This window comes from Schistocerca piceifrons, chromosome 8, assembly GCF_021461385.2.
Source record: "Schistocerca piceifrons isolate TAMUIC-IGC-003096 chromosome 8, iqSchPice1.1, whole genome shotgun sequence".
Classification (NCBI taxonomy): Eukaryota; Metazoa; Arthropoda; class Insecta; order Orthoptera; family Acrididae; genus Schistocerca; species Schistocerca piceifrons.
In genome coordinates, this window is record NC_060145.1 from 152424534 (window position 1) to 152496622 (window position 72089).

The window sequence follows — 72089 nt, forward strand, 5'->3', positions numbered from 1 at the left end:
TAGTTCTAAGTTCTAGGGGACTAATGACTTCAGCAGTTGAGTCCCATAGTGCTCAGAACCATTTTTTGAACCAGTTCATCAAAGTAAGTAACTTGTAAGTTGCATTTCACTGTACACATTTCTGTTGGTCGTAGTATATTGACAATATGTGAGAAGTAAGGACTGATAGTGTTTGCACGTGTGTTAATAATTCAGCAAGGGACTGGATAACAGCATTGCTGGTTCTAAGGACATTTCAAACAATTTTTTTGTGAGTGGACAAGTGGTGGTTTATGGACTTGCTATATTCTCCGCAAGACCTTTCGATGGTGATTGTGCACCTGCGCAGTCGCAACAGATGGCTGCTAGCCATCTCTACAAGGACTACAGTGGGTCTGCACCTTTGATGACCCACCAATACCATACTACCTACCAGGACCACAGTGGGTCATCTCTGTGATAACCTACCTACCAATATTCTTCAAAACTTCGACAGACTCTGCTGTGGGTTTGCTCTGTTGTGGCCCATTACCTGTCTGCATGTCTAGAGTCAGCACTGTCCTTCCATTGGAAGGACTTCTTCAAGACTGCATGGAAATCCACTACTTCTGTGTGCATTCTCTTTTACTGCTCAGACTTTGAGAAAAATAACACTGCAATTTTACTGTGATGGATGATCAGGACTGTCTTTATGGACTGTGAGAAAATTTTTGCTTTTGACCAACATTGTATCAATAAGTGTGTGCATTTGATATCTTTGTTATTGTAATTATGAAAAATTTTTTCAAATCTGTATTGGCCACCGACCAAAACAATTTGTAAAATTTTTGTGGGGAACATGGGGGCTATGTAAGTAGGCTGTTTAGGTTTTTTTTATTGGTAATGCCACGTAGCGCTCTGTATGAAAATCACTGGCTGCGCTGCGTGCAGCCTGTGGCTGGTTTGCATTGTTGTTGGCTATTGTAGTGTTTGGCAGTTGGCTGTTAACAGCGCGTAGCGTTGCGCAGTTGGAGGTGAGCCGCCCACAGTGGTGGATGTGGGGAAGTGAGGTGGCGGATTTTTGAGAGTGGATGATCTGGACGTGTGTCCATCAGAGACAGTACATTTGTAAGACTGGATGTCATGAACTGCTATATATATTATGACTTTTGAACACTATTAAGGTAAATACATTGTTTGTTCTCTATCAAAATCTTTCATTTGCTAACTATGCCTATCAGTAGTTAGTGCCTTCAATAGTTAGAATCTTTTATTTAGCTGGCAGTAGTGGCGCTCGCTGTATTGCAGTAGTTCGAGTAACAAGGTTTTTTGTGAGGTAAGTGATTTGTGAAAGGTATAGGTTAATGTTAGTCAGGGGCATTCTTTTGTAGGTATTATTGAAAGTCAGAGTGCGTTGCGCTAAAAAATATTGTGTGTCAGTTTAAGCACAGTCATGTATAATTTTTCTAAGGGGACGTTTTAACGTGAGGTATTAGACCATGTCGGTGGATCGGCAGAGGTGGCCCTATTAATTGGCCCGCCATGTTGCCAGATCTGATGGCGCCGGATATGACATCGCCGGATTTCTTTCTGTGGGGATAGATAAAGATGAGGTGGAGCAGCAAGTGCCAACAGGCCATGAAGACACGGTCGGCCACATCAGAAACGCCTGTGCTGACATTCCCGCAGATATGCTTCTGTCATGTGTACTGTCATTTAAAAAGCAGATCAAGAAGTGTATTCACGTTGGCTGTACTACGTTTGAACACTTACTCTAATTGTAAAACTAGAGAAGCCTTCGCCTCGAGCCACAAACACAGTGGCGCATCGATATGACAGAGGAATACAACATTGCGAACAGGATTTTGAAGCAGAAGTTATGAAATACTAGCCTGTCTTACCCTCGCAGCATGGAGGTGGGATCGCATGTGCCATTGGATACTCAAGGACCATTGAGTAACATGTCGTAAATTAAGATTGTGTTCCCATTTCTTTTCCTCCAATTATAGCGCCATCTGTGGCGAAACGAAGAAAATGCTTCTGGCAAAACGTATGTAGATTTTGCAGTAGAGTCGTAATCTGCAATAAAAAAGGGAGTTCCTATTGAGGATTTTAAAGTTGCCGCTTGCCACCCAAACACACGGTGAAATCTGTAGTTTACCTTGAAGTCAAGTTGCGATTTATTTAACAAAACGTAGGTAATAATTTTATGTTATGGTAAGAAGCTTTATGGGTTTGAAGGAACCGTAAGAGGAAAAGGAATTTAACAAAAAACTATTGAGAAATGAAATTTTCGACGAGTATTTTGTATTTACAAAACAAGAAATGATACATGTAAGAAATGTTCAAGACTAGATTTATTCCAAACCCAAAGTCGGTACCTCATCATAGATTACACGTATATCTGGAAGTGCTATTTCGCGCCTTCTCGTAAAAACATACAAAGTGCATATTAATGTTACGGTGAAACTAATATATTTACTATAATATCTCCATAATCGTGTGTCAATTGCACAAGACTTAAGCTAAGTGTTGATAATTGTGTGCTTAAATGAAATAGTTTGCAGTTAATGTGTTTGTCGTTTCACATCTGTTTGGTGCACACTAAGCACTGCAGATACTGAGAATGGGTAGTTGATAAACGAATAAAGTGCAGTAAAATAGCATGATTCTCTGTGCTGCATTGTTTGGTGACATGCACTCGTGTATGCCTTCCTATCATCAATCGTATGAGTGACTAGAATGTCGAGATACCGAATGTTCAGCAAAATAATCTAAAACAATAAATAAAGAGACATCTCACGGGAAAAAAAGAGTTTGATGTGTTTACAGGAGCAGGCTGTTGCGAGCCTCCAAAACATGGACGCAATGTACCGTCAAGTGCTGACCCTGTTTGCGTTTGGAGCTGAGAGTCTTTAGTGGCGTGTCACCAATAGGATCAGAATTTTTCTTCATTCCTTCTTCGTTGTTTTCTTTTTCTTCTGTTCGTGTGGGGCAGAAGTTCTTGCAGTGATTAGCCTGTACAATGTCCTGACTGCCACGACAGCGATTATAAGCAGTAGGAGCGCTCCAGACAGTAGCAGGGCAGCGACGTCCAGCAGGAGGTACTGGTACCAGCAGAGGTCGAGGGCGGCGCTGCGCAGGTGGGGGGCTCCCCGGTGCCTCAGCACGTACTCTGTCCAGTAGACGGCCGTGTCCACAGGGCTCTCTGGACGGTCCCAGAACAGGCGGGACCGCATCTTCGCGTTCTCGCGGTACCTGCAAACAAAAGCATCCCACATCTGGTATGAAAATTCACTCAGTTTCATAACAGAAGTTAAAGTTAATTGAGTAGAAGAAAGAGTGCACAAAGCAGGAAAAGATAATACGGCAAAAACAGGACACAAAAATATAGATCCAAACAAACACATATTCACAGGTACCTTTTCCTTTAATCCATATAAATACAGTTTCATTAACAGATATCTTACGTCTACTACGTGTATACAAGGAGAAAGGTGAGGGTGACATGTATGTTGACTTGCCGAAGTCTTTATTTGCATTTTCTGTAACATGATATGTGCGATAGGCTATGATATCACGATCCACGAAGCTTTCCAGTCCAGATACATTAGGTACGCCTGTACCACCACGTACAATTGCAACTGTTAACCATCCGTTCCCATGGGTAAAGGAATCATTGATGTCGATGCTGAAGTTGAGTCTGCAACCACAGAAGACAGCGGGTCCATCCAATAGCGAATGTGCAGCGACAGATTTGATGACATTCCTTTTCTTGTCGGCAGCTGATGTAGTCATTTCGACGTCCTCAATTGTTTTATATATTGTCTGTCTTGCACGACGACGATATCTTCTGTAAGGCATCAGTAGTGTCTGTATTTTCGGAAATGTAAAGTTACAAACACCACGATAATCAAGACGCCACATATTCATATAACTGATACGCCTAGCTGGGCTATGGATCCACCTTCTTCAGTGTGGAGGCACAAATACGTCCGATCTCCTATGGGAATCTTAAAGTTGCGAAAATGGAGTCAATGGATAGCGACTGCGGATAGATGGCATTCAGTGGAAACGTGGATCAGTTGTGAGGCATGGTGAGATAAGCCGCGCAGTTGCCGTAACGCTGTGTCCCAGATGGCGTAGTGGTTAACGCACCTGCGTAGTAAGCAACAGATCCCAGGTTCGACTCCTGGTCTGCTACACATTTTCACTCGTCTCCGCTGATTCGGCTTAATATCCCGCTACAGCTAACAACAGTTACCCTCTTCAATTTACAAAGACGTTCGAAACGCAGACCCACCCCACCTGTGTCCTGCCTCTTGGTGCACCCGCTGACGGCCCTACTCTTTCATCCTGCCCCCTCCACCGCTGTACCTTGCTCTCCCCTCCTTTTCCATCCTCACAGGCCTCTCCCTTGGCAAGGTTCCACCTCGCAGTTTTATTCTTCATTGTGTGTGGTCCAAGTGGGTTTAAAGTGTTGTTCTGGAGTGTTTTTAATACTGTGGCCCACTTTTAACCTTTGTGTGTCTGACTTCAGTGTCTTTTTTATATCGACTTTTCAAATCCCCCCCCCCCCGCCTTGAAAGGTACATGTCAGTGTATTTTTACCTCCATTATCTCCCCTTACTCTGTTTTATGTCTCCTTTTTTATCGCCTTTATATGTACCATTTTGTTCTTGTATTAGCTGTCATGTCACTTGGATGAAGAGTGGCGGATTGTGACACTGACGGCCCTCCCCTGCCCATATGGGGCAGGCGAATGAAATCACAATAAAGGAAAGAAATGAAACGCAGATAAGAACATGTCATTACGGGGTTATAGAAGCAACATCAATACTTCGAGCAACAAAAGAGTGCTCAAAGTAATGTATGATGCTCACGACGTTAACTATCGACTGCATTAGATTTGAATTGAATACCTGAGGGAAAGTTGGCCACAGAGCTGGAAAGGGTCTAGGGATGGAGGATTCCCACGATCATTCCAAAGAGCCACTGTGGAATACTAGGTCGTGCAATCAAATTAGTGATCCATTTCCTGAACTTTTCCCTGTTCCCAGGATAAAACCATTGTTCTACTGTGGAGTGTTTGCTTGTGTGAAAGTTGCACATCACAGACAGGGATTCGAACCAGTAACCTTGTATTTTACAGGACAAGTTTTCACCAAATTCTCTACGCAGTCACGATTCGCCATTCCATTTCTACTTTCCATCCGTTAATGTCGCCCTCTTGCAGATAAACTGGAAGTTAGTTTACATATTATCAACTTTACTATTTTGTCAGTGACATTTTTCACTTTTCTCCGCAGCGCCTTCCATATGTAACTATTTTTCTAGTTATTTTCAAATACTCTCACCTTGTGTTTACTTTATTGTAATTGTCAGCTTGACTCCAGTTGGTAAACTCGTTATTCTGTTGTTCCATCACATGGACGTCTCTTCTGCTGGGTGTATCCATCTATACTTTAATATATGCTGATCAACCAGAAAATGATGACCACCCACAGCCGGTATGCCCATCTTGGCACGGATAACAGCGGCGACGCGTCGTTCGTATGGAAGCAATGAGGCCTTGACAGGTCGCTAGAGGGATTTGGGACCACATCTGCACATCGAAGTCCCGTAAGCTTCGGGGAGGGCGGCGTTAAGCTCTGACGCTACGTTGACTCATATCCAAGATGTCTATTATCGGGTTCAGGTCTGATGAGTTGGGGGTCCAGCACATCAACTGGAACTCGAACCGCACACATCGCACTCCTCGCCTTGTCACATGGCGCATTATCTTGTTGAAAATGTCACTGCTGTCGGGAAACATAATCATCGTTAAGGGGTGTACGTGGTCTGCAAACAGTGTATGATACTCCCTGGCCGTTATGGTGCCCTGCACGAACTCCACAGGACCTTCGGATGCCCACGTGAGTGTTCCTCAGAGCTCAAATGGCTCAATGGGACTTAACATATGAGGTCATCAGTCCCCTAGAACTTAGAACTACTTGAACCTAACTAACCTAAGGACATCACACACATCCATGCCTGAGGCAGGATTTGAACCTGCGACTGTAGTGGCAGCGCGGTTCCAGACTGAAGCGCCTAGAAACGTTCGGCCACAGCGGCCAGCTTCCTCAGAGCATGATGGAGCGCCGCCAGCTTATCAACGTCCTGCAGTACAGGTGTCAAGGAGCTGTTCCCCTGGTAGACGGTGGATTCGCACCCTCCCACTGGCATGATGAAGAAGATATCGGATTCATCAGACCATGTAACGCTCTGCCACTGCGCCAACGTTCAGAGCCGATGGTCACTTGCCCATTACAGTCATAGTTTCCTATGTCGTGGTGTTAACATTGGCACATGCATGGGTTGTCGGCTACTGAGGCCCAATGTTGCGTGTGTTCGGTGCAGTGTGTGTTGAGACAAACTTGTACTCTGCCCAGCATTAAAGTCTGATGTTAGTTCCCACTCAGCTCGCCGCCCGTCCTAATTTAAGAGACTGCCCAGCCTACGACGTCCGAAATCTGTCATGACGGGTGGTCGTCCAACCTCGCGATGTTTTGACTTCGTTTCACCTCGGTTTCAACACGCGTTTACGACACTCACCACAGCACTGCTAAGTCGTGCATGTTCCAAAATGCTCGTGCCGAGTCTCCGGGACATCACATCCGCCCCTTGGTCGAACTCAGATTGATCACAAGCCTTTCTCATTCTACAGACGGACAATATGCTCACTCTGTGTGTGTGTGTGTGTGTGTGTGTGTGGGTGGGTGGGTGTGGATGTGTGTTTATGTGTATGTGTGTGTGTGTGTGACTAGCAGTCATTTCTCGCCAGGTGACGCTGCTGTCGCCTGGACAGATTTATATCGATAGTAAGTCAGTGGTCATAGTGTTCTGGCTGATAAGCGTATATCTTCTTGCTGTTTATGTATTACTTATAACTGTTACACATTTAGGTTCAGAGTGGCATATAATATGATTTAAGGAGTATAAGTGCAGATATCTTTTATACGTGGCATCTTAGTATGTGCACATCTGTGTTTCAGTTGCTTTTTCTCTGAGACGAAGTCTTCCCACAATCTTTACGACCTGATATTTTCTGCGAGATCCTAACTGCATCTCTAAGTGGACTACATCTGTCGGAAGGCAACCGTTTAGAGTCCATGCATCCACACTTCAGCACTGACCTGCTGCCCGTTGGTAAATAAGAATTAATGGTTTGCTCCTGCCATATATACTTGGATATATAATATTTGTTCCTTTCATATTTACTTACCGTTTAGAGTACGTATCTCATTTATGTTACAATTGCGCTGTCAAAGATGGCATCTGGTCAGGTTCTGCATCTTACTCTCCAGGTGCTATATCGTTTTTCAAGGTTTTTCACCATTTCACCAGTACAGTGTCCCCGTGTCCTCTTTAACGACAGTTGTAGTTTGACGAAGTCCATGCGAGGTGAAAAATACTGAAGTAAATGAATTAATACCGTATAACATCTACACTTTTGATTCTATTCATTTGTAAATATTAAGTTTGCTTTAGTACCAGGCAGATAGCGAGGGCATCTGATCGTGCACCACACTTGTATGTATGAGGATATTTCGACGTCCCACAGGTGGCGTGGGCAACAAATTTTCGATTAAGTGTCATAGATCTCCAGTTTTATTAGTTTGAGCGAAAGCTCTAGATGATCAAAGGTGGAAGCAGAGCCGCTATTGAAAACACACCAAGGAGAAAATGAAGATACACTTGCAGATCCTATCCCAGCAGTGCGACCATATATATGTCACAATGGCACAGCAGACACTGAATCACAAAAGTAGTAGCAGGCCACTCGGATCTGAGGATGTGTCCAAGCGATGGTGGTAAGTTCCAGCAAATAGGAAAAGCAGTCGGGGAATGTTGAAAATAAGTGACAAGCACCCAGACACGGAACTAGTAGTCAATAGCGAACTGTAAATAGTGGTCTTAGACAGTCACGATAACAGTTAGTCATGGAAAAACACCACAATAAAGTCGATGACGGGATGTGTACCAAGACGCCTGAAGACAGCAGTGCTGCATAGATTTTCCAGAGCTGAGAGCCAGGAAGAATTAAACATTACGCAAAGAAGTCTCTATTCCATTCCGGTGATCAACAGACAGTTAATAGAGTACCGTAAGTACTGGACGCTGGACGTCTTTGTACTTGTGTCAGATAATAGAAGAACAAGAGCAGTCTACCCTTGTCTCTATTAGTGAGCTAATATCGGTGTTTCTGATAAAGCAGAGTAATTAAAACAACAGAGTGAGATCCGCGTATTCCCTATCGGCAGATTAGCAGAACGAGTAAGCGGGCATCACTCATCTCTGGAGGTAGGAACCAATGTTGTTAAAATAATCAGAACTGTTGACTGTAACGCAACTGTCTCTTGAAGGACTTAGGCAAGCTGGCCGCAAAGAAAAAGCCGTTGTAGGGCGCCTCTCCCAGTAAGGTATGAGGGGCAGTCAAACGGAAATCAAACACCCGCTATAACACACAGCCGGTGAGACAGTTGCCTCACTGTTGCCATGTTTCGGTATTGTCACAGTTGTGGTGAAAGGCATAGTAATACATCATAGTTGCACGCAGTTGTTGGGTTATGGCCTTGGTTGTTGACCGTCCAGTTGTTATAGTATTATTTGGCCAGCGCCTACGATTCGGCTAGCCTTCAGACACCTGTGCAGCAGACGGGGCCTGCCTTCCTCGTCCGCCTCTCACACAGCCTTCAGAGATTATGTGGTAAACAGAGCTGTAAAACTAACGTAGGCTAACGTAGACTTCATAAGTGAGCGTAGAATAGGGTACTTTTCCTAGTCGTCTTGGTCAGTTACAATCGTAACCGCGTTACCTGCGCGTTAGGTGTGTCGCAGCACATCGGGCGTTACCTCAAATGGCTCTGAGCACTAAGGGACTTACTATCTGAGGTCATCAGTCCCCTAGAACTTAGAATTACTTAAACCTAACTAACCTAAGGTCATCACACACATCCATGCCCGACGCAGGTTTCGAACCTCGATCGCAGCAGCAGCGCGGTTCCAGACTGAAGCACCTAGAACCGCTCGGCCACAACGGCCGGCCGGCGTGCGTTACCTCATTTCTGTTGCTTTGTTTGCGTACACGATCAGTGTCTTACTAGATATGTCTCACTAGATTCCCTTAAAAACCGAAAGTTGTGAGCCATATATATATATATATATATATATATATATATATATATATATATATATATATATATATATATATATAAATTGAACATATTTTTTCTTCACAGTTTCCTCCTGTCCGTTACTTAACAATAAACAGTGGTATAGCAAAAACGAAATTATCAATGGTTCATTGTGATTTTATTCGAAAGTCGTTGTGTTATAACGTCAAGCAGAGGGATGTTGTAGTAAAATCAAAAAGCAATATATTATTACCATGAAGCGCTGGAAAATGTGATTTCCTCTGACAACATAGCCGACCGGGTGGCCGAGCGGTTCTAGGCGCTTCAGTCTGTAACCAAGCAACCGCTACGATCGCAGGTTCGAATCACACATCGGGCATGGATGTGTGTGATGTCCTTACGTTAACTAGGTTTAAGTAGTTCTAAGTTCTAGGGGACTGATGACCTCTGCTGTTAAGTCCCATAGTGCTCAGAGCCATTTGAACCATTTTTTTTTTTGACAACATATCGCTTCAATAGTTTGTCGAGTTTGTATAAAACACATTTCCGATATTCGTAAACAACTTTTGCAATAATCAATAACAGGAAACTCTTGCCATTGGTCATGGTGAAGAACGCTCTATTCAGTACAAAATAACAACAATAATTGTATAGATTTTCTTATATTTGTGTGTACCAGGGTTGGAACTTAAATAGTGGTAACTATTTATTCACAACCGATACAAAAGAGTTACACGTTAGCACCTGTTACTGTCCTTCAAAGTAGTCACCAGCGTTTTGTAGAACCCGTTACCAGCGATGTAGAAGGCATAGTATACCGTTAGCAGAGCCTGTTGTGTTGATGGTGGGATTGGAGCGGTCTACTGTCTGTCGAATCTCTGGAACAGTTCTGAAGCGAATGCCACGAAGCGGTTCCTTCATCTTCGGAATCAAATCAAAGTCACAAGGACTCAAGTCCGGTGAGTATGGTGGATGGTACAGTACTTCCCAGTCCCATCGACCGAACAGATCAGCCACAGCATGCGCTGTATACGCCCGCGTATTGTCGTGCAAAATTATGGTGGGTTGTGCAGAAGGTGTCGCCGCTTCTTTCGCAGAGCTGGTCGCGGGTGATGCTCCAAAAACGAACAGTAATACTGTGCATTGATGGTCTGCCGTGGAGGAACGCAACCAACCCAGCGCCTTGCACGACAATGCGCGGGCGCATACAGCGCATGCTGTGGCTGCTGTGTTCGGTCGATGGGACTGGGAAGTACTGTACCGTCCAATACACTCCCCGGACTTAAGTCCTTGTGACTTTGATTTGATTCCGAAGATGAAGGAACCACTTCGTGGCATTCGCTTCAGAACTGTTCCAGAGATTCGACAGGCAGTAGACCGCTCCGTTCCCATCATCAACAGAACAGGCTCTGCTAACGGTCTACTACGCCTTCCACATCTGTGGCAACGGGTTCTACACAAGGCTGGCGATTACTTTGAAGGGCAGTAACAGGTGCAAACATGTAACTCTTTTGTATCGGTTGTGAATAAATAGTTGCCACTATTGAAGTTCTATACCTTGTATAAACTTTACTTGCATCAGAAGTAACTACTTTGGATGCGTAAAAGCACTGAAGATACGCGATCAGCTAACTTTTATTACCTATAAAATGCAATTTATATTTTGTAAGGATGTAAAAAACACAGTGGTTTAACATTGAGCGATCTGCAGTTCAAATTATGTGCAAACAAAAAGAGATCATCGGCTCCTAGTCTCTCATTTATGTTTCTTTCCCTACCAATGCTGCTTACACTACAGGTAATCCTACGATTTACAACATCATTTATTTAGTGTACCAAAACTATCGAACGCAACTATACATGTAATCAAGTTCCTCGAGCGTTGAATCACAATCGGGATAAGCCTACATCTCAGCTATTTAATTGGGAATCGCTGAAACATTCTCAGTACAGGCGGGATCTTTCACCGTGTGATTCTCGCATCTTTGACGACCTGAAGAAAGACACCCGTGGACACCGGATTTAGTCGGATGAGGGAGTGCAAGAGGCGGCGTGGTTGTGAATTCCTCACCATCCGACCGCGTTCTACGAAACTGAAATTGATCGTCACCTCTTACAGTGTGATAAATGTCTTAACGCGTGTGGTGATTACTTCTGAATGGATCCATTCCATGGCCTCGTTGTGTAGGGTGTTTCGCTTTCATGCGACTGCCCCTCATATACATGGAAAATAAACCATTGAACTACTTAAGCATTACCTGTTTGAAATTCAGACCACTTCCTAGTCTGATAATAGCCCTTCCCATTCTCCTCACCTTTCCTAAGTAAATGAGGAAGGCTTTTATTCTCTCCCTCTTGCTATGAGGATACGAAGAAGTCAGCCCAGAACGAACTGTTGCTCACGGCAGGCGAAGGCGAAGGCTGCCGATTAATACCCACAAAATATGAAATAAGGTTTACATAACACATAAAATAAGCAGAGTAACTCACACTGGGTTGTTCAAAACTTCATAAATAGCCCACTCCACGGACTGGGCAGTCAAGTTTTGCACATCTAGTACGATGCCGTATCCGAAGTTGGCGATTCTGCGGGCATTATAGCTCTGTTCAGGTCCAACTGGTATTCCGATAACGGGGACACCCCGAGCGGTCGCTTCCAAACTGCTCTGCAGTCCTCCGTGGGAGATGAAGAGCTGTACGTTTTTGTGAGCTGAAACACAACCATCATCACTGCCAAACACACAGGTTAGCTGCAAAACATGTGAAATACACTGCTGGCCATTAAAACTGCAACATCACGGAGGCAGTTGGCACTAATGTGCATGGGTAGGTAAACGATAGTCTTTTCAGCACAAATCTCACACAGTAGGTAGTAGAAAAGTAAACTAGAAAAATTTAAACTAAAATCCGTCACGACAGGTCTCCGAAGACCCAACGGTACTGACCGACCGCCGTGTCGTCTTCACCCCACAGGTGTCACTGGATGCGGAGGTGGAAGGATGTGAGGTCAGCACACCGATCTCCCGTTCTTGTGACCGGAGCCGCTAATTCTCAACCAAGTAACTGCTCAATTTGCCTCACAAGGGTTGAGTGGACTCCGTTTGGCAACAGTATTCGACAGACCGGACGGCCACCCATCCAAGTTCAAGCCAAGCCCGACGGCGCTTAACTTCGGTGATCTGACGGGAACCGATGTCACCACTGTGACAAGACTGTTGGCGTAGGTAGGAGAAACGTTATCTAAATTCCGAATATAAAGACGGCTTATGCAGTTGACTTCTCATTGAGTAATCACATTTGAACGTTGTAGTTTGTTTCAGGGCCGTATTAAACCTACTGTAAGAATTTGACGACAAAAGGCTCGTGATCTGTTAAGACTGATTCTATCGTTCAACGAGATTGCTGCTCGCGTTGGTAGGTCTCTCAAAGTATAATGCCAATACGTAATCGATTGGATCAGGAGAGCCATACTGATAGCCATACTGGATCAGAATGGTCCCACATGACTAGCGCCCGATAGGACAAACATTATGTTCGCTCAGTGGTGTAGCATCGTACAGTGACATCTGATACCTGGAGCATGGATCTGGTAGTGTTTGCAGAAAATATTCACCATGCAGCGCCACCGCGTCTGGTGCACTATGGACTGTTGCTATGGCGACCATAGTTGGCTCTTAGCTGGGTGCGGCAACAGGGTGAGGCGTGTCAATAGCGATGTGCCCAAAGACAACACTTGAGACAAGGGAAGCACCACGTCCTTCGTTCAGAAAAGTCCAGGTTCTCACACGTACATGATGAGTGTGATCGGATGTGGAGGCTCCGAGGATTACAGTTCACCTTTTGTTAATACAGCTGGTAATTTGGCTATCAGCTGTTGCATTTATGACCTGTTAAGGCAGCGAACTTTGTCCTATCTTCTAGGTTTCTGTGCCACTATGTTTCAACAAGATAATGCAAGACCCTTCTTTGTACGTTAGGTCTTGAATTAGTTCGATACAGAGGTCGTTAGACTCTATCACGGTCAGAGCGTTCTGCAGATCTCTCACCCATTAAAAATACCTGATCATGAACTGCCGACAGATTGACGCACCATCGCTCACCAACTACTGCGAATGACAAAGCCTTGGACAGAGTGGTAGCAGCAAGGAATGACGTAACCTTATCTGTCATCTGAGCTGAGTTAAACTAGATGCTCGTCTGCGTTGCAGCTCGGTGTACTAAATTCCGCACTCTGTGTAATCTCAAATCACCTTCAAATTAATCGTCTACTCTTCCTCCTAGATTGTATGCGTAGGACACGTAAAATGTCGTTATTTTCGATCCTTCGTGATGTTGTAATTTTAATGGCTAACAGATTAGTTACTTTAAGGAATTTACTTTTCAGCACAACTATGGAAAGAGCGAGGAACACCACGTAATTGTCAATAATTAATAATACAAATAAATACACTAATGAGCCAAATCATTACTACCACCTGCTTAATAGTGTGTTTGTCCACCTTCGGAAAGCAGTATAGAATATGGGTGGCGTGGAGTATAAAAGTCCTTAGTAGCTTAAAGTGGAGAAACAGTGCTGATATTCTGCCTGAAGGAAGATTTTTGTTCTTGTCAGTCACTGGATGTGAGGCAGCTGGTATACCGACGCGTTTCTGTTACGATCATCATCAAAAAATCGGGGCAGGGAGAAGAATTACTTACATACAGTAAGGGTCATGTGAATGGGACACAAGCCAAAACGTTTTGGATTGTGTCACATTCACATGAAATAATACTGTATGTATGAAGTTCTTCTCCCTGTATTGATTTTTGATGACTATTGAAAACTAAACGCGTCAATAAACTAGTCGCCTGACATCCAGTGAATGACAGGAACCAAATTCCTCCTTCAGCGAGAATATCAGCACTGTTTTTTTTTCCATTTTGATTCACATAATGGGAGCATAACTCTTGCGTGACTGTTTCACACCGTGTATCTTAGTAGCTTTTCGCAAGTATACGGCACCAGATGTCTTCGGACAGGTCACACATTTTCCGTGAATCACATCCCGTGGTTTGCGCGTGAAGGGTGGACGCCAGACAGCGTCCCAGATATCTCCCTTAGGGTTCAGGTTGGGAGAAATTAAGTGCTCAAGATATCAATGTGGTTCATTATCATTTTCCACAAATCCCTGTAGTACGATTCTGGTCTTGTCCCGCCAGTAGATGCGAACGTCGTCGGCGAAGACATCAAGTAATCAGATATGCAGGTGGTCCGCAACAGTGTTTATATATTCCGCAGTTGCCATGGTTGCTTCAATTCCTACAACAGGTCCCATGGAAGTATAGTTGAATGTTCCCACGGAATTATACGGCCCCGGTATACGGTATGTACACTCTAAGACAATAAAAGACGCACCACGAAAGAATTATCCGAATGGGATGGAAATCAATCGGTAGATGTGCTGTACATGTACAGACAAACAAATGATTACAATTTCGCGAAAACTGAATGATTTATTAAAGAGAAATTGCTTCACAAATTGGGCAAATCAATAACGCATTGGTCCACCTGTCGCCCTTATGCAGGCAGTAATTCGACTTGGCACTGATTGATAGCATTGTTGGATATCGTCCATAATTCTGTTCAAAACTCGTCAAAATTCCAAGTTGGTTGGAGTGACCTGCCCATAATACTCCATACGTTCTCGATTGAAGACAGACTTGGCGACCTTGTAGGCCAAGGTAGAGTTTGGCAAACACGAAGATAAGCAGAATAGTTGGTCATGAAGAGCAAGCCGGTGTGGCCGAGCGGTTCTAGGCGCTTCAGTCTGGAACCACGTTGCTGCTACGGTCGCAGGTTCGAATCCTGCCTTGGGCCTGGATGTGTGTGATGTTCTTAGGTTAGGTTTAAGTAGTTCTAAGTTCTAGGGGACTGATGACCTCAGATGTTAAGTCCCATAATGCTCAGAGCCATATGAACCATTTAAAGAATTACAGAATCTGTTGGATGGAATGAACAGTCTAATGGGTACAGAATACTGATCGAGAGTAAATCGAAGAGAGATGAAAGTAATGAGAAGTAACATACGTGAGAACAGTGCTAAACCTCAGATCAGAATTGGAGATCACGAAGTAGCCGAAGTCATGGAATATTCCTATCTAGAAAGCAAAGTAACTCATGACGGACGGAGCAAGGAGTATATAAAAAGTTGACAAGTACTGGTAAAAAGGACATTCCTGCCCAAGAGAAGTCTACTAGTATCAAATATAGGCCTTAATTTGTGGAAGAAATTTCTGAGAAAGTGCGTTTGGACCGGAACAGGAGAGGAACGAAGCACTTCAGACGTGGTGCTACAGACTGATAAAATGAGGACTGAAGATGTTCTCTGCAGAATGGGCGAGGAAAGATATCGAAAACACTGACAAGAAGAAGGTACTGGATTTTAGGCCACCTGATAAGACATCGTGGAATAGCTTCCATGGTACTAGAGGGAGCCGTGTAGGGCAAAAAAGAAAAAAGAAAACAGAGATTGGAATACATCCAGCAAGTATTTGAGGGCGTATGTTTCAAGTATTACTCTGAGGTGAAAAGGTTGGCACAGAAGGGGAATTGTGGCGGGCCGCGTCAAACCAGTCAGAAGACTGATGACTCAAAGAGAAAAAAAAAAAAAAAAAAAGTGTGAGAGTTGAATCGTGTGTATATTGTGGGGTATCGGTGAGTATATGTAATATTTGCCTGTATGTTCGTATTGTGTGATAACGATGACAAGAGAAGGGAGAGGTTGATACCCGGTGGCGCCGGTCGGAGTGGCCGTGCGGTTCTAGGTGCTTCAGTCTAGAACCGCGCTACCGCTACGGTCGCAGGTTCGAATCCTGCTCGGGCATGGGTGTGTTTGATGTCCTTAGGTTAGTTAGGTTTAAGTAGTTCTAAGTTCTAGGGGACTGATGACCTCAGAAGTTAAGTCTCATAGTGCTCAGAGCCATTTTTCGATACCCTGTGGCGGCACGTAATCTACTCCTCTCGAATAGTAGCATGAGGGCTGAAGAGCTTAGCGTCCCCAATCTACGGACGGATCACCATCAACAGAGTGATGTTCTGACTATATGAGACACTGTGGATAAGTCTGGAATTTAAACCATAACTTTTGCCAAAGACTGGTGATCGGGAACTTTACGTCACAGATACTGCTCCCGTTTCTGGCCAAATACTGCCACTGAATATTGCACCCATCACTACAATTCGATCACCCATACTTTCGTATCGACCGCTACTGACCAGGCGTGCGTTAGCGACCTCCCATAAAGGGGTGAGTTCAAGGTACCTTTCAGTACTGTTTGATATGTCTCCCAGAAGCTAGAGCAATCGATTTCTTTCCAAGCAACCTGTTTTGTCGACACATTGTATTTTCCCAGTATGGGAGACTGCTAAACCTTTTAACATCCTTCAGACTTTCACCTCTAGCCAGCACTGTAAGAGATGTTTAATTTGTTTCCCTATTCCGTTATTAAGTGATAGCAGTCACTTTTCGTTGCGCTCCAGATTTTTTATTTAACTTTCAGAAATTACTCTGGAAAATTAAGGTTTTGCCAAATGTGAAAAACATGTTCCAACGTATAACATTGTTATGTATCTAGGAACCAATATACAATCGAAAATTAAAAGTGTTGCAGTCGAAGTAGTCTCGTCGCGGTTGTCTTCAATAATCTGTCTGTTACGTTATTACGCTGCTACAAACCAATCTCTGTATATGAAAGCCAATGTCCTGACTGACTGACTGATTCATCATTGCCCAAACCGCAATTCGGAATTCATACTGCTGGCGTCGTTTAAGAAGGGATTTTTCGAAATTCCAACCCTAAAGAACTGAAACACGAGATGAACGGTTTTCTTTAGAAATGTGGCTGCTTAGGGAATTTTGAAGCTAGACCTACGAAAATTGGTATCTGCTTTTTCGGTCAGAAGTAAAGAAACGCGTGGTTCAGCATTTTTAGAAATTTAACCCTATGGGAGTGGGAAAGTGGTTGAAAGCTTTTTTTGAAAGTACATCCTTATTAAAGCACTACTGACGTATTTTCAAAGCTACATCAATGAACATTGGTATCTGACATCTCGGTTACAAATAAAAAATCACGTGTTTCATTGTTTTTGGAATTTGAACAACTAAGGGAGTGATATTGGGGATGAGATTTCTTATGAAAATATGTTACTATGAAAGAACTTTTAAAGCTAAATTTATGAAAATTTAAATTTGGCTTCTTAGTTAGAAATAAAAAAAAATACGTGTTTCACTGTTTGTGGAAATTCAACCCCTAAGCGGGTGAAATAGGCGATGAAACGTTTTATGAAACTCTTTCATTTCGAAAGCATTTTTAAAACAAAATCTTGAAATACAACCCCTAAGGTGGTGAAATAGCATCAGACTGATTGACTGACTCATCATCATCGCCGAGCCAAATTCGTTAAGGACAGAAACTTAACTTGAAGTTGGGATCTTAGATTGTGGGCACCGTTTAAGAAGGGACTGTCCGAAATTCCACTGCTAAGGGGGCGAAATAGGGGACGAGAGGCTTTTTGAAAGTATGTCGCTATTAAGGGAGTTGTGAAGCTGGGGCTACGAAAACTGATATCTGGTTTCTCAGTCAGAAAATAAAAAATACGTGTTTCAGAATTTTTTGGAAATTTGGCTACTAAGAGGGTAAAATAACGGGTGAAAGTGTTTTGAAAATAAATAACTGCTAAAGAACTACTAAAGGATTTTTAAGGCTTTATCTATGAGAGCTAGTATTTGACTTCTCATTTAGAAACAAAACGATAGGTGTTTGAATATTTCTGGAAATTCATCCCCTAAGGGAGTGCAATAGGGGATGAAAATTTCTGAAAAAATATTTCGTTATATTAAAAAAATTGTAAAGTTAAACTTATGAAAATTGGTATTTCACTTCCTCCTTAGATATAAAGAAATATATGTTAAAGGATGAAAGTTGCTGTGGAAATATCTCCATAAGAACGCAAAAGGCATGATTAAGAAAAACTTTGGATTCCAGTACCAGAACCGCTTTTTGGTCAGAATTACCTTTGGGAAAGACGATGCTTACGAGGCCTTGATCATCGTGAAGAGCTTAAAAGATATTGCAATTTGTGAACAACATTCAATTTAGTAAAAACAAAACAAAACGAAAATTCTGTAGGCCATACAGTCTACGCGAGCGAAGGAGCTGGCGCAAGGCTAGTAGTCAATAAGTGAAATCAAATTAAACTGAAGTATCACCAAAATTCATTTACAAGTTAAATACATTTTGAAATAGAAGCTATTGGAAATTAACACAAATTTGCGTTTTCATGATAGGTAGATCTGTTAAGACAATAAAGGAACTCAATTATTTTGCAAATATCACATGTTTTATGGTAGAAGACCTTCTGTTTCAAGGTGCAACGTGGTAGACAACCAAGGAAGTACGGCTAAACAATACACACGTTATATAAGTAGTTTTAAAAATACATAGGATTTCACTCAGCATAACATACTGTACCCGAAGAACTAACAATGTCTTAGAAATTCCTTTAATGCATTATACAGTACTTGACCGTGTAGACCTCAATGTTTTTACGAATGCTGCACGAAACACTACCTCATGTATCATAACAATAGAAACAGTAGAAAATACTGGAAACTGCATTTGGTGGTCTCTATTGCACATACCTTCATGTGATTCTGAAGTCGGTCATTAAGATTGAAACAGCAGCCAGAAAACATCACGTGTTCATAGGTACACTATCCTCGAGGCTCATCACCCTCCCATATCCTACGAATGAACTCAAGTGTGCCAATGGCTTTAACTATGATTAAGCCTAGTCATTCCGTTTTATGGCACTACAAAGGTGTGACATGCAGGTATTTTTATAAATTGACTGATTTCTTAGCATACCACTTCTTTTTAGTTTTGTGAAGCGCATTTCCTTCATAAACATTAAAAAAAAGTCACCAATCTTTACAACAGATTACATGTTAACAATATCTAACTGAATAGCTGAGCTGCTTTTTTTATTACTAATGACTGAATCACCTGCAAAAAATGGGATGTCATTATTAACATTGTCTTCCTGCTATTAACGAATATCAACAGCAAGGGTCTGAACGCACTTTCCTGCAGCAAGACACATGTTACTTCTATACCTGTCGATGACACTCCAGCCGGCCGCGGTGGTCTAGCGGTTCTAGGCGCTCAGTCCGGAACCGCGCGACTGCTACGGTCGCAGATTCGAATCCTGCCTCGGGCATGGATGTGTGTGATGTCTTTAGGTTAGTTAGGTTTAAGTAGTTCTAAGTTCTAGGGGACTGATGACCACAGATGTTAAGTCCCATAGTGCTCAGAGCCATTTGAACCATTTTTGATGACACTCCGACCTAAATAAAGCGCTAGGTACGTCCTCTCTACTTAGAAATCTTTAATCTTTCGTTTGTTACCCCATAAGATGGAACAATGGTCAATACGAATTGCTGTAGTACAGTCACGTAGCAGTGCTCCAGTACTGTATAATAAGAGACAGGGCTAAAGTGATGTTAACATGAGTGAAGGACAAATGCGCTTAGAAAGAGTGAGTAGTGAAACTTACCTAGCAAGTCAGACTGTGGAAACCATTTGCCCAGATGCACATTTTCTGGCTTTCCAGGTATGGTGTCGTTCTCCCATTTCCACAGGACCAGTTGCTTCAGTTTAGAGAAGACTGTGAGGAAAGCTTGAATACTCTCCTGTGGAAAATCCGCACTCTTTACGAGAGATCCCATGCTGAAGAATATTACTCCATCTTTTGCGTTGTCCATTAGCTTCTTCAAGTCCTTCAACAAAAGAAAAAGCGGTTATAGTTGCATCTCGGGAAAGCAAATTGTCAGTGTTTCTTGGCAGATCATATCACACAGTTTATTTAATATTCATGGTTGATTTTCTCCGGAAAGTGTAACAGTGAAAGTCGGTATAGTAATTACATATATTTTTGCGAAGGACAGCGCATGTCATGCTTTGTTCCCATCTCAGGTACTGTTGAATCTACAGTACACGTATTTGATGATAATGTCTGTGTCCTGTGGTATCGATTGATAGTGTGATGGGCTTTTCATATTTGCAGCGTAATAAAAAATCAAAAGCGGAAGTATTTGGACACACATAATGTGAATTTCGTATCGCAGTTTAGCTATGCTCGCGGATCTTGTGATTGTTTGCTTACACAGAAACCAATACATACGCTTTACACCTTCATGCACGCATAGCTCACAACACAGATATAGTGAATACATGACCGGCGAAGTTGTATGTGATTAGGATACCATACTCTAATTCTCCAAAATCTTACTCGTTCTTTGACAGCCAGTACATATGTGTGCAGTACACTGAGGTGGTCAAGTTCGTGGGACACCTACAAACATCGTGTCAGATCCCTGTCTCCCTGGCACAGTGGTTCAAATGGCTCTAAGCACTATGGGACTTAACATCTGAGGTCATCAGTCCCCTAGACTTAGAACTAATGACATCACACACATCCATCCCGAGGCAAGATTCGAACCTGCGGCCATAGCAGTATAGCGGTTTCGGACTGAAGCGCCTAGAACCATTCGGTCACGGCGGCCGGCCCGGCACAGTGCAGCACTTCGACGTGGCATAGACTCAACAAGTCGTTGGAAGTTCCATACAGAAATACTGAGCCATGCCGCCTCTGTAGCTGCCTATAATTACGGAAGTGTTGCCGGTGGAGGATTTTCTGCACGAAATGACCTCTACATTACGTCCCATAAATGTCCAATGAGATTCATGCCGGCCAATATGGGTGGCCAAATCATTCGCTCAACTTGTCCAGAATGTTCTCGAAACCAATCGCGAACTGTTGTGGCCCGGTGACATGTGTGGGGACATGTTGTTGTTGTTGTGGTCTTCAGTCCTGAGACTGGTTTGATGCAGCTCTCTATCCTGTGCAAGCTTCTTCATCTCCCAGTACCTACTGCAACCTACATCCTTCTGAATCTGCTTAGTGTATTCATCTCTTGGTCTCCCCCTACGATTTTTACCCTCCACGCTGCCCTCCAATACTAAATTGGTGATCCCTTGATGTCTCAGAACATGTCCTACCAACCGATCCCTTCTTCTGGTCAAGTTGTGCCACAAACTTCTCTTCTCCCCAATCCTATTCAATACTTCCTCATTAGTTATGTGATCTACCCATCTAATCTTCAGCATTCTTCTGTAGCACCACATTTCGAAAGCTTCTATTCTCTTCTTGTCCAAACTATTTACCGTCCATGTTTCACTTCCATACATGGCTACACTCCATACAAATACTTTCAGAAATGACTTCCTGACACTTAAATCTATACTCGATGTTAACAAATTTCTCTTCTTCAGAAACGCTTTCCTTGCCATTGCCAGTCTACATTTGATATCCTCTCTACTTCGACCATCATCAGTTATTTTGCTCCCCAAATAGCAAAACTCCTTTACTACTTTAAGTGTCTCATTTCCTAATCTAATACCCTCAACATCACCCGACTTAATTCGACTACATTCCATTATCCTCGTTTTGCTTTTGTTGATGTTCATCTTGTATTCTCCCTTCAAGACACCATCCATTCCGTTCAACTGCTCTTCCAAGTCCTTTGCTGTCTCTGACAGAATTACAATGTCATCGGCGAACCTCAACATTTTTATTTCTTCTCCATGAATTTTAATACCTACTCCGAATTTTTCTTTTGTTTCCTTTACTGCTTGCTCAATATACAGATTGAATAACATCGGGGAGAGGCTACAGCCCTGTCTTACTCCCTTCCCGACCACTGCTTCCCTTTCTTGTCCCTCGACTCTTATAACTGCCGTCTGGTTTCTGTACAAATTGTAAATAGCCTTTCGCTCCCTGTATTTTACCCCTGCCACCTTTAGAATTTGAAAGAGAGTATTCCAGTCAACATTGTCAAAAGCTTTCTCTAAGTCTACAAATGCTAGAAACGTAGGTTTGCCTTTCGTTAATCTTTCTTCTAAGATAAGTCGTAAGGTCAGTATTGCCTCACGTGTTCCAGTATTTCTACGGAATCCAAACTGATCTTCCCCAAGGTCGGCTTCTACTAGTTTTTCCATTCGTCTGTAAAGAATTCGAGTTAGTATTTTGCAGCTGTGACTTATTAAAGTGATTGTTCGGTAATTTTCACATCTGTCGACACCTGCTTTCTTTGGGATTGGACTTATTATATTCTTCTTGAAGTCTGAAGGTATTTCGCCTGTTTCATACATCTTGCTCACCAGATGGTAGAGTTTTGTCAGGACCGGCTCTCCCAAGGCCGTCAGTAGTTCCAATGGAATGTTGTCCACTCCGGGGGCCTTGTTTCGACTCAGGTCTTTCAGTGCTCTGTCAAACTCTTCACGCAGTATCGTATCTCCCATTTCATCTTCATCTACATCCTCTTCCATTTCCATAATATTGTCCTCAAGTGCATCGCCCTTGTATAGACCCTCTATATACTCCTTCCACCTTTCTGCTTTCCCTTCTTTGCTTAGAACTGGGTTTCCATCTGAGCTCTTGATATTCATACAAGTGGTTCTCTTATCTCCAAAGGTCTCTTTAATTTTCCTGTAGGCAGTATCTATCTTACCCCTAGTGAGATAAGCCTCTACATCCTTACATTTGTCCTCTAGCCATCGCTGCTTAGCCATTTTGCACTTCCTGTCGATCTCATTTTTGAGACGTTTGTACTCCTTTTTGCCTGCTTCATTTACTGCATTTTTATATTTTCTCCTTTCATCAATTAAATTCAATAGTTCTTCTGTTACCCAAGGATTTCTACTAACCCTCGTCTTTTTAGCTACTTGATCCTCTGCTGCCTTCACTACTTCATCCCTCAAAGCTACCCATTCTTCTTCTACTGTATTTCTTTCCCCCATTCCTGTCAATTGTTCCCTTATGCTCTCCCTGAAACTCTGTACAACCTCTGGTTCTTTCAGTTTATCCAGGTCCCATCTCCTTAAATTCCCACCTTTTTGCAGTTTTTTCAGTTTTAATCTACAGGTCATAACCAATAGATTGTGGTCAGAGTCCACATCTGCCCCTGGAAATGTCTTACAATTTAAAACCTGGTTCCTAAATCTCTGTCTTACCATTATATAATCTATCTGATACCTTTTAGTATCTCCAGGGTTCTTCCATGTATACAACCTTCTTTCATGATTCTTAAACCAAGTGCTACCTATGACTAAGTTGTGCTCTGTGCAAAATTCTACCAGGTGGCTTCCTCTTTCATTTCTTAGCCCCAATCCATATTCACCTACTACGTCTCCTTCTCTCCCTTTTCCTACACTCGAATTCCAGTCACCCATGACTATTAAATTTTCGTATCCCTTCAGTATCTGAATAATTTCTTTTATTTCATCATACATTTCTTTAATTTCTTCGTCATCTGCAGAGCTAGTTGGCATATAAACTTGTACTACTGTAGTAGGCATGGGCTTCGTGTCTATCTTGGCCACAATAATGCGTTCACTATGCTATTTGTAGTAGCTTACCCGCATTCCTATTTTCCTATTCATTATTAAACCTACTCCTGCATTACCCCTATTTGACTTTGTGTTTATAACCCTGTAGTCACCTGACCAGAAGTCTTGTTCCTCCTGCCACCGAACTTCACTAATTCCCGCTATATCTAACTTTAACCTATCCATTTCCCTTTTTAAATTTTCTAACCTACCTGCCCGATTAAGGGATCTGACATTCCACGCTCCGATCCGTAGAACGCCAGTTTTCTTTCTACTGATAACGACATCCTCTTGAGTAGTCCCCGCACGGAGATCCGAATGGGGGACTATTTTACCTCCGGAACATTTTACCCAAGAGGACGCCATCATCATTTAATCATACAGTAAAAGCTGCATGCCCTCGGGAAAAATTACGGCCGTAGTTTCCCCTTGCTTTCAGCCGTTCGCAGTACCAGCACAGCAAGGCCGTTTTGGTTATTGTTACAAGGCCAGATCAGTTAATCATCCAGACTGTTGCCCTTGCAACTACTGAAAAGGCTGCTGCCCCTCTTCAGGAACCACACGTTTGTCTGGCCTCTCAACAGATACCCCTCCGTTGTGGTTGTACCTACGGTACAGCTATCTGTATCGCTGAGGCACGCAAGCCTCCCCACCAACGGCAAGGTCCATGGTTCATGGGGGGACATGAAAGCCATAAATAGCAGCAAGTCATCTCTAAGTAGCGAAACATAACTATTTGCAGTCAATGATCGCTTCAGTTGGATCAGAGGAGCGAGTCCATTCTATGTAAACACAGCCCACACCATTATGGAGCCACCACCGACTTGCACAGAGCCTTGTTGACAACTGTGTCCATGGATTCGTGGGGTCTGCGCCCCACTCGATCTCTACCATCATCTCTGACCAAATAAGGACTCATCTGGCCAGGTCACGTTTTTCCAGTGTCTAGGGCCCAACCGACATGGTACCGAGCCCAGAAGATGGACTGCAGGCGTTGTCGGAATGCTACCAAAGACACTCGCGTCGGTCCTCTACTGCCGTAGCGCATTAACGCCAAACTTCGGCGCACTGTTTTAACGAATAGGTTCCTAACGAATATGTTCGTCGTACGTCTCTCATTAACTTCTGCGATTATTCCACTCTGTGTTGCTTGTCTGTTAGAAGCGACAATTCTACGCAAACGCTGCTGTCGCTTGTTAGGTGATGGCCGTCGGCCACTACGTTGTCCGTGGTAAAAGGTAACACCAGAAATTTGATATTCTTGGCACACCTCGAAATATTGAATTCCCTAACGATTTACAAAATGGAATAACTCGCGCTTCTAGCTCCAAGTGCCGTTGCACGTTCAAAGCCTGTTAAATCCCGTAGTGCGGCCATAATTACGTTGGAAACGAAAGAACAATTCAGCAGGACACACGAAAGTACATCATCAATAAATCAAGCCTGAGAGATCGCACTATCTCTGCCTCTCGATGTGAGCCGTTCCACTGGCTCTATTGAGCTGTTGTGGTTTTTCTATACTTCTTGCACCCTTATGGGTCGGTGCGTCTGTACTTTCGATTCTGGGGAGGAAAAGGTTTCCACTGTACAGCTACGGCAGCACTTTAATAGGCATATATTGTCATTTCTCGGTATATACTTTACATTACACGCCATTTATAGGTATACTAAGTGTATATATAGTCTTGTGACCATGTTTATTGTGTTTAGATCTTATATTCCAGTATGTTGTGTCTTTTCTTTCGGATTTGTCCAAAATAACAGACACCATTTTGATCCTGCAGGAACTATGAATTAAGAAACAAAGGAATGATGTTAGCTGCTCGTGGGCATCAATTTGTATCCATGGGGCAAGTTGAAGAATTTGTGCAGGACTGGGATTTGAACCTGGCTCCCTTGCATATTAGGCAAATGCGCTGACCACAACCCCATCCGGGCACCGTGGTCACCACAACTGCACAGACTTCCATAGCACATCTCTCGTGAGACTCAAATTCTCAACTTACATCACATGCTACTGATGTAGAGGCCCTGCTCATTAGCCCCATTACTTGCAGCATTTCGCTGATTTCCGTAATAGTTTGGCGTTTTGGCGTGCATCTTCACTTAAGTGATAGTTGGCTGTCATCGCCTAAATTATATATGTAATGTCTAGTCTTTTAGACAAGTACACTACATCAGCAGTCTGTGCTACACAAGTAAGTTGAGAATGTGTGTCTCGTGGCAGGTGTGCTACGGTAGTCCATGTCGCTGTACTGACCACTGCGTCTGGATGGCGAAGTGGTCAGCGTGTGTGCCGGGTAAGTTGGAGTCCGAGTTCGAACCCTGGTCCAGCAAAAACTTTTAACTTGCACCATTAATATAAATCAAAGTCCACTGGCAGCTGATGTTGTGGTTTTCAGTCCAGAGACTGGTTTGATGCAGCTCTCCATGCTACTCTATCCTGTGTAAGCTTCTTCACGTACCTAGTGCAAACTACATCCTTCTGAATCTGCTTAGTGTATTCATCTTTTGGTCTCCCTCTACGATTTTTACCATCCACACTGCCCTCTAATCCCTTGATGCCTCAGAACATGTCATATCAACCGATCCCTTCTTCTATGTAGTTGTGTCACAAAGTTCTCTTCTCCCCAATTCTATTCGGTACCTCCTCATTAGTTACTGAACTACCCATCTAATCTTCAGCATTCTTCTGTAGCACCACATTTCGAAAACTTCTATTCTCTTCTTGTCTGAACTATTTATCGTCCATGTTTCACTTCCATACAGGGCTACTCTCCATAAAAATACTTTCAGAATAGACTTCCTGAAACTAAAATCTACACTCGACGTTAACAAATTTATCTTCTTCAGAAACGTTTTCCTTGTCATTGCCAGTCTACATTTTATATCCTCTCTACTTCGACCACCATCAGCTAGTTTGCTTCCCAAATAGCAAAACTCGACTACTACTTTAAGTATCTCATTTCCTAATATAATTCCCACAGCATCACCCGACTTAATTCGACTACATTTCATTATCCTCGTTTTGCTTTTGTTGATGTTCATCTTATATCCTCCTTTCAAGACACTGTCCATTCCATTCAACTGCTCTTCCATGTCCTTTGCTGACTATGACAGAATTACAATGTCATCGGCAAACCTCAAAGTTTTTATTTCTTCTCCATGGATTTTAATACCTACTCCGAACTTTTCTTTTGTTTCCTTTACTGCTTACTCAATATACAGATTGAATAACATCGAGGATAGGCTACAACCCTGTCTAACTCCCTTCCAACAACTTCTTCTCTTCCATACTCCCCGACTTTTATTACTGCCATCTGCTTTCTGTACAAATTGTAAATAGTCTTTCGCTCCCTGTATTTTACCCCTGCCACCTTCAGAATCTGAAAGAGAGTATTCCAGTCCACAATGTCAAAAGCGTTCTCTAAGTCTACAAATGCTAGAAACGTAGGTTTGCCTTTCCTTAATCTGTCTTCTCTATTATAAGTCGTAAGGTCAATATTGCCTTGTGTGTTCTAACATTTCTATGGAATACAAACTGATCTTCCCCGAGGTTGGCTTCTACCTGATTTTCCATTCGTCTGTAAAGAATTCATGTTATTTTTTTGCAGGTGCGACTTATTAAACTACACAGCTGTCATTTCACCGCCACACCCAGTTTTTTATTTTTTTATTTCTCTCCTTCCCACTACTTACCCCCTCCTCCTCCCAACCTTCTCTGCTGGCCTCCATCTAAACTGCAGCATTTGACTGTCTGCCACTCCCACCATACTATCCCTCCCCCTCACAGTCCCAGCCTCCTCCTTACCCCTACCCAGTCGCCACTCCCATCATGCACTGGTGCTGCTGCCCGCAGTGTGGTTTCAGTTATCTGAGAGTGTAGACATGTGTGCAAGTTGCATTTGTGTGAGTGTGTGTGTGCGTGTGTGTATGTGTGTCTATTGCTGACAAAGTCCTTAATGGCTGAAATCTTTCTGTTGTGCATATCGTGACTCAGCATCTCCGCTATATGGTGAGTAGCAACTTTCTTCTCTAATATTATTACACTCCATTCTGGATTTTCCATTGTTTTGTTTACTCCTACTTGACTGGGAGAAAAGTGTTTTTCTTTGAAATACTGTCAAAGACAGACCGCTTGATGGACTTAAGAAAACACTGTAGGAAACATGTGCCACTGTCGCTCAATCAGTTTCCAAGGGATGAGCATCACACAAAAAACTATCTGATCAATGAGCAGTAAATCACAGTTCATACAAGACGAGTATAGTTTCCTGGTATAAGAAAAATACCCGTTATGTGCAAAGCTGGAAAGGAAAAAAAAATCTCATGATATCAAGTATGATGTCATGACGATCCCTTTTCAGACCATAGTTTTTTAAGGGAGCTAAGTACAAATTCTTTTTAGTAGACATTATAAACGTTCTTAATAGCTCAGATCAAGGACTAGACAGATATAGGCTACACATGGCTACACAAAGACAGATCTCCAGCACATGTTGATTTTCAGGCATGTGAGTTCCTTGATTAACAGTTTTGTGGTTACTGTATAGGGCATATAGATAGTTCTGCAAAATCTCAAGCCTCACAAAACTCAGACTTGACCCCACTGGACAACTCATTATGGGGATAAATCAAGTCCCATGAGGATGAAGGTCGATACAAGACTAATGAAGAAGTGTTCATAAGTGGCGAGGAAACTCCTGAAGTTAAGAGATGCTTCACAAGTTGAGAAGGAGACTCACAGGTCACTATGCAAAGCATGCTGCTGCTGCTGAATCAGAGCATTACGCTCACCTACTTAATGGCGTGTGAGTCCACTTTTGAATGCAATACAGCAGCGATTGTGCGTGTCAGGGATCTAACAAGTCCGCGATAGATTTCCAGAGGTATATGGTACCAGACACCGATGTTCACGCATAGGTTACTCTATTTCCTCATTTTTGGAGGCATATGGCTTCAGACACCGGACGTCTACGCACAGGTTATGCTTTTTCCGTAAATAACTGGATGGTGTTTTGTGAGACCGGAGATAGCGTCCAACAGCGTGTGGTGCTTTGTGGAGCAGAGCTAGCGTGTTCCATAGGGTTCAGTCCGGGCGAACTTAGTGGCCAGCATATTCATTCATTATCATGTTCCTCACATAATTGTAGCTCTATGCTGGCGTTATGATACGGACAGTTATTCTGATGGAAGACGCCAAGCATGAAGCAATACAAATGCCCTGTCATAATGTTCACATAATCCACAGCTATCATGGAGCCTTCGATTACACTACTGGCCATTAAAATAGCTACATCACGAAGATGACGTGCTACAGATGCGAAAGTTAACTGACAGGAAGAAGATGCTGTGATATGCAAATGATTAGCTTTTCAGAGCATTCACACAAGGTGCTGACATGAGGAAAGTTTCCAGCCGATTTCTCATACACAAACAGCAATTGACAGGCGTTGCCTGGTGAAACGTTGTTGTGATGCCTCGTGTAAGGAGAAGAAATGCGTACCATCACGTTTCCGCCTTTGATAAAGGTCGGATTGTAGCCTATCGCGATTGCGGTTTATTGTATCGCGACATTGCTGCTGGCGTTGGTCGAGATCCAATGACTGTTAGCAGGATATGGAATCGGTGGGTTGAGGAGGGTAATACGGAACGCCGTGCTGGATCCCAACGGCCTCGTATCACTAGCAGTTGAAATGAAAGGCATCTTATCCACATGGCTGTAACGGATCGTGCAGCCACGTCTCGATCCCTGAGTCAACAGATGGGGACGTTTGCAAGATAACAACTATCTGCACGAACAGTTCGACGACGTTTGCAGCAGCATGGACTACCAGCTCGGAGACCGTGGCTGCGGTTACCCTTGACGCTGCATCACAGACAGGAGCACCTGCGATGGTGTACTCAACGACGAACCTGGGAGCACGAATGGCAAAACGTCATTATTTCGGATGAATCCAGGTTCTTTTTACAGCATCATGATGGTCGCTTCCGTGTTTGGCGACATCGCGGTGAACGCACATTGGAAGCGTGTATTCGTGATCGCCATACTGGCGTATCACCCGATGTGATGGCATGGGGTGGCATTGGCTACACGCCTCGGTCACCTCTTGTTCGCATTGACGGCACTTTGAACAGTGGACGTTACATTTCAGATGTGTTTCGACACGTGGCTCTACCCTTCATTCGATTCCTGCGAAACCCTACATTTCACCAGTTTAATGCACGACCGCATGCTGCAGGTCCTGTACGGGCCAGATGTCTCACCAATTGAAAACGTCTGGTCAATGGTGGCCGAGCAACTGGCTCGTCACAATACGCCAGTCACTTATTCTTGATGAACAGTGGTATTGTGTTGAAGCTGCATGGGCAGCTGTACCTGTACACGCCATCCAAGCACTGTTTGACTCAATGCCCAGGTGTATCAAGGCCGTTATTATGACCAGATGTGGTTGGTCTGCGTACTGATTTCTCAGGATCTATGCACCCAAATTGCATGAAAATGTAATCACTATTCAGTTGTAGTATAATATACTTGTCCAATGAATACCAGTTTATCATCTGCATTTCTTCCCGGTGTAGCAATTTTAATGGTCAGTAGTGTAGTATCGCAGATCCCCTGGACTGAATGCCCCACACGGAATAATGCTGCCCCCACTGGGCAGCGTCCGTGGCCCAGTGCATGTCTTGAGGACTCGGTTGAGTGGATGTCGATATACCCAGACACAAGCATCAACTTGATTTCTATTGATCCACAGTCAAATCTCGATTTTCACGTCCTCAGTGCAGTCGTCAATTATTGACGACGACGTTGTGATACCGTGGGTCACATAGGGGTCGTCTTCTATGGAGATCTGTGTCCAACAACGGGCGCTGAACGGTGTGCCTTTAAACGCTTGTGGATGTACCAGCATTGTTGCACTCTCCACCTGTCCTGCTTTACACATCGGTCTGTGATGAGGCAAGGGTGTCCAACATAATTTCGCGCTCTCGTGGTTTCACTGTCCTTCAACCACTTCCCTAATATATTCACAATGGTAGCGCGTTAGCACGAGGCCAGCGTAGTCGTTACCGATATGTTCGTTCCGAGGCGCCGGGTATAACAACCTGCTATTAATCGAAGTCGCTCATGTCGGTGGCTTTCCCCATTTGCGGCTCGTATCGTCGCTAGAATGTTTCCCCATATGTCTCTGCTCCGCTTGAATACTTTCCTTACATCGTCAGTCCCCGCAACTCCATAAGGAGTCGTTCAGTTTCGTGGTGGGCAGTGGGCATAATGTCTTAGATCATTAATGTAGATCTGCTGGCTTCATAGTTTACATGTTTAAGTATTCCAAAACACAGAATACCGATTTTTCGTCCATAGTATGGTGAATTGGGTCCTTGGGAACCACAGGATAACTTGCGGTAATTTGGGCGCTATCATTGGTAGATGCGGCGTCTAGGACGTCACCTGCGGGTAATTCGGCACCATCGCCTTAGGGTTCTTCGCTTGGACACCAGTTGGCCCTTCTTTCAGTGATACAAGTGTTTCTGTTCGGCGTGTCCCTCACTTCAGTAGAGTTAAATTTTCGAGCTACACTGCACTTCAAAACTTCAGGAGAGGATATACAGGGTGAGTCACCTAACGTTACCGCTGGATATATTTCGTAAACCACATCAAATACTGACGAATCGATACCACAGACCGAACGTGAGGAGAGGGGCTAGTGTAATTGGTTAATACAAACTATAAAAAAATGCACGGAAGTATGTTTTTTAACACAAACCTACGTTTTTTTAAATAGAACCCCATTAGTTTAGTTAGCACTTCTGAACATATAAACAAATACGTAATCAGTGCCGTTTGTTGCATTGTAAAATGTTAATTACATCCGGAGATATTGTAACCTAAAGTTGAGGCTTGAGTACCACTCCTCCGCTGTTCGATCGTGTGTATCGGAGAGCACCGAATTACTTAGGGATCCAAAGGGAACGGTGATGGACCTTAGGCACAGAAGAGACTGGAACAGCACATTACGTCCACATGCTAACACCTTTTTTTTGGTCTTTTTCACTGGCGCACATGTACGTACATTACCATGAGGGGTGAGGTACACGTACACAAGTGATTTCCGTTTTCAATTACGGAGGCCAATAGATGTTCAATGTGGTGGCCATCATTTGCTGCACACAATTGCAATGTCTGGCGTAATGAATGTCGTACACGCCGCAGTACATCTGGTGTAATGTCGCCGCAGGCTGCCACAATACGTTGTTTCATATCCTCTGGGGTTGTAGGCACATCACGGTACACATCCTCCTTTAACGTACCCCACAGAAAGAAGTCCAGAGGTGTAAGATCAGGAGAACGGGCTGGCCAATTTATGCGTCCTCCACGTCCTATGAAACGTCCGTCGAACGTGTACCTCACCCCTCATGGTAATGTACATGTGCGTCAGTGAAAAAGACCAATAACAAGGTGTTAGCATGTGGACGTAATGTGCTGTTCCAGTCTCTTTTGTGCCTAAGGTCCATCACCGTTCCCTTCGGATCCATATGTAATTCGGTGCTCTCCGATACACACGATCGAACAGCGGAGGAGTGGTGCTCAAGCCTCAACTTTAGGTTACAATATCTCCGGATGTAATTAACATTTTACAATGCAACAAACGGCACTGATTACGTATTTGTTTATATGTTCAGATGTGCTAACAAAACTAACTGGGTTCCATTTAAAAAAACGTAGGTTTGTGTTAGAAAACATACTTCCGTGCATTTTTTTATGGTTTGTATTAACCAATTATACTAACTCCTCTCCTCACGTTCGGTCTGTGGAATCGATTCGTCAGTATTTGATGTGGTTTACGAAATATATCCAGCGGTAATGTTAGGTGACTCACCCTGTATAAAGTAATGTAACGAACGATACTGCAATAGTATGTTGCTAGAGGTCTTGCAGTCATGCATAGAAAGTTGGACGTCACATGGCGTGAGGTCGGCCTGCCTATAGCGCCAAATGGGCCTGGCCCGCAACACGGTGCAGTTGAAGGAGTGGGAAAAGGTAGTGTCCCTATGAGGAAACAGTTACAGTCCACTGTGATGGTGTTCTTCATTACAACATGGCCCGGAGATAGCATTTGAACGATTTCACACTGTGAAGATCTGCGGAAAGATGGAAGGGGGACGAAGTGTGACGAGTGTAGCCCTGGACTTTAGTAGCGCAGACAGCGTTGTTTCACGTGCGTGGGGAGCGTTCCGAAACACAGACACTGCTTGCCGAAGGAGAGGAGACGGTCGACAGTGGTTAACTACAGCAGCAGATGGCCGCTACATTGTGCAACAGGCAAGAAGAGACCCAGATCAAACAGCGGCTCCAATTCCAACCCTATTTAACAGGACTGCAAGACACGAAATCTCACGTTTCACAGCAGCACAGTGACTGTATGCGGGTAGTCCCTTTGCCCGACGATCTGTACATTACGTTCCGTTGACACTCGCTCATAGGTAGCACCGCTTGCAGTAGTGTCAGGAACATAAGGACTGGACCAATTGAGCCCGCGTGCGTGCGCGTGTGTGTGTGTGTGTGTGTGTGTGTGTGTGTGTGTGTGTGTGTGTGTGTGTGTCTGAGAGAGAGAGAGAGAGAGAGAGACAGAGACAGAGAGAGAGACAGAGGAAGGGGGATGGGGAGAATGAATACCTGTGTGGATGTCAGGAGGAGAGTAAGGGAGAGAAATCATTTAAGGTACTCAGTGTATTTTATTAATAACTGTAGAACATTGTAGAAAGCGCCATCTTACCTGTGGTAGTGCCTTTGGTTGCTGGATGTGCATTCCGCCGGTCTCAATCACATTGGGTAAGTGAGGTCGGGGATAACTGAAGCTCACGTGGCTCTGAACGATCATCAGTGAGGTGTTGGCTCTCAGAGCTGACAGCCGAGGCATCGCAGGATCTTTGAAATTCTCTTTGACTATTTCATCCATTTTCGGTAAGAAGTGATAATTATAAGCGTACCTTGCGTACGTCACAGCCACGGTGTTGTCTAAACGCTGCCAGAAAGTCATGTGGTCTGTATAGTCGCTAAAAATATCAGGAATGTATGATGGCGTGCTTAGCTCGCCAACTGCATCTGTTACCCAGTGAAACGCTCCAACAGAAGACAAGGCGACAACGGGCACATTGAATTTGTGCGAGAATCCTAAGAAGCAGTCGTTCATGAAGAAGTATTCCATGACAAGCAGGTCGAACTTTTTGTCTTTAATATTCATCAGTTTTTGAACAGCTTCCTGCCTTAAAAGTTTTTCACACATTTCGATGCCCATGTCCAGCAACATGTCATATAGCTTTTTGCCTCTCATCGATCTTAGTACCATCGTATTTTGGGTTATTACTGTAAAAGAAAAGACTTTGATAATACCATAGATTTCATACACCTTCATGCTGTAAAACAGAGAATACTTTTTAGTAACATGAATGCACAGACAACTTCGTGTGATATATGTAACTTTGTGATACCTGTAACATGTCCAGCAAGATGAAGCGAACAAGCCCTGCAACAATATCACCTTCTCCGTAAGAAAGTATCAAACTTATCAACTTAGGCTGGAAAGATGAACAAATTTGATTTCATAACATTCAAATTGTATGATAATTGATAGCAAAAAATAGCTCGGGTGAATACATGGGGTAATATTAGTTTGATGCATAAGTTAGTAGTGTTTTGGTTTTGCATGTTGGTATACCGGTTGCTATGGGTTTATTTACCTGTTGACATTTTTTATTTGCAGATCACTGTTGCTATTTAAGTTTTCATATGGTCATTTATTTCATATGGGCATACTGAGTGGAGGTGTGGACGCTGGAAAATGGGATGCCAAGTGCAAAAATCGTAACTTTTACGACATACTCTTCTGTTTGAGTTCAGTAGAGGGGTGACAGTTGAAACATCAGCGCCGTGTATGGGGATTATGCAATTGGACACAGCAAGGCAGATAAGTGGTTTTCTCGTTTTAAGGAGGGCCGTTTTGACATTAGTGCCTCTCCACTTTAGAAAGACCTTAGGCGTTTGATAAAGATCGTTCAAACGCATTAATCCACGATGATCCACGTCCTTGTACTCTAGAACTGGTAAATAAGATGTTATCATTATACCATAGTGCGACATTGACATGCTGTGGGGAAGGTTCAAAAATCGAATGTGAAGGTACCGCATGACCTAAGCCAAAATCACAAACGTCAGTGGGTGGCCTTTGAGCATCTCTGCTTGCTCGTCATCAATTGGCTCGTGAAAAATCCCCTTCCATTTCTACCCTTTGTTGTTAGTGGTGACGAGAAATGTAGTCTTCATACTGACACAAGGAAAAGAAGGGAATGGTTGAGCCCAAACTAAGCAGCAGCTCCTTGTACAAAGACCTGCAGACATCCGCAAAAGATGATGTTATGCGTCTGGGAGGACAGCGATCGTGTGGTGCACTACGAATTGCTTCCCTGAGGTGTAACCATCACTACTGACATTTATCGTGAACATATGCGACGTCTTGCAGACGCGATCCAAGAACAACGGCCAAGAAGACTGCATGAAGTGATCCTACTCCACAATAACGTCCGTTAGCGTTCTGCTAGATTAGAAAAAAATGTTATACAGGAGATGGATTGGGTGTCATACCGCACCCGCCATATTCAGCTGATATGACGCCTTCTGGCTTTCTCCTTTCCCGCTCTTTATCGAACAACCTTTAACAAACTTCCTTTCCGAATGAAAATGTGCTCCGATCACCACTGGACAAGTTCTTCACCTCAAAACCATGTGATTTCTACAGACTCGGAATCGAAAAGATAACGCAACGTTGGCAGACCGTCGTAAATAGTGAAGGAGAATATATTCTTGACGCCTAAAGTCTCTGTTATGGGTATCTATTGCACTTATTCAACTTATGGAAAAACGCTACGAGTTTATGCACCAACTCAATAGAACTAAAGCCATTCCAGTACACGTTTCTGCTGGTTTTCTATCCCATGCTATTTTCTGCCGACCTCAGCGTCTCTCTCTCTCGGCGCGGTATTCTAACGTGCTGAGGCGTGAAACACATGCGACACATCGCTAATTTCCTGGTTCTCTTTCCGTCTCTGGCATGACCGCACTTTGATTGTAACAAGGTGAATGAGTTTTAATGACATTTTATAATTCTCATCCCCTTACTATCTGTGCCATAACAATATAACTGTAATTAGTATTCCACATATGAAGGAATAGTAATTGTTTTATATACCACATTAAGTACACTGTAAGAGAACAAAGACGTCGCATCACGCAACGGAAATCGGTAGAGGTGATGTACGTGTACAGACAAACAAATGATTATAATTTCAGAAAAAATGTATGATTTATTGAAGAGAAAGAGTTTCACAAGCCGAGCAAGTCAGTGATGGTCCACCTCTGGGCCATATACAAGCAGTTTTTCGGCTGGCACTGAAAGATAGAGTTGCTGAATGTCTTCCTCGGCGTATCATGCAAAATTCTATTCAATTCGTGCGTTAGGTCATCAAAATCCCGAACTGGTTCCAGGGAACTGCCGATCATGCCCCAAACGTCCTCAGTTTGGGGAGGTCCAGCGACCTTCCTGGCCAAGGTAGGGCTTGGCAAGTATGAAGAGAAGCTGTAGAAACTTTAGGCGTGTCCAGGCGGTTTTTATATTGCTGAAATGTAAGCCCAGGATAACTTGCCATCAAGGGAAACAAAACAGGGTGTAGAATAACGTCGACGTACCGCTGTGCTGTCAAGGTGGCGCTGATGTCAACCAAACTGATCCTTCTGTGAAGACCAAAGACCATCGCTCCCGGTTGTCGGGCCAGTATGATGGGCGACAGTTAGCTCATTGCTATCTGGGCGACTCTAGATGCGTTTTCCCTTGTCATCAGGGCTCATTTCGAAGCGGTATTCTACTCCAGTCAATGAGATTCCAGGCCGGACTGTCTAGAGATGCTCCGGCCGGCAGTGGAATACAGATCTGACTGCCGCCCGGCATACAGTCCGACAACCAGAAATAATGGTCTAAAGCCGCGCGGTATTAGCTGAGCGGTCTTCGCGCTGCAGTCATGGACTGTGCGGCTGGACTCGGCGGAGGATCGAGTCCTCCCTCGGCCATGGGTGTGTGTGTGTAAGCTTAGGGACTGATGACCTTAGCAGTTAAGTCCCATAAGATTTAAACAAAAATAAAAAAATTATGGTCTAGAGCGCCATTTATTTTCGAATCAAGGCCCCTTTGGTGTCATCACCGACACCCTTACAGGACAGCGATACGTCGACGATATTCTACGCACTGTTTGTTTCTCTTTTATGGTGACACATTATCGGTTCACATTTTAGCAAGATAACGCCCGTTGACACACGGTGAAAATTTTTACTGCCGGTTTTCAAGCTTGTCAAACCCCTCCTTGGCCAGCAAGGGCACCGGATTTCTGCCCAACTGAGAACGTTTGGAGCATTATGGGCGGGAGCTTCCAAGCAGCTCCGGATTTTGAAGATCTAACGCACTAGTTGGACAGGAATTAGCAAGATATCCTCTAGAGGACATCCGATAACTCTATCAACCAATGCTAATCCAAATAACTGCTTGCATAAGGGTCAGAGGTGGATCAACGCGTCTTCAACTTGCTTAATTTGTAAAGCTTCAAATGGTTCAAATGGCTCTGAGCACTATGGAACTTAACTTCTGAGGTCATCAGTCCCCTAGAACTTAGAACTACGTAAACCTAACTAATCTGAGAACATCAAACACATCCATGCCCGAGGCAGGATTCGAACCTGCGACCGTAGAGGTCGCGCGGCTCCAGACTTCAGCGCCTAGAACCGCTCGGCCACTCCGGCCGGCAATTTGTAAAGCTCTTTCTCTTTAATAAATCATCCCATTTTCTGATATTGTAACAATTTGCTCGTCTGTACAAGCACATCACATACAGCTTTCTATCCCATTCGAATAGCTTCCGCGTGATGTGTCGTCCTTTACCTCTTAGAGTGAATGATAAATCATATCATGATTATCCATGCGTGATTGAAATCAACATAAATGCCGAAATCGATCGATTGGAAATTGTTGAGGTGCAAAAAAGAAAATTATACTTTGTTAAATAACTGGGATTGGCTGTTCTTACGAGCCACCACTTACTACAGTATGAAATATTTGCCCTGTTAGAACAAACGTTTTTCAAACGTAATCTTTTCGATTAACTCCTTATTTCAATGGACCGAAATTTCACCCATAGCCCATGGTTGGGGAATGTGGTAGGTGCATCTTGGTGCACATATTTCTGCTGCTGTAAGAGGACATTTAATGCGCCAGTATGGTCCAAGATGAACAGATTGCGCAGGGTCTGTGCCTTGAAGATCCCCCGCATGGTCTGTGCCTTGAAGATCACCCGACCTCAATCCTCCCCGGGATTTTTCTGTCTGGGTTATCTCAAATTGAAGTGTACAGCACTCCCTTTGATATGGTTCGAAACCGGGAGAAGAGCATTTTAGTCATTTCGACATTTACGAGATGGTCCTTGGTGCTGGAAAGAATTCGAAACTCAATGCCATATTGCGTCCGAATACGAGAACGACTTGTGGACCACCACCTTTAACAGATAAGGAGTGTACAGTGAATAATACAGTACGTAAGGTGTGAAGCAATTTTTCTTTTGAAGGCAGGCCATGGACAAAGTCTAAGACTGATTAGAATTAAATTACATATGCCGTAACTAGGGCAATATTTCATAATGAATTCAGTGGCTCTTCGTAACCAAATATTCGGAGTTATCTCTCAAACGCCTCCGCTCCTAGCTGTGTAGCTATCTCTAGAGGATCTGATAATTATGTGTTAAAAGGGGCGAAACTACAGGGTCATCAGTCCCTCCTTATGATGAGAGAAACACGTAAAAACGCAAAAGCGGAAAAAACGAGGACTCAAACTACATAAGCAAATCAAAGAGTTTAAAAGGGCTTGACAATAGTTGTAACACGATTGGTAAAAGAAAACAGAGATAACCCAGGAAGCATCTTACAAAATGGGATCTAAAGGCACAGCAAGGTGAGAGGAGAAGAAAGTAACCTGCAGTCGCTTGGTGGGGACCCGCTACAGGAAGAGGATCTCGTCTTCACAACCATCCCAAACACTGGAAGTGGAAGAGTATTACATGGGTTAGAGTAAAATCCGTTCTCCCTCAGGAAATGCAACAATCTGGTAAAAGCTGTCACGTCAGCCTCAAGCATCTGAGGTAGTGAGGTAGACAAGCTGAGAGCATGCCGTAGATCGGCCAGCAGGGCGCACTCAACAAGAACATGCGCTATCGTCAGTAGACTACCTCAGCTGCAGTGAGGAGGATCCTCCTGGTAAAGAACGAACTCGTGGGTGAGTTTCGTGTGGCCGATCCTTAGTAGGCACATCACAATAGCATGTTTTCGAGAGGCCTGGAAAGATGTATGTCGCACCTTAGTGGGCCCTTTAATGGCTCTCAACTTGTTTTGGGTCGCAGTCTCCAATCATTTCAGTTCTTAGAGCCTCAAAATACTGCGTCGAAGTTGTAATCTTAAGTCTGTGTCCGGTATCACCTGTAGCTTCGTCTTTAGCTAGACGATCAGCGAGTTCATTTCCTGGAATGCCTGTGTGACTCGGTGTCCATATGAAGGTTGTGGGCGACCAAAAGATTTTTGGGACAGCACAGTGTTATGCCTTTTAAGCAACCCATGGAATCGCTGCAGATCAGAAAGATCGCCGTGGTCTGGAATTTGACGTACCGCAAAGCCTGGGATATGGCAACCGACTCGGTTAATTGTGCTTCTCGTGTCCACTTGCGTGTGCAAAAGCGTAACCGACCCTGTCGTTTACTTTCGATCCATCTGCGTAGATGCATACCGGTTTAGAATACTCATGGAGGACTGAAGGAAACAGGTGTTGGAGAAAGGTAGAATCAGCATCCTTCTTGGGCTACAGAAGAGGTCCATCCATATCACAGGGCAGGGTACAGCCCATGAGAGGTGTCGAGGAGGAACTGTAGGAACAGAGTGTAACAGAGGCTGCTGGAGGTCCTTCAGTAGAATATCGAGTCGGATCCCAGATGGTCTCCCCTGTTTTTGGCGATGCGCAAACAGTCTGAACTGCTGGTTATGGGACAGAGTTAAGAGACGTGGGTGAATAGGCATCTGACAGATTATGACTTCGTAGCTTGCGAGAAGCTGCTGTCGTCTAACCCACAGCAGTGGGGCACTGGCTTCCGCCAGGTGGCTGTCAACAGAGCTCGTACAGAAGGCACCCATTATCAACTGCACGACTTTGTGGTGAATAGGGTCCATCAAGCTCATAGGCAACACATCCGTAGTCCAAGCGAGATAAAATCAGCGCTTTGTAAAATCTCAGAAGAAGGGTGTGGTCCTCGCTCCACGCGGAGTGACTACGAAAATGGAGAACATTCAGCTTCTCCATGCAATTCGGCGGACATGCAGCAGCCAAGTTAGCTTGTGGTCAAATAAAATACCTAATAATAGCTGACTTTAAGTAAATGATCAACAAGATAAATTTCTGGATGCGGGTGCACAGACTGGGGTCGATAAAAGTGCATAACTCGTGATTTTGCAGGAGGAAATTGATAGCTGGCGCTCAGCGGCGCACAGTGATGTAGAGGCACAGTACAGGCAAAGCTCATCTGTGCACAGTGATGGAGGGACTGTGGGGCCCAATGCGTTTACGGTGCCACTGATGCGATAGCAAACAGCGTTACGCTCAAAACTGATCCCTGAGGGACTCCAGTTGCTTAGAGCCGAACCTATCTGGAGCCGAAAACATCGATAAGATAGGAAATTCTGGATAAAAATGGGTAAACTGCCTCAGAAATCCCACTCATGCAGTGTAGATGGAATGTGGTGTAGCCAGGTGGTATCATATGACTTCTGTAGGTCAAAGAACACATTAATCAGTTGTTGGCGATGCGCAAAAGCATTGTGCGCTGCGGGTTTCAAACGAACCGATGATCTGTGGTGGACGCTTTGGAACCGTGATACATGCCCTCTAGTAGCATCAAGCCATCAACAAAGACGGTGTTTGACCATTTGTTCGAATGGCTTACACAGCCCGTTCGTCAGAGAGATTGGCCGAGAGTTACTTAAAATATGTGGGTCCTTTCCCAGTTTTAGGACAGAAATAATAATATTTTCCCGCCACTGAGAGAGAAATACTCCCTTCATGCAAATATGATTTAAGAATCTGAGGATATGTTTCATGCTGCCGACACGAAGGTGATGAAGCCTTTGGTTGTGGGTTTTATTGGGACCAGAGGTCGTGTCTCTGCGAAGTTCCATACAGTTGACACATTGTTGGTCACAACGGCTGACCTCACGGGATGCCTGTCCACGTGCCCTACAGGTAGCCTCATCTGAACAGAGGGAGGACATGTGTCGGAAACTTTGGAACTTATATCTCATTGGAGGAGGGAAATAAGGCCTGACATCACACCTATAAACCATCACCTTAGCCTTCTCACTTAAAATATTTCCGTCGAAGGCTAGGGTAAATGCTCCAGTGTCCACTTAATTACTTTTGGGTCCCTTCTGGATGCGGCGAACTCTATGCCACGCCAGATTAGCACACAACTCTTCATCAGTTTGCAGCGTTAGGTCCCGATGGAAGATAACACCTTGAATTCCATTGAGCTTGTCATGAGGAGAAACGGTGACTGGTATATCTCCTACACTGTTGCAGGCCTGAACTGCCCATGATTGGTTGGCGTGCGACGTCTTGATCAGTAGAGATCCTTTTCTCACCTTCTCTATTGCCACAACCTCCCTAAACAGATCCTCAACATTTTTAATGAAAAACATTGGCTTCGTTGAAGCGAAACAGCCGCCGTCAGTGCGGGAACAAACCAAGAACTCGACAAACTGTCCACTTCCATTTCTCCTTTCCTGGCTCTGGTCTTTAGGTATGGTCAGTAACAGAAATGCAGTAGGATTGTAAACCTCTGAACTAAAATCACTGTTCCTGACTGATGAGATGGCCGTGTTGGCACGGCCACCGTTTAATCCGTTTCATTGCGGATCATCCGCCCCGATGCCACCCACTTCGATTTGAGTCTCTCTCCACAGCAAGGGCAAAGGCCACGGGAAACAGTAGCCAGTAGCCGTGCCCAGAGTCCCGGTACCCCGAAGTAAACAGGCACCTACTGCTTCGCTGACACGGGGAGGTGACAGCGCAGACATCGGCAGTGCGATCCCTGCTTTGTCAGGGGGCTGTCATCGAGAAGGTACATAACAACCCCACCAAGACGGACTGACTTTCGTGCTGGATTTGGGGTGCAGTGGTAGATCCACTTGAGTGGTAAGTATAAAAGATAACAACGCACAGCTTAGACGTAATTCACCACAGCAAGGCGTCGTTCCCCAAACGGCCCGCACTTCGGTAAAATTTGGAAAGTGGAGGTCAAACCCAAAGGAGGACTAGAATTTGAAAAACCAAAAAAAAATTGAGGGAATATGCGTTTAAAAAAGTGAAAAGAGCAGAAACCTCCAAAATTCCGAGGAACAGTTACAAGAACAATAACAAAGACTATTAGACGCCTTTTACGACAGGAAAGGAAGGGCCGCAGTTCTATGACAACCCCCGACACCGCAGGGAGAGTCTGTGGAGATAGCGCTTCCGGATACTAAACAAGGTTTTCGATTACCTTCCACAAATCTCACGTTTTCAGGGCTACATGGAGAGAAACTTTTTTTATTATTCCCTTATACTCCTGCAGACGTTCATAACAAATCAACTAAAATTTCCAACAACAGAGTTTCCAATTTGTTCCATGTGAAAACTAATAGAATCAGATTTTCAGGATCTGTCACTGTCGAAAAGGATATCAGCATGTCCTTCTGAGACACTACCTAATAAGCAACATGTAGAGGGAATGGGTAACTCCATCTGAAATACTAGCTATTCTTTTTACATCGCCCCATTGCAACAAAATTTAGATACTGTACTGCTCACGACCATATAACGAGAACAACAAGTGCGTTTACTTACAGATCGTTGGAAGTACCGGCGGAATTCTGAAAACGTCCCAGTTTTCAGGTATATCTTCCTCCAACTCGGTTATCAGCAGTGTGATGTTGTGACCTCTTTGGGACAGCCCAGTGAGGAGTGGTTTGAGGGAAAACCAGTGGCTTCTTGCTGGCAGGGGGAAAAGAGCCAACACGTTCGCTGTGTCCACATGGCTAGCAAACAGGACACACGCCGTGGGCACCACCAAAGCAAGTAGCCAGTTGCCTTTCATCTGCAACAATATACGTAAATTTCACAACCTCAGAGATAAACATCTACTTAATGTAAATTGAGCAGCAGTATTTTGAATCTAACCTTTCGTTAGCAGATGATCAGCATATCTAACACGGAATAGGGTCAACTATTGACGGGTCACAGGAATTGAGCTTCGTCCTCAATATAAAACAAAAGTAACAACTAGAAGTTTCTTCTACGTGTCAAAGAATGTCGTATCAAGAGGTAGAAGGAGAACGGAGGTTTTCAAACAAGCGTACCTGTCAGACGACAATCTACAGTCCTCGTGGAATCATTCCACGAGGTTTGATATCTTTTAAAATTATTGTTATCTAACCAGTATCCGAGGGCAGGTTATGAGTAACGAAATGCAAATTCCTCGCAATATGTTCGGATATATTTTAAGGAAGAAGGAAGGAAAATTAGAGTTTAACATCCCGTCACCATCAGAGTCATTAGAGATGGAGCACAAGCTCGGAATGTTTCAAAGATGTGGAAGGAAATGGTCGTGCGCTGTCAAAGGATTCATCCCACCATTTTCCTGAAGCGACGGAAAACCCAAATGTGGATGGCCGCACTCGGATTTGAACTGTCGTCTTTCCAAAAGTGAGTCCACTGTGCTAACTACTGCGGAATCTCTTTCAATAAGAATCCAGTTGAAATAATACTGTTTTTCTTTTCTTATATCGACTGGTAACGTTACAGAAGAATGCTGAAAATTAGGTTGATTAATAACATAAGGATTGAGGACGTTCTCTGCAGAATCAGTGAAGAAAGGAAATTATGGAAAATACTGACAAGGAAAATGTACGGGGTGATTGGACATGTGTTACGAACACGTCCCTGATAACCGAGGGAACTCAGAGAGCAAAAACTGTGGGGGAAGATAGAGACTGGAATACATCCAACAAATGATTAAGGACGTTGGGTGAAAGTTCTACTTTGTGGTGAAGAGGTTGACATAGGAGAGGAATTCGTGGGAGGCCGCATCAAACGAGTCAGAAGACACATGACTTAAAACTTTTTTGTATTCACAAAACGAAATCATATTCTGCAGAAGTGGGCCAATTACCACAGTTAGGTTTTCATGGTTTGACTTTTCCGTAGTTTTCCTTATCAGAAAGATTTGCATGTATGAGCCAGAAATGGTTTCATTCACCGTCGTTCTTTAGCTTTAGCTTGTGCTTTGTCTTTAAGATCTTCCTTACACCGGAGCAAATGGATGCAAATACAACGATCACTCGCAAGGCAGTTCGCTAGTGTGCAGTAACATTCGCTTGTATTCGTGAAAAAGCGTTCGCACTGGACGCAACGAAAGAGAAAACGAGAAAACTAGGATAGCGTGTCATCCCTAAAAATGTTATGTTATTGTTTTTTGGCGCTATTGGTTCAAATGGCTCTGAGCACTATGCGACTTAACTTCTGAGGCCATCAGTCGCCTAGAACTTACAACTACTTAAACCAAACTAACATAAGGACATCACACACATCCATGCCCGAGGCAGGATTCGAACCTGCGACCGTAGCGGTCGCTCGGTTCCAGACTGTAGCGCCTAGAACCGCACGGCCACTCCGGCCGGCTTGGCGCTCTCTCTGGGCACATAACTACCTATAGTCACGGTGCAAATCTGTGATATTCAGATATGATTAGTCTGCATGGCGCGCATGTTGAATTTGACGAAGCAAGCAAAGTGATACAGGAAGGGGATATCGTAAGTGTGAAGCGCTTGGAGGTAATGCACTCAACAGAGCTCCGTTCTTTCTTAGCATTATTCCAAAAGGTTGCACATATCTCACTTTTCGATGGTTCCTCATTAAATTGAGGACCGTTTTAACAAAACTCAACAGACACTATTCACAGAATTTTGCAGGAGAGGTACATTTTAGTTGTACTCAATACAGTTGATTAAAAAAATTTCAAAAATTATAGTACTGGTCATCCATGCAGATATGAACTGATGAAAGAATAATTGAACGTCATCACTAGTTTCCTTCATTGAGAAAAAAGAAATTACAAATTTAACACATTTAGGGTCATTCTGTGCAATCTCACAGGGGTTGGCAAGGTGGCCATCTCAGAATTATTCATAATTGGTACATGGATATATACATGTCTTAATAGTAAAACTATTAAACAGACTAATTTGAAGTGTCAAGGGCGTGTATCTGATCATTAGTCAGACACAAGTTTCCCCATTTTCAGAGACCTACTACTCAGTAATGAGTTGACCTACAGACCTAAATTTTTTGTGCATCTGGTACGTAGGCCACTAGGTTGATACGATGTAGAAAGAGTAGGATACATAATTCAGATTTTTTATGGAAACGTGAAAAACACACTTTTCCATGCTGTGCTTTAAATATGATTTTTGAGAAATCGTAACTTTGCGCTAGTAAACGGTATACACTTTAGTTTGTGCATTGTAGTTCTTTAGTCGTACTACTAAGTATAAATAATGAAAAGCGTTTGGCAATGCAATTAGTTTTTATTACTTCCACTTAAAGGCGACTCCATCGCCAAAAAACGTCAAATTTGACGAACGTCAAAGTTCTGGAGGGGTACGTAGACAGATGCAGCTCAACTTGATCTTCTTCTGATATGTTTACAAATCTGGTAGCAATCTCAGGTCAGAAAAGAATATACTAACTCACTTTATTCACTGTCAAAGAATAATTATAAAATGCCACTTATATATACCATCCATAACGACCACCACAGGAAACTGGTTAATAGAAACCATGTATATTCCTTGAAAAACTGTTCCTAAAAATGTTTGTGTTTGACCTGTAAGTCAGAACTGTAAAAAGGTCACCTTTAAGTGAATGTAAGAAACAGTAACTGCAATGCCAAATTATTTTCATAATTATTTCTACTTAATAGCAGAACTAAAGAGTTACAGTGTACAAGCTGAGGCCTGTAGTATTTCCCTGTGCAGAGTCATATAATTTTTTTAAAAAATCACAAACTTAAAGCACAGCGTGGAATAAGTATATTTTTCAACATTTTTCACTAAAAATCTGAACGATGTTTCCTAGTTTTTATACACTATACGAACTACGTAGCCTAAATACTAGATACATAAAAATCCGATCTCTGTAGGCCAACTCATTGCTCAGTACCAGGTTTCTGAAAGCATAGAAATTAGTGCCTGTCTAATGACTGGGTACATACCCTTGAGCGTTGAAACCTAAATTTATCAAAAATGGTTTGAGTTAGGACAGTGACATTTGGCACTATTACTATTAAGACACTCGGTATCCATGTACCAGATATGAGTAAATTCTGAGATGGTCACCTTAGGATCCACCAAAACTCCTGAGACTTTACACTGAATAACCGCATAGCTAATGTGAAGGGAACACTGCGTACACCTACTTATCCACTCAAAAAGTATATGCCCGTCTGTCTCCTCTCTGTAATGTAGGATATTCTCTAAATCTATTTCCAGTGACATAGGAAAAACATAAAAATCTCAAATATTAGTCAGGCAAAGGAGCGACCTGGCTTTAGAAGCAGATTTAGCACAACAGACCATTTGTAAGGCATGAACAACGCTGCAGAACAAGATATATTACTACTTCGCATCCCACTCATAGCATTTGAGAAAAGAAATCAAGGGAGTGGCCAGACATACATTTTTGTGTGGTCATCAGGTTGAAAATTCTTATCCAACGTCATTATTCATGAAGAGATATGGTGCCTTTACGTTAATTTCATAAAAAGATTGATTGTTGAACCCTAAAAGAACACATCTCAAGTCAAGAACAGTGTACCTCCATAGATGATAATAACTTAAATTTGACACAGCGTGTTGTACACTTCGAACTGTCCCTCAGCGGTGGTTCGTTGCAGACACGCATTGGCTGCCTTTAAGCTGTATTGTAAGAAAAAGCACGAAACACTCTGCGTCGACGTCCTTCAGCACGCTGCTGATGTCGATATTGCTGAACTACCACCATATACTTGTTGCAGGTTGCCTGTTTCTCGGGGGCAACAAAAACTTTACTTTCAGTATTTCATATAGCTATTGGTTGCATTGAAAAATTTAAAATGCTGTCATAATCAACTCATTAATCTTACAATACATACGCAATACAATAAATAAAAAATTGGAGTTTGAAACTGTGTTTGTGCCTCAAGGCAGTGTGACTCACGGCCTACAAATTACCAAGACTATATTTAGTCTGAGAAAAAGCGAGTTCAGCAAACTTTACATGTAATTTCAAACGTTTTCTAAAGTTTTTCTCACTGACGGCCCCATAAGATAATGAAAGGAAAAGTATATTTCTTACCATTTGGCTGTTCATGCAGTAAAACTAACGCATTAGGCATGACGTTTTAATTTATTATTTCTTTATAACCAACTCCATTCACAGCACACTTTGCTGACCGTATTTCAGGAGATACGACGTCATAAAGATTGAGATGAGTGAAAAACAAGCTTTTCTTAAATCTGAGCAGAAATACTGCCCAGACTATGCTCATATAGTGTTTTGTAGTGAAAGCTTTTAGCGAGTTCCAGTGAACTTTAAATATTATTTCAATCCTTTTCTAGTCTTTTTCTCCCTACAGCTACACAAAGTAATGAAAGGAAAACAGTGTAACACTTACCGAGCATTTGTTTTTGCGTTTTCAACCACAAAGGTTTTACATGCTTAACGTCAAATATGTAACACATTCACTCATTTGTAAAGCAGTCGTCTGTAGCTATCTTAAACACGAAAGTTCGTTTCTGTAAAGGATCGGGGATGAGAAGGTTACTTGTTATAAATGAAGCTATTCAGGATTTTGTTAGCAAAGACGTCATCACATTTATTCCTCTGATCTTGTACTCTCAAATGTTAGCCTGTCTTAGTGACAAGTCGCTTAGAACCATAACAAAATCCCATTCCAAGAGAAAATCCACTTCAGATTTTGCTTTTAAGTCTGAACTAGTTGGTTACTACACGTATGGAATTGTAAAACTGTCTGAGCACTGTCAGACTGTTTTAAATAATGCAAGAGAATACGAGATGCTAGCCAAAATATCCGAGAATTTCATTGTAAAAATCAGAAAGCCGTACTTTCGTCCTCTAGTTCTCCGTCACCTTCAAAGTAGTCACCTTGGGAACGTATGCAACGCTATCAGCGTTTTTCTCATTCTTGGAAGAACTCCTGGAAGTCCGCAGGAATATGGGTGCTCAGGACCCGTTGTGATTCAAATCTTCAGTCGAGTCAAAACGTCATCCTTTCAACGCAGTTTCTAAGTCCAGGGCAGGTAGAAGTAGCACTCGGCTAGGTCTGGCGAGCAGGCAGGGTGGGGGACAGTTGCCAAGTGGTTTTTGTCCAGGAATTTCTTCACAACGAGCAATATGAGTGCGGGTGTGTTGTCATGGTGCAACAACCAGGATTTCTTTTTCCACAATTTAGGCTGTTTGCACCGGACATTTTCCCTCGGTCGCCTCAAAACGTCACAGTAGAACCACCCATTGACAGTCTGACCAGGTAGAACAAACTCGTTAAGCACTATTCCCAGAAACACACTGATGAGCATTGACTTCATGTTGCTGTAAATGTTGCTGCAAACTTGTGGAGCTTTTATCGGCCTTAGCGAAGATGGCATACTCCATCGTGACGCTTGTTGCACCATTTCAGGGTCATAACCGTAGACCCAAGATTCATCACCCGTTATGACTCTAGATAACAATTTTGAACACTCTCAAATTCTTTGTTACAAATCGTTTCGTGATTGCTGAGAAGGTCAGGGAAAAAGTTCGCGGCAGTGCGTCTCGTGTTCAGTTCATTGACGAGAATCCGTTGAAATGTACGGTACGACAGCCCAAACCTGTTACAAACGTCGTGAATTGTGCGTTCTTGTCAAATGCCTCTGTCAGCATGCGATGGGTTTCAGCTGTAGTATTCTTCTACTTGAAACAGAATTTGATGACAATTCGTTGCTCCTTCACGTTACCCGTTTCACAGTCTGCAGAACCACTGAAACGCGTCCTCACACGCACCACTGCAACTACAGAGGGAGGTGGCGCAGTGGTTAGCACAACGAACCCGTATTCTGGAGAACGACGGTTCCAACCACGTCCAGATATCCTCATTTGGGTTTTCCGTGGTTTCTCTAAATCGCTTCAGGTGTATTCCGGGATGGCTGCTCGGAAAGGGCACGACCAACTTCCTTTCCCATCTTTCCCTAACTCGATGGGACCGAAGTCCTCACTGTTTGGTCCCCTCACCCAATCAACCAATCAACCAACCACAACAACTGCATGCACCATGGGGCCAACGATATATACGGGTCCTGCAAGGAAATTGCGATGTCACGCTAGTCAGCTTGTGCGGCACACTTCGCCAACGCTCGTCTCCATGCAGCGTCCACCGAAATCAGTATTTAATTGAAAAGGTAACCACTAAAGACCTTAATTTTGTCGTGTGCAATCGAGAACTTGCATGCATTTAAACAAGCAGTCAGGAATTATTAAAGTCATCTGAAATACACTATGTGATCAAAATTATCTGGACACCGGGCTGAAAATGACTTACAAGTTCGTGGCGCCCTCCGTCGATAATGCTGGAATTCAGTATGGTGTTGGCCCATCCTTAGCCTTGATGACAGCTTCCGCTCTCGCAGGCATACCTTCAATCAGGTGTTGTAAGGTTTCTTGGGGAATGGCAGCCCATTCTTCTCGGAGTGCTGCACTGAGGAGAGGTATCGATGTCGGTCGGTGAGACCTGGCACGGCGTTCCAAAACATTCCAAAGGTTTTCTATAGGATTGAGGTCAGGACCCTGCGCAGGCCAGTCCATTACAGGGATGTTATTGTCGTGTAACCACTCCGCCACAGGCCGTTCATTATGAACAGGTGCTCGATAGTATTGGAAGATGCAGTCACCATTCCTGAATTGCTCTCCAAGAGAGGGAAGCAAGAAGGTGCTTATAACATCGACGTAGGCCTGTGATCTGACAGTGCCACGGAAAACAACAAGGGGTGCGAACCCCCTCCATGAAAAACAATACCACACCGTAACACCACCGCCTCCAAATTTTCCTGTTGGCACCACGCACGCTAGCACATGACGTTCACCGGGCATTTGCCATACGCACACCCTGCCATCGTATGGCCACATTGTGTACAATGATTCGTCACTCCACACAACGTTGTTCCACTGTTGAATCGTCCAATTTTTACGCTCCTTACACGAAGCGAAGCGTCGTTTGACATTTACCGGCGTGATGTGTGGCTTATCAGTAGCCGCTCGACCATGAAATCCACGTTTTCTCACTTCACCACTGTCATACTGCTGCAGTTTACAATTCGTGTGTGATGGTCTGGGTAGATGTCTGCCTATTACACATTACGACACTCTTCAACTGTTGGCAGCCTCTGTCAGTCAGTAGACGAGGTGGCCTGTACGCTTTTGTGCTGTACGTGTCCATTCAAGTTTCCACTTCACTGTCACATCGGAAACAGTGGACCTAGGAATGTTTAGGAGTGTGGAATTCTCGTGTACAGACGTATGACCAAAGTGACCCCAAATCGTCTGACCACGTTCCAGGTCAGTGAGTTCGGCGGAGCGCCCCATTATGCTCTCTCACAATGTCTAATAACTATTGAGGTCGCTGATATGGAGTACCTGGCAGTAGGTGGCAGCACAATGAACCTAATATGAAAAACGTATTTTTGGGGGTGTCCGGATACTTTTGATCACATGATGTAAGTGAAAGACGTGGACAGTGTCTCGACGGCTGTCTGATGGCATACAGGTTTTACGTAAAAATCTGTACACCTTGAAAAGTCGGAGACTTGTTTGCGCCTCGAAAAACATGTTCAGCAAAAGTGAACAAAATAAACAGTTTTACGTGAGCATAGCAAGAACCAAGATGTAGTTTAGGGAATTCCTTCTCTTATATACCCTCTGAAAAGAAGAGGAAAAATTATTTTGATCCAAACCCGCAGACGAAGTTTGCAGTTTCGGATTAAAATCACGTTAACTGGTGTCTGATGTTGTAACCGAAATAAAGTTAAGTAACTGATGAGCAGCAATTAGTAAAGTAACTGTTGTAGATATGCATGACTCTTAATTACGCGTTGTCATTTCTGTCTCGCCGCCGGAATAAAGTTAAGCAGCTGTTGAACAGCAGTAAGCAAGCAAAATAACGCAAGGAGATTACTTATCAGCAAGTGTAATGTGCGCAATCATAGAGGAAGTTAAAAATTCCTTAAATTGAGAAATACAATTAGAATTACGTTTTAATGAAACATGTCCAAACTAACTTCGTTTTGCGGATGACGTCATACCGTTTGCGTCTAATGCACCTAAACGTCGATGGTGAATGATAGATCTTGATAGAGCAAGTTTCAATGTAGGTCTGAAAGCGAATTATAATAATCTTATAAAATTTACATATTGAAAAGAAAATTGTACAAAATAACAACGAAGTCGTAGAAACAGTGGATGACTTTTAGTATTTAGGACAGCCGTAGACACCTTTTGGAGGACAGAAAAAGAAATTTAAAGAAATGAAAATGAACTAGAATACCTTTGGGAAATTATATTCCAAATTAAACGTGCGTGGGAAAGAAAGTTTACGATTGGTATTACCAAAAGTGACGTATGACATCGATATGAGTTTTAATGAGGAGAACATTAACATTTCACTGTTGAAAATCGAGATATGAGCACTGGGCGTTATTAGGGAAAACAGTTGATATAGAAACTACTGACTGGAGTAGAGAAGTGCAAGATGTAATTTGGATTGTAATGGTAATACAGTGAGGGATATGCAGCCATAGGGATCAATGGTACACTTAACAGGGAAGTACTGGGTAGTTATAATTAAAATGCAGCTACTCACAGATGTTCAGTGTGAGTTGTACGGAAGCGAAACTTGATGGGTATGCTACTAATGCTTTAATATGGAACCGATTTACTCTGGAAGTTCTAATTTTGACCACCAGGTGTAAATCTGGCGACGTACAGCATCTCGTCCGCGTCTACAGTAGCCATATTCAACAAACTGTGTAAGTGGCCATTACAAATAAAATCAAACTTATGTCTTTCTCACTTGTTTGACCTTTTCTGCACACGCTCCGTTCCTAATGCATTACTTACGGAAAGATTTCTATATGTCATTCTTGCATTGCCAGCGCCAGATTTATACCTGGTGGCCAAAATTAGAACTGATTTTTTTCAGCGTAAATTACCACCACCTTGACGCATCAGAATATCTACCGAGTTTCACTGCCATACGATAATTACAACCTACAGTGGACCTCAGTGAATAGCTGCACTTTAACCATAACTACCAGGTATTTAACTGGATTCCAGGAGATACAAACCGACAGCAAAGATGACGTAGGTAGCTGACACTCGAAAATGTGCTGAATCTACGTTGATGGGTATAAGGAAATGTCGAGGGAGGCCTTTATCCGATAGGGTGTGCAGTATGTCTGATAATATATAGCAACGGAAGCTCACCTTGTAGAAGAATGATACCGCGGCCCACAGAGAGTTCAGTAGGAAGACTATCGCTTCGGCATGGTCGGCCTGAGTATTTATATCAGCAGCCGGAAAGTGGCGTGGGCTACAGTGTTGTCTCATCATGAAAAGACTACTTATCTGGCAGCGTCCTGCAGATCGTTATATTTCGCTGTCTCATCATGAAAGTAAGGCTACTTATCTGGCAGCACGAGATGACGTGCCTCGTTGTTCTTCCAGCGTATTTCCAAGATATCTACAGCTGTCAGTAGCGCTTGGTCAGAATTCGGAAATCTTAAATTGCTATCTTATGAATCAAGTCAAACACAGCTAAGCGATATGCAGTGTGCCCTTAAAGTCCCACCTTCATTTCAAAAACTCAATACTTGAAAGCTAAATGAGCCAGAAAATCGAGTTTTGTTATAAAAAATTTTGCAGCTCTCAGAGACTTTTCCTTTGTACTCAGTTGTAAATTTGACTCGAAGTGCATGAAAATGATGACAAGCCAGGAGAAATCGCGATGTGTCATCTGGTATACAGAATACAAATCTGTGACAACAGTACTGAGCAATTGTAGCCGGCAGAACGATTCGACAAAAGCAAGAATAATGAGGTGTTTCAAAAACTTCAAATAGACAGTCAGTGTTAAAGATCTTCCTCGAAGTGGATGTCCCCCTGTGTCTCAGTCACTTGATAGAGCGCAAGCTGTATTTCAACGTTCAACGCAGCCCCCAAAGCCAATGTGTCGTGCTTCACTCGAATTTCGGGAAGCTAGATCAACTGATCATAAAGTGCGACATAAGCAGTTCGACCTCTTGCGTAAAAAGTGCAAATGGTCCTAGCATTGCAGCAAAACGATCATCCTCTTCCGTATACAGTCGCGTGTCCCCTGCTAACCTCAATATATACTGACAATAACTACATGAAAAAGTACCTATTTTCGGATGAAGCAACGTTCCACATATCTGTACATGTGAACCGACTCAACACTAGGATCTGAGGCACCGAAGCGCCACACAACACATGCGAACACATCCGGAATAGCTCTACGCTTAATGTTTGGTGTAGCCTATTGAACGATCGAGTGATTGGCCCATTTTTCTTCACAGAGAAAATCATAATGGGAAATTTTTTGAATGATTTGTGCTGCTATTTGACTGTAATAACTTTTATTTTACTGTTATACGACCCAGATTTCGACCTTAGGCCATTTTCAAGTACAATAATTTATATGTCAAAGGGCATCAGACTGGTATGAAATACAAGTCCTTGTCGACAAAATGACGAGATATGTCTTTTCGACAAGGACTTGTATATCTTAACAGTTTGATGTCTTTTGACATATAAATAAGTTTTTCTACTTGAAAATGGCCTAAGGCCGAAATCTGTATCGTATAACAATAAAATAAAAGCTATTACAGTAGTGGCAGTATCATTCGAAAAATTTCCCCTGATAGTGGCTCCAGCAAAAATAAAAATTATCAATAACGAGAAATGTTAACCTGACATTCTCGAACTGTTGCTGCTACCACAGATGTAAGAGCTGCAGCTGTCCGTTCATCTTCCAGCGTAATTCTGTGCCTCCACATTGGAGTTTGAACGACGTGCGGGGGCACATATACTGCGAAGTGCTGGCCCCCACTCTCTCCCGATGTCAGGCCATTAGATTTCTTTTTGTGTATTTATGTCAAGTATCGCGTGTACACAACACCAATCAATGACACTGCTATCCTTAGAGCGCAAATCAGTACCGACTCGTACATGGGCAGAACTGTAATATCGCCGTGGTGTTCTACGAGCAACGAGTGGGCGTGCACTGAAATTCTGGCATAGCAGAAGAAAACTTACAGAGCTGCTAAATGATTTACAACAAACCAAGACGCTCTATCTGCAATAGTTTCGAAGTTACGATTTTTTGAAATGGCAGTGGAACTTTTTAGAGACCCTGTATGTATTTCGTAAGGCGATAACGCCTTTTTTGACTGTCCACGGTAGCCAGAGGAGTTCTTCCTACCCACGCACGTACTTCACTTGTCATTCGTATACCTTTTCATCCTAAAATATCTCAGCTGCTTCGTCAACCTGCGACACTCATCGCTGTGATAAACGATGTTTAAGTTCCAGCGAAGGAGGTAGAACGCTAGAGTAATCCATCCCTCACTTTCAGATATTAACACTCCACTTTCGCAGGTAATTTGTGTTCGTGTGTAGCATCGGCTGGATAACTACGTACAAATCGTGAACGGTTTTCCTGAGGTTACTGCAGAATACGTGACGTGGTGCCTTGACACATCAAACTATCAAACGTTTGCGTCATTCGTAGTCCGAAATGGTATGACAAATAATTTGATAGTGTGTGCTTTCAATCAGTATTATACAGCTGTCCTGGATAAATTAGTTAATTACCTGTAGTATAATGTATGCACCGAAAGTTTAGCGTAAGGGAAAATTCAGTGTCGCATATATGCGAGAGTGATTGAATACCGATGTCCAAACAGATCTTTAATTCATATTCTGAGTGGTTCACAACCAGCTTCTAATGAAATTGCGTGCCCATGGAGAATCGTCTCAGTTGTACGACTGGATTCGTGATTTCCTGTCAGAAAGGTCACAGTTCATAGTAACTGATGGAAAATCATCCAGTGAAACAGAAGCGGTATCTGCGATTTGCCAAGGAACTATTACAGGCCCTCTGCTGTTCCTAATCAATATAAACGATTTAGGAGACAATCTGAGCACCCGTCACATATTTTATACGGGTTATGTTGTTGCTTACCGTCTAGTAGGATCAGCAAAAAGTAAACACGAATCGTAAAATGACCAGATAAGATATCTTTGTGGGGCGAAAAGTGGCAATTGACGCTGAAAAACAAAAAAAAAAAAAAATAAATAAATAAATAAAAAAATAAATAAATAAATAAAATAAAAAAATAAAAAATCGATTAAATTTAGGTTACACGTTAAAGTACGCAAACGTAACGCTATAGATTCAACTAAATATCTGGTGGCTCAATTATGAACTACTTACATGGGAAACATAACATAGAGAACGGAAAGTAAAGCAAAGACCACGTTTTATTGGCAGAACACTTCGAAGATGTAACAGATCTGCTAAAGAGACTGTCTACACTACGCACTACTGATGTGCGGTATGGGATTCGTATCAGACAGGATTTACTAAGAGCATCGAAAAACATCAAAGAAGGTCAACTCGTTTTATATCGTCAGGAAGTAGGAGAGAATGTCACGAAAATGATAGACGAGTTGGAGTGACAATCATTAAAACAAAAGCGACTTTCGATGCAGCGATATCTTTTCATTAAAATCACCAACTCTTTCCCATGAAAGCGAAATTACTTTGTTTATTTCCACCTACATTGAGAGAAATGACAATCGTAATAAAATAAGAGAAATAAGAGCTGCCACGGAAAGATATGGGACTTCATTTTACGTTGTGCTATTGTAGAACAGAATAGTAGAGGAACAGAATGAAAGTGGTTCCGCGAACCCTCTGTCAAGCTCTTGCAGAGTGGTCATGAAAATGTAGAAGAAGACGATGCCTAAGTTCTGTAAAAGATAAGTATTATCATGCTGAAGATAAGAATTATCATGCAGAGGAGATGTGGTGGTCAGGATTCCAGACAATACAGAATAGTACGTGATGTTGGTCTCTGCTACCTTGCCTATCTAAGCCTCCAATCTCAATCAATATTTTGACATATCACACAGCGATCCTGGACAACTTATACACCAGGTCGCTCATACAGTGACTGCCGTAAGCGTTGTCAGCTCAGATGCATTCAACTATGAGCAGTAATAGAAACGTTGCAGGAGTCCTAAAGGTGCGTACCGGTTCCTGTGTTTGAGTCTTCATTTCAAGAACCATCTTTTCAACCCTGGATCTGTGTGACAAGATATATTCCATTTTCTTTTTTTCTTTAGAGCTTTTGGCCAGCGATCTTCTTCTGTTGCTGGGGACCGACGACCGCTTTCAGTCTTTCATAACTGTAACCTCTATGTATGGTGCGGCAGTGGAATGTTGTATGTCACTGTGATCGGGGTTTTTGGCTTAGCTGCCTGTATCACGTGATTTGTACAAACTTGTACACATATATTTCAGATTCAAGGTGCTCTATTTCCTGATTTGAGAGAGTCCTGTTAAAGCGAAACAATCGTTAGCGGGCAACGTCTGAGGCATCTGATGCACCTCAGTTGTTACAGGCACACCACCATGGAGTGGAAAGATCAGGGGTTTGGCTCTCCACGAAGGAAAAATTTGTTGTCCGGCTTCAACCATTGCTCAGAACAACAATGTAGAGCAGATAATGCACAGTATCTAGAGAGAAGGAAAAGCTGCAGCAAATCAAGTCATTCAAAACATACTAGGGAAACAATAGTAGGAGCAGAACCTTCACAGTAGGCAGAAAGAGAGATGCCTTAATCCAGCAAGAGACCAACATCCAAAGGACTTATATATGTGGTCAAAACTGTTACACCATGCAAAACCGCGTATGCCGGGCCAGACGACGATCATGTGTTCAACTGTGGGAACCGAATTCCTCAAATGTCCCTCCCCTCTCCCAACGCTGCAATCACCCCACCTTGGAGGGAAGAGAGAAAAAACTTTACAATGGCTCACCTACCACACTGCAATGTGGATGAGTTCGCAAAGTCCCTACAATCTGAGGCTGACAGTGACTGCTCGCCAAATGGGACATCTTAGGCTCAGGATATTCCTTGGATGTATAGTCTGGTTCGAAAGTCCTGTCAGCCCCTCTTTATTGGTCACGATGTGTATTTAGTTATTTACGTATTTCCTTATTTCGAACATGTCATAACAGATGTTTGTCAAATGTAGATAATTCACGATCCAGCTTGTTTAGTGATCCAGAACATCAGTATATGTACCATCACTGTCGCGGCACAAAAAGATGCAGCACTAGGTCCTGTGTGAAATTTTACGAAGCATAAGCGTTGTGATTTCCTTGCATGCCTCCCTAATAGCTTGCTTCAATTCGTCAATTATCTGGTATCGTTGTTTCACGACATGCTGCTTAACTACTCCCGACAGGGAGTTGTCGCATGATGTCAGATAAGGACTCCTCGGAGGCCACTTGATCAGCGCTGGCAGGTGCACTGATCCTCTCCCTGTCCACCTCTGGGGTAAAACTTCATCCAAGAATTGTCGAAGATGGAGAGCATAGCGGGCAAGAGCTCCATCTTGTTGAAGCCAACTGCCTCAAAGAATGCGCTGTCTCTGAAGCTCTGGAATAAATCACTGACGCATGATTTGCAAGTAAGAATGTTGATTCACTGCACCGCCAAAGAATACGGCCCTATGAGGTACGTAGTGGCCGTTACTTGCTCCAAAGAAAATGCCCCTAATTCGATAAGATCGATAAATTGCACATTTGTGTGAGAAGAAAATTTTACCCCGCTGGGGCAGCACCAAAAACGCATCTAGTAATGTTAAGCAAGCTTCATCTCTTCGCCGCAAGTCCGCTTCAATCAACATTTACGAATTTGGTGTAAAATATTTTAATTACAGATGTTTTTTCACGTGTCTCAGCAAAGTCGTTTTTGGAAATCCAAGTTCAGTAGAGATTTTCCGCAACGATTTTATGGGAGATCTGGTAACAGAATACGCCACTGCTGCACATGTTTGTTGTCGTGTTGTCGGTCGACCTGTCCTCTTTCCCCCCAAAATGGATTTAGTTCTGAAGAGTTTCTGTTGCCATCGTATTATCATTCACTTTGGTGGAGGTTCTTTGTGGAATCGTGTCGCAAAATCCCGTTGCACATCTCTTGTGGTATCCCGGCGTGTGAACGTTCATGAGCATTGCCAGAACACGTTCTTCCCCACTGTATGTACTTGCGTCCGTCAACTGAAAAGACAGAAAAGACATATGGAGTGTAAAAGTACATCATCAACAAAAAAGAGGGAATGGAAGGACTTTCGGACCTTACTGTAGTGTCTGGTCTCAAAACCTACAACTTAGACGTGCCTGCAGATTTTGTCCTCTGCATAATCTTCCATGTTTTAATCTGACAAAAAATTCCGCCAGTCTGTACGTGATAAAGAATTCTTTCCTTAATTCTGTCTTTGAACTTTGTATCAATACACGGTGAACAGGCTGATGTGGGAGAAATATCGAAGAGTATTTTCATTACGTTTTATCGAACATTTCGTTGCAGCTATGTTGTATTTATGCAATAAACGAAATGCTAGCATCTTTGGCGGGAATCTCCAGACAGCTGTAGTTTTATGACCAGACTGTACAGAGATCACTGGGCTCAGGTAAAGGAGTTCGCGGAAACCTGTGAACGAAAGTCTCATGGAGGCACTCGTGGGCACACATACGTCGTGGACAATTCGTCCGACTGAAATCGCCGCCATCACCGCCGCCACTGCCGGAGACTTGGCATTATATATTGCTTGCGCGAGTGAGACAGAATTAATTTCATCACTTTGATCATTATTTATATCCTCTCAGTATAATTTGTGGAACCAATTCCTTAACGAAATCAAGAAAGTGACGGTTAAAATCTTTTGAGTGTGGCTTCATTGAAGCCTTTAGTTAATTTTAATATTACCTTTCTCGTTATCTCATTACGATGTTATTGTCACTTCTCGGCCGCGGATTACCTAACTGTTCAAAAAAAATGTTCAAATGTGCGTGAAATGTTATGGGACTTAACTTATGAGACACGATGCCCACGCCCACCACTGCAGTATATGTTTAGATGGCAACTAGCTCTGCAGATGACGAAGAGATTGAAGAAATGTATGATGAAATAAAAGAAATTATTCAGATAGTTAAGGGAGACGAAAATTTAACAGTCGTGGGGGACTGGAATTCGATAGAAGGAAAAGGAAGAGAAGGATAAGGAAGAATAGGAAAATGAAGAGAAGGAAAAGTAGTAGGTGAATATGGACTGCGGATAAGGAATGAAAGTGGGAGGCGCCTGGTAGAATTTTGCACAGTGCATAACTTAATCCTCGCTAACACCTGGTTTAAGAATCATGAACGAAGGTTGTATACTGGAAGAGACTTGGAGACACCGGAAGGTTTTAGACTGATTATATAATGGTTAGACAGAGATTTAGGAACCAGGTCTTAAACTGTAAGACATTTCCGGGGTTAGAGGTGGACCATGACCACAATTTATTGGTTATAACTGGAGATTAAAACTGAAGAAGCTGCTAAAATTCAGGAATTTAAGGAGATGGGATCTAGATAAACTGAAAGAACCAGAGGCTATTGGGAGTTTCAGAGTTCAGAGTTTTGACATTGTTGACTGGAATAGTCTCTTTCATATTCTGAACGTGGCAGGAGTAAAATACAAGGAGAAAAAGGCTATTTACAATTTGTACAGAAACCAGATGTCGGTTATAAGAGTCGAGGGGCACGAAAGTGATGCAATGCTTGAGAAGGGAGTGAGACAGAATTGTAGCCTATCCTCGATGTCATTCAAGCTGTATTTTGAACAAGGGGTAAAGGAAACAAAATAAAAATTTGGAGGAGGAATTAAAATCCAGGGGGAAGAAATAAAAACCTTGAAGTTCGCCGATGACACAGTAATTCTTCCCCGACAGCCAATGACTTGGAAGAACAGCTGAGCGGAACGAACAGTGTCTTGACAGGAGGATATGACATGAACATCAACAAAAGCAAAATGAGGGTAACGGAATGTAGTCGATTTAACTCAGGTGATGCTAAGGTAATTTGATTAGGAAATGAGAAACTTTAAGTAGTAGATGAGTTTTGCTATGGGGGAGCAAAATAGCTGATTGTGGTCGAAGTAGAGAGGATATAATACATAGTCTGTTATGTAGGCATGCTATTCCTATTTTGTGCTACAGGTTTTCCTGTCGACTCCATTGTTATTTATGTACTGTTCAGTTTTTACTATTTCATTGCAAAGATGTTACTTACTGTATGTTTCTACGTCAGTCTAAATGTGTTACTTCTCTACCAGTGTTGTCTGCTAACATTTAACTTCTTTGGTGATAATACTCAGTAAATGTCTGAAGATGGCCTTGTAAGCCGAAAACCCGTTAACATTAAAAGTAATATTGTAGAACAAAAGCAAACTGGTGCTTTTCATTTATTATAATGTTGTTCTACCAAGAACCGACGGAAGATTCTGTTAATATGACATAGACTGGCGATGGCAAGTAAAACATATTAGAAGAAGAGAAATTTGTTAACATCGAGTATAGATTTAAGTTTCATGAAGTTTCTCTGAAAGTATTTGTCTGGAGAGTAGCGATATATGAAAGTGAAACGTGGACGATAAACAGTTTGGACATGAAGAGAAAGAAGCTTTTGAAATGTGCTGCTACGGAAGAATGCTGAAATTTAGATGGGTAGATCATGTAAATAGTGTGGAGGTACTGAATAGAATTGGGGAGAAGAGGAATTTGTGGCACAACTTGACTAGAAGAAGGAATCGGTTGGTAGGACATTTTCTGAGGTATCAAGGGATCACCAATTTGGTACTGGAGGGAAGCGTGGAGGGTAAAAATCGTAGAGGGAGACCAAGAGATTAATACACTGAGCAGATTCTGAAGGATGTAGATTGCAGTAGTTACGCGGAGATGAAGAAGCTTGCACAGGATAGAGTGGCATGGAGAGCGGCGTGAGACCAGTCTTTGGCCTAAAGACCACAACAACACATTTCCTTAATCATAATACATCATGTATGTAATCAGGTGAGCGATAAACAGCCACGTTGAACGTTAGCTGTTGAATTCTTACTGTTAATACAATACAGTGTCAGGGTACCTTCATTTTGATCTTAGTTAACCACTGAGGGAAATTTAAGATCTTCTGGATCTGCAACGTCTAGTGAAATTTATTCCAACATTATTTGCAAAATGAGACTATTTCTGAATGTGCTAGCTTGAAGCGACAGTAAAAAAATCAGCGTGCCCTAGAGCATTATACGTAACATTTTGATCTACTTATTCAGTAGTTAGACTTACCTGTAAAGTAACTATGTTCTAGTAGGTAAAATTCAAATCATATTTCCAACAAAAAAATTAGAATAATATTACTTTAATTAGATCAAAAGAAAAAGAAAATAATAATCGTATAACTTTTAAGGATTTTTAAGTCAATAAAGATACAAACGTCAGATTATAAGTTAACCCTAATTATTTAGTGGAAGAAAGTTTACTGTAGTAAATGGAAAATTATCAATGGAAAATTAAAAACCAAATATTATTTGTCATGGTACCACTGACATATCGTAGTAAATTCATCATTTCCCCATATCTAGAATTTTTGAACTTGATGGTTAGTATGTATCGGTTGTTTAGCTTCCTACAACGACAAACTAAGAAATATATTACAAAAATATTATGTAAATGTAATGGAGGAAAAAATTATTAACTAAAAGTTTCCAGTGCTTTGTTCGCATTAGTACGTTATCCAGTAGCTTGTACCAGAACATTACCATCTGTTGTTGTTGTGGTCTTCAGTCCTGAGACTGGTTTGATGCAGCTCTCCATGCACATTACCATCTAACAATTCAAAAAAAATCTGTCTCCCTGTGTCAGGCAAATCCAACACCTTCCATGAAAACCCGGACATGATAAGCAAATCCAGTAGTATGTCACATAGCTCCGAATAGATCGTGACATTAAATTAACCAAAGTAATCCGAGTAACGAGTGAGCAAATGGAATACCACAGAGTAACACAAGAATGCCTAAGTGCATGTCATACCTTCCCACCGTGAGACAGACGCAGTTCCGAGTGGAGAAACGAGAACAGAAGCTGAGAGCAGAACCGTGTTAAACTAGAAGGCCCTACGATAAGGGACGGACACCCACGTCGCCAGCTAACCGCTAGGACCACCCCCCAGCCCATGTTAAAAGCTAGAGCCCTCCAGAAGAACAGTATAGATCTTACGATAACACAAAAAGGGCCACACCAGCTGCAAGTTTTTGCGTGAGACTTTTTCGGGTCTCTGTTACTTTGCAAACGTTAAAAACATTGCCCCACCACGAAAAGTAACCTCCAGGACCACCCCCCAGCCCATGTTAAAAGATAGAGCCCTCCAGAAGAACAGTATAGATCTTACGATAACACTAAAAGGGCCACACCAGCTGCAAGTTTTAGCGTGAGACTTTTTCGCGTCTCTGTTACGTTGCAAACGTTAAAAACATTGCCCCACCACGAAAAGTATAACGCTTCTCATTGGATAGACAGAATTTTTGTAGGTGGAGCTTAAGGTTAACATTGACACCCTGATTGGTCAGATGAAAACACAGCCAGATAGTTTTTTTAAACCAACTTCGGTAAATTGTAGTAAGTAGAAGTTAGGAGAGAGTTGCTTCGGAGACGGCGAGCTGGATGGAGCTGCGCCGGCCGCCACCCCCTGGCAAACACCGGCAAGGTAATGAACGTACGCGATGCCGCATTTTTGAGCGCATAAGGCTTCACTCAGAACTGCAGAACTCTCATCTGTTGCATCCCCTTTTTATGTAATACTAGTGTCGATTGTCAATTGAAGCTCATGGTATTCACATTTCCTACGTAAGTTAAAATCTGAAACGCGATGATGTTTCTGTTATATAATTATTGAGAAGCCACATCAGCCACTGTAATTTACGACAAGTTAGATAAGTAATTAAAGATAATTGAGGGTCACTGTAAACCATTTTGATAGTTTTCTCTTTTGTGAAACTTAATTTAAACCTGGATTATAGATGTGATATGGCATAGGTCATCCTTCGATCCATTGTAGAACTTGGAAACCCATTCAGGGAATATTCGTTCACATTTTTGTTGAACGAATTTGGTTTTTATCATCCTGTATTAAAACATTTCCTTTTATCAATAGTGGAATTTATAAACAATGTTTTGTGAGTAGAACAGAATTTCCAATGGTAAACTTAACTGCTTTTTCGACGTTATTTTACTGGCTAACTAAAAATAGGAAGGCCTTGAACCCCTTCCACTAAATTTAGTTAGTATTAAGATTCTTTTACAGGGAGTGCAGTGGAGCTGACGCTGAAATCATTAAGCATTTGGTTATATCATCGCTAGTCTCACTGAACTCGTCTGAACTCAACATGTCATGTGTGGTCTGGCATCTCCTTACCAGCAACAGGTCCCAGGTTCAAACTAGTCAATTCCCTAAAAAATACGCTCAGAGCGTCGTTGCGCGAAAGTGGTAGGGAGACATGACTTAGAACAAACAGAAACCACGCAGAATGTTAGATTCTTTATGTTTCTCTTGTGTATTTTTTCTATTTTTTATTACTGCACTTCTTTTTTCATGTGTAACTTACAATGTTTTTATCCATTTTCATTTCTTGCATGTATAAATAGACATTATTGATGAACATGTTTCGTACAACAGTAGAGGTTATCTTAGTTTTTTATTACTTTAGTAAGCAACAGGCCAAATTATAACAATTATAGCAACGTACCTGGGGGGAGGGGAGGGTAACAAAAAGTTCCTACTATGTGAATCTGTTTCAGTAGCAGTCAACAAGCAGATTTTTATGTGATGCTTTATTATTAGCGTCTATTGTTATACAAGTCGTATTTATATTTGGCGTGCAAGAGCAAAGAGGGAGCTTCCCATACCGAATGTAAGAAAATGTTGAATATTCTCATAGGTGGCTGCACCCACCAAAACAAGGGAAAAAAGTCCAATAAACATGGAAAACACATACTTTCTGAAATCTGTACACTTGTCCATAATGGCCGTAGCAAAAGTGACCAATGCTGGTGAAAGTTGCGAGCTCTAACTTCTTATCTCGTGTTTTCTACTGAAAATCTAGTGCTTGTACTCTTGTTAACTTTACTATTACAGAGATCGCCAAAACTTTATTCTTTTTTTATTGGTCCTGTGCGCAACAAATAACTTACCTGGTCTTTCTGCTGCCACTGCTTGATCTGCTGGATTCCATTATTTAACAAAAACATAAAAAAAACCTATTATTCATGCTGAGTGCAATGCATGTTCTGTATGGCGGCTCCTGGTGTTGCTGCGGCTGATGCTGCTTACTATAACTACATATAATTCAAGAGAAAGGGTTTGGTCAAATCTAAACTCGATAAATGGTAACCCAAACAAAAAACTATATTCTGAAAGCGATTCTTTCTCATTCAATTAAAAAAAACGCTAGAAGCTCTTTGAACAATCGCTTCGTTTGTAAATCTGCGTCCAGTGGCATTAAAGCAATATTACAAATTAATCAAACTCTTGAGACAGACTGAAATACTTGTCAATTGAATACATAGTGAAACAATTCCCTGACAGTTACAAAAGAAATCAATGACAAAAATCAATACTTAATCTAACAATGGTTTCCTTTAAGAATTCAACTCCTCTCATTATCAAAATTACCGTCTGCTGCTACGCACATACACAAACCCTTTTCTTTAAATTAATAAGCGCGCTGCAGATTATAAAAAATATCAACTAAATGCCAAATCCTGTGTCGCTGCTGGCGGACACGGCAGTACGGCAGCTCGGCGACGACCCCTCGCCCAACACACGTGCGCACCACAGCAGGTGGGCTCCTACACTGGCTTCAAAACTGCCACTAGTTAATCCGTACGCTGCGAGGCGCGACAACAATATCTTAGATTCCAGAGCTTGTGTATGCGCGCTGTAGCTAACCTTTACATCCTAAGGGGCGTATTGGCAACTCTCACTGTGAGAGGTGCTAGTATATATCATAACATGAAAAAAGACCATTCCACATGGGCCCGTAAAAGCATACTTTCTACGACCTGTACACTTGTTCACAGGAAAGATTCAGTCCGACCGCCATTCATGATTCTTGCTATAGGAGCTTAAGGTAGCTTCCGTCCATGGCAATACGCCCTTCTGTCCTTCGGCGTAACCAATCACGCCATATTCAAACACACTCGGTTGTAGTAAGTAATGGCATGCACTAAAGTCTGTAGTGTCTGGACATCGACTGGGTTGCCGTAGGCTAATGCCTTTAAATGCCCACATAAACAAAAAATCTAGGGGATTGAAACCGAGGTATGGGGAGGCCAAGGTGTAGGCCCCCCTGACCACTGCAGGGGCTCTGAAATTTCAGTGTCAGACGTTCACGCACTCTGCGGAGGAAATATGCCGGTGCGCCATCTTGTGTTAACCACGGCTGCCATAGCACATCCGTTGACACAGTAGACAGGCAGTATGTTAACCTGAAACTCATAATAATGACCCCCATTTAATCCTTATGGCATGATGGATGGGCCTAGTAATTTGTCACCAAGGACACCTGCTCACATATTGATGGAGAAGCGATGCTGATGCCCTCTTTTTGTCAACCGTATAATTGGAATTTTCATCAATCCGCACGTGCTGGTTATGAAAGTTCACAACGCCTGCCTTATCGGTAAACAAAATCTTCGGCGAAAACAGTGGATATAAGGCACACTTCTGCAAGAGACACTCACAGAACTACGATCTACTACGGTGATCTTCAGACCTTACAGTCTGGACGCACTGAAAATGGCATGAATACAGAAACTGTTCGTGTGCCTCTCAGACCCACTGCTGCAATTGTGTACTGTAAATTTTACTGTCTCTTAAGTGCAAAAGAAATATCTCCAGTGGAAACCTCATGTACACATTTGTGAATGTTCAATCTTTTTTATCACGTACAAGTGCTGCCAACTGTTGGGCTTCACTATAAAAATATTAACAAGTCAATGTAGCAGTGCATAGCAGCTTGTCACCGCCAGTGCTGCTACGGCCGCAGGTTCGAATCCTGCCTCGGGCATGGATGTGTGTGCTGTCCTTAGGTTAGTTAGATTTAAGTAGTTCTAAGTCTAGGGGACTGATCACCTCAGATGTTAAGTCCCATAGTGCTTAGAGCCACTTGGGCCATTTTTGTCACTGCCAGAACACGAATAAGTGTTTGGTTAGTCACATTCCACTGTGTAAATTAAAATTATTATTCCAGAATGAGATTTTCACTCTGCAGCGGAGTGTGCGCTGATATGAAACTTCCTGGCAGATTAAAACTGTGTGCCCGACCGAGACTCGAACTCGGGACCTTTGCCTTTCGCGGGCAAGTGCTCTACCAACTGAGCTACCGAAGCACGACTCACGGCCGGTACTCACAGCTTTACTTCTGCCAGTACCTCGTCTCCTACCTTCCAGACTTTACAGAAGCTCTCCTGCGAACCTTGCAGAACTAGCACTCCTGAAAGAAAGGATATTGCGGAGACATGGCTTAGCCACAGCCTGGGGGATGTTTCCAGAATGAGATTTTCACTCTGCTGCGGAGTGTGCGCTGATATGAAACTTCCTGGCAGATTAAATTATTATTATTGCTATACAGCGTGATAATTATTGAACGGTCAGTTTATTTATTAAAACAGTGAATATTTCAAATTTAGTTACTGTAGTCCATGAAAAGAAACCATGTGTACCAATCATATTTTGAAAACGAGTACATATTTTTGTATAAATCTCGTATCCGTAACCATTACAAAATCTCCTAAGAGCATTACAGAATATTGAAAAATTTTTCTTCTTCCAGAAAAAAAAATCCCAAACAAGAAGGTGACTCACATCTTCTGTTGCTGTCAATCGTCGAACGCTGGTTCCAGGTTTTTCGTCCAGTAAATGTAGCTCTCCACGTGAAGCGCGCACAATCACCGAGGCCGACCGCTGTTCGCCTTGTGGAGTGTTAGGGAACCTGTGTGCTACAGACGCTGACAAAGTTGGTTCAACAGCTGTTACACAGCAGAAATGTGTTACTGGCAAATGTAAAATTTTCTCAGAGTCCTCTCCAGCCAGCACCAAGGCAGTGCAAGACAGAACAGCGTCCCTTTCCTCAGTGAAAACGACAAACAGACACAAAGCCGACATTGCGGAGTTGCCATGCCCGAAGTGAGTACTAGTTATATTTGACATTTGTAGAAAGTTTGTAACCTTGACGCAGGGCTGTTTAGATTCACTTTGTGTTATGATCTGGTGTAGCAATTAGTGTGTTGTATTTTTGTGTGTAGTATACATTCATTTTTCCTACATCTTTCTCTTGTAACGGCAATAGTAGAATCCGCAAAATGATAGAAGCACGTGTTGCTGCTACGGGCGAAACTGTCACTTCATTAACACGGCGAGTTCAAACGTATGAACAGATAAATCAAGACCTGCAATCTGAAACACTGCAACCTACGGTACAGCAGTTGTTGTCAGGGTCAGAAAAACAAAGATTGTGTTATGTGCAGCCCCGCGCCCTCTCGATCCGTCAGCAACAAATTTAATAACGCCATTTTCCAGTAAAACGATGCATGACTTCACCGCGTTCGTTAGAGACGTATTAGCTACCGCTCATTAGTAGAGGTAGATGAATGAAACATGTTTGCATATGTCTAAATTATGATTAATAGGAGAAACTAAAGCGTATGTAGTATATCTTGAGGCAGCTTAACAAGGCGGTACGGAATTTTTCCATGATAAAAAAGGAATTGCTGGCAGTAATAAATGGAATTAGATACAATCGTTATTATGTGTACGGCCAAAAGTTCGAAGTACTGACAGTCCACGCATCGCTGAAATGGTTCTTAGAATTATAGGATCCTTGTAGTAGACTAACGAGGTGGGCACTGAATGAATTCGGTTATGACGTGGTTCATAAATAGGGGAAGAAGCGTACAAATGTGGACAAATTAAGCAGAAAATTCGTAGCACTGTAAACAAATCCCTTTTCCCGATATCTCGAATTGGTAGAAATCCCAGACCAACAACCTAACACAGTAACACAAGCTTTAGTAAATAATTGGATACTAAAGTTCGGCGTGCCAGATACCATAAGAACAGATCACGGTACAAATTTCATATCAGAGTTAATGAAACAGATGTGTCACTTGCTTCACACTCCCAAGTTAAGAACTAGCCTTTTCTGTCCCCAAGCGAACGGACGAACAGATGGAATTCACAAGAGGATATCGAAAATGTTGAGCCATTATGTTAACAGCCAACACGATAACAGCCAACATACATAGCATTCATAATTTTGGTGTACAACCCTAAAGTTCACACCAGTACCAACATTTCGCCGTACAGGGTGGTATATGGCAGAAAAATAGCATCTCCTTTTGACATGATAAAATCCAAGCTTGGAGCCAACGGCGAGTTAGTAGCAGAATTTGTAAAGCAACGTATACGTGAAATTTGGTGAAAAATAAAACAAGCTAACAAAAAAGCTTTAGAACGTCAGGAGCAGACAGCGGAACGTAAAACGAACTGCCACAATACAGAGTTAATCAGTGAGCTCTGTTAACCAATCCATATACACCAAAAGGCAAAACCAATAAATTTGTAACTAAGTACCACGGATCATACCAAGTTGTCGAAATGACATCACCGGTAAATGTTAAGTTACAATTGTCAATGAAACATCTGTTGTTCAGATAAGCAGAGTGAGACCATTCAAAGGAGCTACTGGTGCTTCACACAAATTCTGTAAGTTGCACCAGTCTCGAAATAAGCGTCAACAAATTGATACATGACTAGCCATTGACGATCAAGAGATAGGCGATATGCCTAACGTACTTATATCGGGAAATAGGAAGTTACAATCAGATTTTTTTTATATTACATTAGAATTTGCCGTAGATTCGTTATCTTGTTGCTATGTATTTTTGCTATGTATTTTGAAATGTATTTTTCAATGTGTTTTTTGATGTATCATGTAGGGTAGGGTTGAGAAGTTTGTGTTATGGTAGAGTTTATTTTCTTTTCTTTACGTGTAAATTTTTTCGAAAAACGAAGGAAGTGATGAGACTTTCCTCTCTCTTAGTTGGCGACCCACTATGGACGTACGGGATGGTTATCGCACTCCGGCTAACTCTTCCTTCATCCTGGAAAGAATATGGAATACAGTTCGAAACTAGCCGCTAAATCCTGGGATATTATTTTGCAGACAATCGGTTATGCAATTAACTAGTAAGCGGCGGATGTTACGATTAATCTTCGAAGTATGGGAAATACGAAATGAGATACGCAGTTTACAACAGCTATTCGCAGAATTACACGAAGAAGCGTAGAAATAAAATGTTTTGCGGGAAATACTAAATGTTTATCACGGACAAACACTTCCATACGAGAAAATGAGAGCACAGCTAGACCACTTGACATAAACAGTACTGACAAACTTAGTCAGGAAGAGAAGAGGATAGTTGGATGCAGAAGGGAAGTATCTGAAAACCGTGTTCGGCACGAAGGCAATGAAGGTATAAGAAAATAAATAACACACTGGAACAAACACGGGAAACAGCGGATACCACTAGAGGAATAACAGGATGTCATACTACGCAGTTGACAAACACGGAACAGAATATGCCTAATAGTTGATAGTGGTAAGAGAACTGACTGCAGAACTGACGTAGTACACAAAACGCATCGCGCAGACGGTGAACAACAATATGGAAAGAATTCAGAACCGATTTAGTGCATTAGATGGGAGAATGATCATAGCCGACTGTTGCATGTTCAGCAGATAGTGTGAATGAGGCGAGGTTGGAAGCAGCGTTGCTGCAAGAAGCAGTTTACCATGCCAGGCACGCACATATAAATTCCTCACTTTTACGTCGACCACACCAAAACCCAGGCAATCATCATAGGCCGCACCACTCGCTCCTTTCGCCTCCATGATTTCTACCTCACCCTTTATGGTCGTCCTATCCAACTCACCCCCACCCTGAAATACCTTGGCCTCACCCTTGACCGACACCTCACCTGGACCCCTCATCTCCTGAGTAGTATTTGAGAGTTGTAGCATCGCGTTTTAGTACATGAATAGTGTAAATTCGCGTAGTCGTTTGTCTACTGTTTTTGTTTTGAACGGCCAGTGTCGGTTGGTCACAGTCAGTGTGCTCCCTGCCGCCGTTGGATAAGCAGCTGAGCAGCAAGTCGTATACTCCTAGCTCACTCGTTTGTTACATAGTTTAATTCTTAATTTCTTTGCGTGTTTTTGGTACTTGCATTGTTTAATTCATAAATTTCGGGCGTATTATAGTATTTGAGAGTTGTAGCATCGCGTTTTAGTACCTGAATAGTGTAAATTCGCTTAGTCTCCTTCCGCCGCCGAGCAGTGTCAGCAGTGCGCAAGTAGCAGCATTACTGCATTTACTAGGCAATCTTGTATTTTAATAACCGTTTAAATTTTGTCGATTTGTTTGCGCTCTCTGTAGATTAGTTCAGACGTTCTTTGCAAAACAGTTTTTAGCATGGATAGGGACTGCAACTGCTGTGTTCGGATGCAGGCTGAGTTGGCATCCCTTCGCTCCCAGCTTCAGGCAGTGTTGGCTTCGGTCACACAGCTTGAGGCTGTTGCCAATGGGCATCACTGTGGGGGTCCGGATGGGGGTTTGTCGGGGACGGCCAGCTCGTCCCACGCATCCCCTGATCGGACTAAGACTGTGGTTGCCCGGGATACTGCCCGCATTGAGGCTGATCCTTCACCTGTGGTAGAGTGGGAGGTCGTTTCAAGGTGTGGCAGGGGGCGAAAGACATTCCGGAGGGCTGAACGGAAAGCCTCTCCAGTTTGTCTGACGAACCGGTTTCAGGCTCTGTCTCAGGCTGATACTGATCTTCGGCCTGACATGGCTGCTTGTCCTGTTCCAGAGGTTGCCCCTCAGTCTGCAAGATCCGGGCAGTTGCAGAGGGTGGGCTTACTGGTAGTTGGGAGCTCCAACGTCAGGCGCGTAATGGGGCCCCTTAGGGAAATGGCAGCAAGAGAGGGGAAGAAAACCAATGTGCACTCCGTGTGCATACCGGGGGGAGTCATTCCAGATGTGGAAAGGGTCCTTCCGGATGCCATGAAGGGTACCGGGTGCACCCATCTGCAGGTGGTCGCTCATGTCGGCACCAATGATGTGTGTCGCTATGGATCGGAGGAAATCCTCTCTGGCTTCCGGCGGCTATCTGATTTGGTGAAGACTGCAAGTCTCGCTAGCGGGATGAAAGCAGAGCTCACCATCTGCAGCATCGTCGACAGGACTGACTGCGGACCTTTGGTACAGAGCCGAGTGGAGGGTCTGAATCAGAGGCTGAGACGGTTCTGCGACCGTGTGGGCTGCAGATTCCTCGACTTGCGCCATAGGGTGGTGGGGTTTCGGGTTCCGCTGGATAGGTCAGGAGTCCACTACACGCAACAAGCGGCTACACGGGTAGCAGGGGTTGTGTGGCGTGGGCTGGGCGGTTTTTTAGGTTAGATGGCCTTGGGCAAGTACAGAAAGGGCAACAGCCTCAACGGGTGCGGGGCAAAGTCAGGACATGCGGGAACCAAGCAGCAATCGGTATTGTAATTGTCAACTGTCGAAGCTGCGTTGGTAAAGTACCGGAACTTCAAGCGCTGATAGAAAGCACCGAAGCTGAAATCGTTATAGGTACAGAAAGCTGGCTTAAGCCAGAGATAAATTCTGCCGAAATTTTTACAAAGGTACAGACGGTGTTTAGAAAGGATAGATTGCATGCAACCGGTGGTGGAGTGTTCGTCGCTGTTAGTAGTAGTTTATCCTGTAGTGAAGTAGAAGTGGATAGTTCCTGTGAATTATTATGGGTGGAGGTTACACTAAACAACCGAACTAGGTTAATAATTGGCTCCTTTTACCGACCTCCCGACTCAGCAGCATTAGTGGCAGAACAACTGAGAGAAAATTTGGAATACATTTCACATAAATTTTCTCAGCATGTTATAGTCTTAGGTGGGGATTTCAATTTACCAGATA

At 42.9% G+C, this 72089-nt stretch overlaps 1 protein-coding gene across 1 annotated transcript; it reads right to left on the reverse strand.

Annotated features, from left to right (window-relative positions):
* Positions 1-2243: 2243 nt before the first annotated feature.
* LOC124711943 (UDP-glycosyltransferase UGT5-like) lies at positions 2244-52391 on the reverse strand. Its single transcript, XM_047242210.1, has 6 exons — positions 52358-52391; positions 42638-42887; positions 33401-33990; positions 19729-19951; positions 11625-11844; positions 2244-3216 (listed from the first exon to the last, which is right to left on the reverse strand). The coding sequence occupies exons 2-6, from the start codon at positions 42885-42887 to the stop codon at positions 2910-2912; spliced, it is 1590 nt and encodes a 529-aa protein (XP_047098166.1). The 5' UTR covers positions 52358-52391; the 3' UTR covers positions 2244-2909.
* Positions 52392-72089: the final 19698 nt, after the last annotated feature.

Coding starts and splice junctions, on each gene's coding strand:
- LOC124711943 (XM_047242210.1), bottom strand. CDS start 42,887: ATGAAAGGCAACTGGCTACTTGCTTTGGTGGTGCCCACGGCGTGTGTC. Junction 33,991..42,637: donor GCCGGTACTTCCAACGATCT/GTAAGTAAACGC, acceptor TTTCTTTTACAG/TAATAACCCAAAATACGATG. Junction 3,217..11,624: donor GAAGTTTTGAACAACCCAGT/GTGAGTTACTCT, acceptor TTTTGTTTGCAG/GTACCGCGAGAACGCGAAGA.